The 72,089-nt window shown below is 33.7% G+C and overlaps 2 protein-coding genes across 41 annotated transcripts in view; one reads left to right on the top strand and one right to left on the bottom strand.

The window, feature by feature from the left end:
• Positions 1–35,837: 35,837 nt before the first annotated feature.
• Positions 35,838–57,680, top strand: LOC105179769 (protein SUPPRESSOR OF QUENCHING 1, chloroplastic-like). 36 transcript variants are annotated; one of them, XM_088875427.1, is made up of 22 exons: positions 35,838–36,541; positions 36,645–36,739; positions 37,294–37,358; positions 38,050–38,143; positions 38,329–38,486; positions 40,311–40,360; positions 40,435–40,556; positions 40,652–40,759; positions 41,564–41,683; positions 41,777–41,924; positions 42,038–42,143; positions 45,128–45,242; positions 45,569–45,734; positions 45,818–46,014; positions 46,302–46,908; positions 46,992–47,188; positions 47,483–48,369; positions 48,664–49,549; positions 49,844–50,442; positions 50,535–50,732; positions 50,809–50,964; positions 51,101–51,245. In XM_088875427.1, the coding sequence occupies exons 5-9, from the start codon at positions 38,389–38,391 to the stop codon at positions 41,570–41,572; spliced, it is 387 nt and encodes a 128-aa protein (XP_088731553.1). In that variant the 5' UTR covers positions 35,838–36,541; positions 36,645–36,739; positions 37,294–37,358; positions 38,050–38,143; positions 38,329–38,388; the 3' UTR covers positions 41,573–41,683; positions 41,777–41,924; positions 42,038–42,143; positions 45,128–45,242; positions 45,569–45,734; positions 45,818–46,014; positions 46,302–46,908; positions 46,992–47,188; positions 47,483–48,369; positions 48,664–49,549; positions 49,844–50,442; positions 50,535–50,732; positions 50,809–50,964; positions 51,101–51,245. The 36 variants fall into 36 exon arrangements, with proteins under 36 accessions (XP_088731553.1, XP_088731548.1, XP_088731550.1 ...); XM_088875422.1 differs by having other exon boundaries at positions 45,407–45,734; XM_088875424.1 differs by having other exon boundaries at positions 42,038–42,189; positions 45,407–45,734.
• Positions 57,681–66,611: 8,931 nt separating this feature from the next.
• LOC148785040 (stromal processing peptidase, chloroplastic-like) overlaps positions 66,612–72,089 on the bottom strand; it is a 10,721-nt gene continuing 5,243 nt past the window's right edge. Inside the window, exons 8-14 of one of the 5 annotated variants that reach the window (XM_088875811.1) lie at positions 71,658–71,792; positions 71,229–71,453; positions 70,772–70,975; positions 70,364–70,534; positions 68,306–68,367; positions 68,096–68,171; positions 66,612–67,705 (exon numbers count right to left, since the gene is read on the bottom strand). In XM_088875811.1, coding sequence (XP_088731937.1) covers positions 67,574–67,705; positions 68,096–68,171; positions 68,306–68,367; positions 70,364–70,534; positions 70,772–70,975; positions 71,229–71,453; positions 71,658–71,792 — 1,005 coding nt within the window. In that variant the 3' untranslated portion in view covers positions 66,612–67,573. Of the gene's footprint in view, positions 68,172–68,280; positions 68,368–70,363; positions 70,535–70,771; positions 70,976–71,228; positions 71,454–71,657; positions 71,793–72,089 lie in introns of all 5 variants that reach the window. The other 4 variants (XR_016062921.1, XM_088875813.1, XM_088875815.1 and 1 more) reach the window with 4 other exon arrangements.

The raw sequence follows: 72,089 nt of genomic DNA, 5'->3' as shown, positions 1-72,089 counted from the left end.
AATAAAATAAGAAATTTCATTAATAATGTTATAATAAGTGAAACAAATAGACAATAAATGAAATAATGATGACTTTCTCGTTACAAATAACTTTTTATGTATAATAAATCATAAGTAATTATAATTATGTAGTATAATTGCATAAAAACCATTTCTGCTAGAATCCTATTATCATATAGCATTAAAGTTATAATCCAACTAATAACTTGATTTTACATAAATTAACTAATTACAAAGTAACTACACATAATATAACAATCTATTATAATAAGAAAAAGATATAACTGTCATCACAAAAAAGATGAAATATTAAAAATGTCAAATTATTCTATTATAATTCTATCTCCATTATCCTATGCAAATAAATTCAAAACTAAAAATTATTTAACAGTACTCATAAATGAAGAAATATAATAGCAAATCATTCACAATTCTATAATATACACAAATAATTTAGTACGGTTTTCATTTACTAATATAAATATATATATACATATATATTATATTATACTATAATAAAAGTGTGAACACCACTTACGTATTATTTCAATTAGGAAAACACAGTTATACCCTTAAAGGACGATTTTAAATAATAAATAAAAGTGTATGAGGATGGATCTATTCTCACCTTTTTAGCCGAAAGGTTTTGTTCAACAACTGTATTAATTCTTCGCCAATTCTTAAGATGTCAAAAGAATTGTAAAAACGTGGAGGAACTTACTTCAACATGAGTCCAAGCACGCAAGCAAGAGCACAATCTCTACCACAGGAGCAAATTGACTTTACAAGAGTTTTACAATGTGTTAGTTGATTATATGCGCTGTAAACAAGAAAGCTAAAAATGGAGAACAACAATAGAGTTTCAGCAGTAAAGAAGCAAATATGCAAGGTAGGATCCGTGGGCCTTTTTCCTCCAAGCGCACTGGACAAGGTTTATGATGATATGTTTGTGACACAATCACCTCTTACGTAGATCCAAGATACAGTCATTCTATTCAAATGATTGCCGTGATTCCTCAAGTCTGAGGACTACTCATATTTCTCATATGCATTATACGTGAGGTGGAGAATTGTGGTCCTTTCTTTTGGAAGGAAGTATGGAGGCGGTTATCATAAGGTCGCTTGGAAGGATGTATGTAAACCGTTGGAGGAAGGAGGGCAAGGTATTCGTGATATCCATGCTCTTAATAAAGCCCTTATGAGAAGATACTTGTGGGTTGTTATTAAGAGGGAACGTGTGTCCATATGGCTGGACTGGATCTATTGTGACCGCCTAAAGGAGAAATCTATCTGGACGGATGATGATAGAAATGGGTTATGGGGATGGAGGTAGCTCCTTCGCCTACGTAATATACTTATGCCTCATGTTGAGTATCATATAGGGTATGGTCGAATATTCTCCTTGTGGCATGAGCTATGGCACTTGCTGGGACCATTAGTGAGTAGATTCCCCAGAGGACCATGGTTTACTAGCATTGTGCTAGATGAGAGGCTTTGCAGTGTTACATGTGATGGGTAGTGGCATTGTCTGTTGATCATCGATATTGATTGTTTGGAGATCACGCACTCTCCCCCTATGAATCATGGAGGTCATAACTGAGTTAGATGGCGATCTACATCGGGGGACCTTAGATCTAGGGTTGCTTATGCACTTTTTGTGCCTCAGGGGCCCAAGATAGGTTGGTCTTACTATTTTTTAGGCCCTTTAAAATTCCTCGGAATAACTTTATTCTTTCGTTATCCATATTGAAGAAATTGACGACTTTGGACAGACTATGGCTTGGGCATTTGGGTGGTACGTGTATCTTGTGCACGACTGACCTCATTGAGACTCATTCCCACTTATTTTTCGATTATTGCTATTTGAGACTATGCTTGAGGATAATTAGACAGCATATCCAGCTCCATTGGCCTAATCGAGGATGGGAGAGGGATGGGCGGCTTCGCGGTGGATAGGTCGGCATGTAGTTAGCTCCGCCTATCGAGCTCTACCGCTCCATTTTTCAATTTTTTTTAATTTCTGCAATTAAAACTGAAGTAAAACTAGGCATTTACAGAAAATTCAATTTTTAAAAAATGCATAGATATCTATAATTTAAAAGCAAAATTAATATATATTTTCTAAACACATAACCATGCTTCAAAGCCATAAAACATGCTTTCAGAAAGAAAATTAAACACGTTGTTCATGCTCAACCCATAATAACATGTTAATCCTAAAGTCATATTACCGAACTAGGCTCTAATACCACCGAAAGAATCTATATGGCCCGAGAACGCGGCGGAACTATGAAATAAAAAATTAAAATGGTTCAAAGGGGTGTTCCCTTTGAGCAAGGTGGTGAGAGGAATTGGCCAACCCCTTTATCCGGATTCTATTACTAGACCATGCACAAGACTGGATTTTACTCGTGTATGTATTATGCCTGATGTATCATCGAAGTTACCTCATCACATTGTCCTTATAATTCCTAAAGTTGATAGCAATGAGATGGCTTGTAAGGTGGATGTGGAGTATGAATGGCTACTGCCTAAATGCATTAGTTGTTGTACCTTAGGCCATGCAACATCTGCATGTCCCTTGAATAAAGCTGCTTCCAAACCTGCAGTGTCAGTTTATGTCGAACAGTGTGTCCAAGTGAAGCTTTTAGGTCCTGAGGCACGTAAGACCAATTCGAAAGAGGCTGAACCCCCCATTCAAGTATTGGCCATGAGCTCTCCTCTAGTGATCCCACGGTTGGATCCAGAGGATGTTGACAAAAAGGTTAGGAAATAGTATTACATAATTCTTTTAAATGTACTTATGTTAGATGAGGATGGTGCATAATCGTCTAGTGGTCCTAATGCATGCAACAACTCCACAAGGTCCCATATGATGAATCTTAAGGTATGGAATGTTAGAGGCCTCAACTGTATGAATCATCAAGTAGCACTAAAAGAGCTTGTGGTTGAGTACAAGTTACAATTTATTGGTATTCTTGTAACTCGTGTGTCTTTTGCTAACTTTGTTGATGTTAAGGGTTGCCTACTTCCTCGGTAGCGTTGGGAACGGATCAGTTGGGTCTGGGGAATCGTATTTAAATTGCCTGGTTGGATGAGTTTCTTGATGTTGATGTACTAGAAGTGGGAGTTCAGTTTATTCACTGTCGTATTCATATACAGTTTTTACATTTATCGGTTCTCTTTATAGTCGTGTATGGCGCGAATGAGACAGGGAAACGGCGGGCACTTTGGGAGGTGCTTGGTGCATTATCTAGGCAAATTGCTGATGTCCCCTGGTTGGTTGGAGATGACTTCAATGCTGTTCTGGACATGAGTGAGGTTTGTAGGACCTCCGGTAATATTGCGGGTGCTATAATAGATTTTAATGCTTGTTTGTTGGACTCGGGCCTCATTCCCTTGCCCATGCAAGGAGAAGTCTTTACATAGCATAATCATAGCTCTGGCCAGCGTAGTTTATGGAAGCGCCTTGATTGTATGTTGCTTAATGATTGTTGGTTGGAACGGTGTTGAAAACTTCCTATCATAGCCTTACGCCGCCAAAGCTCTGACCACTCGCAGTTGGTCTTTTATGGGGACAATGAGCCGAGATTGGTTACTATGTTTAGATTTGATAATAATTGCTATGTCTCAGGACTTTATGGCTACTGTGAAGAGCATATCGAGGAGTCAATGTATGTTGTCACTCGAAAGTTGAAGGCTTTGAAGCCTCTTTTTCGGCAGCAAAGGAGGATAAGGGGGATCTTTCAATGAATGTGAAGGGTGCAACTGTTTTTTTGGAGGTGGCATAGATGCTACTACAAAATGAATTGGCATGACGGCCTATTGTTGCACTTGGAGTACTGTTGTCGGTTAGTCTTCTTTAGCAAAATGGCAACCCGCCAGGTTGCGAAGCGGATATATTAGATTAAGAATGATACGGCCACATGCTCATGGATGCTGGGGAGGTTATCAATAAATTTGTTGAGTTCTATACATGACTCCTTGGGGGTGAAAGGAAGCGAAGATTTATTGACCTCTCCTTTCTTCATCCTTGGGCTAGGTATCTTATTAATGATGGTTACTCTTTCGAATTTTACAAGGCTTTCTGGCCTATGGTTGGGACTGAGGTTACTAGTGCAATCCTGGATTTCTTTACAATGGGGCGGTTGCTTAAGAAAGTTAACGCTACACTTCTTACACTTATCCCTAAGGTACGCTCCCCTACTAAGGTGGATGAGTTTCGGTCTATCTCCTATTGTAACGTTTTGTATAAGGCGATTACGCGTATTATTGTGAAGCGATTGAGTATTGTTTTGGGAAAATTATTAGTCCCTCGTAGAATGCCTTCGTGCCGGGACGCTCTATTGGAGATAATGCTTTATTAGCACAAGAACTATTTGCAGGTTATAACTAGCAGCGCCTTCCGCCGAGGTGCGCATTGAAAGTCGACCTACGAAAGGCGTATGATATGGTGTAGTGAGATTTTCTATTTGCAGCTCTTCATTTATTTCGCTTTCTGTCTCAATTTATACGATGGATAGAAGAGTGTGTGACTACTATGTCGGTCTCAATTTGCATTAGCGGTTCTGCTCATGGATTCTTTCTGGAGGCACGTGGGCTTCGCCAAGGCGACCCCATGTCTCCTTATCTATTTGTGCTTGTTATGGAGGTGCTTCATTTGACGTTGCAACAACTAATTGAGCATGTTCTCGTACCACTGGTAATGTCGGGAGAGTAGGCTGTTTCAACTTCCCTTTGCAAATGACCTCCTCTTGTTATGCCATACTTATATAAAGTCTGTCTTGGTATTCAGAAAGGGGTTGGACCTGTTTGCTTCTTTATCAGGTTTGTGCACCAACTTGGACAAGAGTCAATTTTTTTCTGTCTAGATTCGTTGATGGAATACGAGAGGTACTTCATGAGTTGTTGGGCTTCCAAAAGGGATTGCTGCCAGTTCGCTATCTTGGATTGCCACTTTTGTCATCCTGGATGAAAACTGCTGATTGTGCCCCCTGCTCCTTAAGATTGATAGTCACACCCAAGGGTATTTCACTATATTTCATGGGTTGGGTTTAGTTGATTAATTTTGTTCTTATGGCACTTCATATATACTGGGTAATGGCTTTCATGTTGCCCAAGGGAGTTCTTAAAGAGGTGAAGAAGCGAATGAGGTCTTTTCTTTAGCATAGTTCAAGTGGTGGAGGTTACCCCAAGGTTGCTTGGCAACAGGTATGTAAACCTGTTAAGGAGGGGGGTAGGGTATTCGAGATATTGGTGTTATGAATCGTGCCTTAATGAGCCGACACCTATGGAGGGTTATGCACGGTGATCGATCTTCTGTGTGGATGCATTGGATCAATCATGTGCGCTTACCTGAGCAGATAGTTTGGACGGTCAATGCACAATGGTCATCCTGGGGATGGCGAAAACTTATTCTCTTGCATAGTGTACTACTTCCTTTTGTGGACTATAGGATTGGTGATGGGTCACTTTTTCCTTATGGCAGTATCCATGGCACAACTTTGGGCCATTGATTAGTAGGTTCCCTCGTGCACCTAGCCTTACATGGATGGCAGCAGGAACTTGCTTGGACACAGTTATAGTGTATGGGTAGTGGTAGTGGCCTCTTACTATGGAGATTGACTGCATCTAGAATTTTTTTTACTTCCTACTCTTTTTTTTACAATAAAGGTAAATTACATTAATGATATTTAAGTATACAAATACAGTACAATCAAGTGTTGGACATTGGTGTAGTCCATGCTATGCTCCACAATCTATAAAGTGCTATAGTACTAACATTTTATGTCAATTTCGCACTAAGAATCTGATATCGAATCTCATCTATTATAATGCAACATAAAGTCCAAAGGATTTCTAATAAGTTGTTGATATTTCCTCCGATTATGCTCCTGCCAAATATGATAGATGAGTGATGCCAAAAGGTTCCAGCAAGCCGCATTGACGACATGCTTTCCCCTCTACTTTCGAGCACAAGCACATCAATGGTCCATCCTCGATTAGGCCATAGAAAGCGAACCTCTCAATGAAGAATACCAAACAACGTCTGGAATAAGGACACTGGAAGTAGAGATGCTGATGCGTCTCCATTGAGCCATTCAAACATAAAACACACGAGCGATCAAGGTGTGGTTAGCCATGTTTATCCATAGTAGATAGCTTCCCCAACATAGCAAGCCATAAAACAAAAGAGTTCCTTGGAATGACTACCAGCATACCTTGGGTCCCAGATGATGAAAATACCATAAGCAACTCCATTATTAAATTCCCCTCCTCCAAATAAGATTTCGTCACCACTGCCACGAATCGCTGGGAGATTATGAATAATCTCCAAGCATTCAAAATTTTTAATATTGGACCAATGCCAATCTACCCCCGATATCATCACGTTAAGAATATCCTCTAAGGATGTGTCCGTAATCCATGACCCTCTTGGAATCTATGAACGAGAGAACCTAAAGGGTGCTAGGGGCCATTCGAAAGCGAAATCATCTCACCATTCCCAATCCTATATTCCACATGCGTTAAAGGGTGGCACACAACCTCTTAATCTTGCGCCACCCCCAAGAGCCCGTCGTAGCACTAAATGTCCAAATTGATTTGTTACGCAACCATACATTATATATTCAAGATACCTAAATAGAAGACGTACAGGACCGAATAATGTCCCAAATGAAAGCAAAAGAAAAATGCGAGTGGATCGGCCCAAAAATGCGCATGTGGAGGCGGTAATATAAAAATTCATAAATAAAAACTGAAAACAGTAATAAAACCATGACTCCAAGGGTTGTACCCTTGGACTTCCCGGGCGTTTGATGTAGTTAATAATAACAATGATAAAACTAAAACAGGCTAACAGTAAAATTAAAACGAGAGGTACATAAATCGTAAATCAAGAATTACTTCTTTGATTTATTTACTTTGAACCTCCTTCTTTTGATCCATTCACGCGAGATTTCAATGTAGAAGGCATCTAAAGACGCATCCATTGTTAGAATAGGTGACCTGAAAGCCAATTGGATTGGCTGCATGTAAACTATTCTAACAATAACTTGATTTTGTGTAATATTATTCAGTGAATAAAATGAGTGTTCGCTATTGGGATTTTATTTGTTGTGCTCATTACATTTATGTTTGCGTTTTTGTCAAACATCACAACAAAGCCCACAGACCACCTTGAACAACCATGCAATAGTTGGAGTGCGCATTGGATAGCAATCATGAAAACAACTGTTTAGAGTTGGGTCTGAAATATTTCTAGTTGAGGACCACGATAATGGACATCAAAGTTTCCTATGGAGACTTGCATTAAGAGTCGCATTCATTTGATGAGTGCCGTGTTTCATCGGCGACAAACGTGGGACGTCTATGAGATCTTAATGGGTCGATTGACTAGGTATTGAATCGACTAAACTGACTCGCGGGGATCGTCACATGGAAGCCTGGGAGTCTCGAATGGTATGACTTGAGTCCCCGGCTTTGATAGTACGGGAGTAAAACCTCAAACTCGAGGAATTACGGTGTCATGTGCATGCGATGGCCGTATCTTAGATTTGTGCGAGAGGTGATCGTGTCTTAAATATGATCATCATAAGCCTTATATAATGCATTCAATGTATGTAGCGAGGATGATGAGTTCCAAAAAGAGGATCCATTCCCTGTGAAAACGTGACAGAGGTATCTTCTATGCATTGGAGATGCATCTACGCTCTATAAAACTATGGCCACAGTCATTGGTCGAATAGGAAGAGGAGGATCCTATGTCGAGCAATTTGGCGTAACACGATCTCAAGTATTAAGCATAGACGCCTAGTCAAGGATGGGAACCGACGCCCAATTCCATGCTCTAGACTAAGATTGGGAGACAGTAAACAGAAGGACCATACCTGTATGGACTCGGGAGCCTGAATATTCACATGAATTTTCGCCTAGCCTCTAGTGTCATGGATCGTTGCTAGACGGCCACCTATAGTGGCAGGCTTTTTTGATCAAGAGTTGATTAAGAATTATTAATTAAATTGAATTTAATTAATAATAATATTGGACACTAGCCCAAGTGTAGGTGAAAGGTGAAACTAAAGAGTCACACACAAATCACCGAGAAGGGACGAGGAATTAATTGGAAATTAATTCCATAAGTAATTGGATTACTTATATATGAGAGGGATCCATTGAATGGATAAGCGCAATGATAAATTGATTGAATTAATTTATATTAGACTTGCCCTTATTATTTAATAAGTTGAACTTATTATTTAATAAAGGGATATAGGGTTCATATATTTAATTGGATTAAATATATGATGGACTTAACTAAGTGGGCTTTAATTAAATTTAATTTAATTAATTGGACCTGGTATTTTAATTAATTAAAATCGGCCCAAGCCCATTAATTAAGTTGGTGGAAATGATTGGAAAAGAAAATTATTGACTAACAAAATTATTTTTGGAAAATGACACGTTAGTCATTCTTTATTTGGAATAAAGGATTATAACCTTATGGATGTGAAGCTAGACATGTTTTAATTCATCCATTCAAGGTATGTATATATGTATATTAGTTATTTGGAATAACTAATGAATACATAACAAAAACAAGAAAATAATTTCCTCTCCTCCCTATTCATTCCACTCGGTCGAACCCCCCTCTTGTGCACACTTGTTGTGTTCTCCTTAATTCTTTTATAGCAAATTGAATTGAAGAATCCCAAGTTCCGGTATGGTATGGACTCAACTTTAGAGCGTAGAGACTTTAGAGGGTCTCTACGTTGAGGCCTTGGGTGAATGAATCAAACGGAGGATGTTCAAAATAAATCAAGAAAAAAGGTAATTCTTGATTTATGATTTTTGTTCCTCTCGGTTTTCATTATACCAATAGCCCCGTTAATTTCATTGTCATTTAATTTTATTAACTACACCGAACGCTCAGGAAGTCCAAGTGTACACCCCTTGGAATTTATGGTTCATTGCGATTTCATTTTATTTTATGCAATTTATTTTATCTGCTTCCGCTTGCGCATTCCCGGACCGACCTACTCGCACCTCGTGGTGCCTTTCATCCACACCATACCAGAAAATAGGATCCCTCAATTCAATTTGCTAGAAAAACATACCAAGTGTTGAGGAGAAGGGCCGAGCGATTTTTACTTCTAGGGTAGGAAATTATTTTTGTGTTGTGTGTTATGTTTTATTAGTTATTCCAAATAACTAATATACATATATATACCTTATATGGGGTGTACTAGAATATGTCTAGGTTTATTTTACAATCTATAAGATAATAAATTCTTTATTCCAAATAAGAATGACTAATATGGCATTTTTCAAAAGTGATAATTGCTAGTCAATAATTTTCTTTCCTAGAATTATCGAACAACTTTTAATTAGGTAGTTGGACGATTTTATTAAGATAAAATAAAAGGCCCAATTAATTTTAATTAACTTCAATTTAATTAAAACGTACCTAATTAAGCCCATTATATATTTAATCCAATTAAATATATGAGTTCAATAAGCCTTTATTAATTAATAAGTCCAATTTATTAAATAATAAGGGCAAGCTCAATATAGATTAATCCTATTAATTTATTCTTGGGCTCCTCCATCCGATAGATCCCTCTCATTTATAAGTAATCTAATTACTTATGGAATTAATTCCTAGTTAATTCATCGTTCCTTCTCGGTGATTTATTTGTGACTCTTTAGGTACACCTTTCAGCTAGACTTGGGCTACTGTCAAGCACTTTTATTAATTAAATCTAATTTAATTAATAACTCTCGATCAATCCTTGATCAAGAAAGCCCGTCACCATGGGTGGCCGTCTAACAACGGTGCATGACATTAGAAACTAGGCGAATATCCATGTGAACTTTGAGGTTGTCGAGTCCATATGGGTAAGGTCCTTTCGTCTACCATCTCCCACCCTTAGTCTAGGACATGGAATTGGATGTTGGCTCCAATCGTAGACTAGGCGTCTATGCTTAATACTTGAGATCGCATTACACCAAATTGGTTGATATAGGAACATCTGTTTCCTATTCAACCAATGACTGTGGCCACAGGTTTATAGAGAGTAAACACATCTCTAAGTAAATAGGAGATACCCCTGTCACGTTTTGATAGGGGACGGATCCTCTTCTAGAACTCACCATCCTTGCTACATGCTTTGACTATAGCTAGACAAGGCTTATGATGACCATGTGTGAGATACGATCACTTTTCGCACAAATCCAAGATACAGTCATCGCATGCACGTGACTGCAGTGATTACTCAAGTCTGCGGACTAATCCTGTACTATCGGAGTTGGGGATTCGAGTCATACCAATCAAGCCTCCATGATTTCCATATGACGATACCCGCAAGTCAGTTTAGTTGATTCGACACCTAGTCAATCGATCTATGTCTGTCATCGATAAAACACAACACTCATCAATGAATGCAACTCTTAATGCAAATCTCCATAGGACATTCGATGCCCATTCTCGAGGTCCTTGACTTGAAACATTTCAGACCAACCCTTGGCAGTTGGTTTCATGACCGCCATCCAATGGCGCAGTCCAACTTTTATAGGGTTGTAGTGGTCTATGGTTGTGAGGTCAAAGAAGTGCATAACGTAATTTGATGAGCACAATAGATATATGTGCCAAAGACGAGTACTTACCATATTCGTAGGGATAACATTGCTTAAATAAAGATTGCTTGAATGGTCCTCAAAAACCGCCAATCTAATTGACTTTTAGTCACCTATTCAAACAATCTCCCACTTGACCTTAAAGCTAATTACTCATGTTTTCAGATTAAACTAGTTATGAGCAATATGCGATACCGGCTAGGTCATATGGGTCTATTGCCGATTTTGCCAATGTCCCCCGGTCCAACCGCACATTACATCTTTCTATCATCGCTCCAAGCAGATGATGGTGTCTAAGTAACTAATGGCGCGGCTATGCTAGGTAGCGCACCCAACAATCGGGCGTTGTTTTTGTCCTAATCATTTTCCAATATAACTTTTCGAATTTGCTATACATTCAATTTTCCATGATAAGGTTCCTTGTGGTATTCCACTTGGAACCTTTCCAATATTATCATATTATTATTAATCTCAAATGTACGCTCCTTTTGAGATTAAATATTTTTCATATGATCCTGGAAGCTGCTATCACTATAGCCATCCAAAATCAACTCTCCATTAATGTGCGTCAAGGGCTCTTCTTCTTATTTAGGTATTTAAAGATAGCCCTTCAACAGTTGTTTGTTGCCTCGTCGGTGCACACTCGATATCCATTGTTATGCTCAAAAAGCATAACCAACATCAGGTTCAGTGCGCCGAATAACATTCCATGTTGCTTACAACAAAGACATGAGGGATGTCAAACATCTAAGCTCCTCATCAATCTAACATGACTGAATCTTGATAAGTTTATCCCTAGACAGGAATATAATTCCTATTATGGAGAATTTTATGAACAATTTTCCTTACCTTTTGTGCTAATTGTGGAAGTATTAAGAATGATATTTCAGCATTACATTGAACAGAAAATGCATTTCACGTGTTGGGAAATTGGTCTCTTTCAGCTTTGCTTTGCAGAAGATCTCCACCTTTAACCATGAAGATGAAAGCTCCATAAGGGTATGCCGAATGGGATTGGAGTTATTTGCTTCTTATCTGGGTTACACACTAATCTGGAGAAGAGTCAACTTATCCTGTCTAAATCGGCCCAAAATAGACGAAATGCCCTTCTTTTTTTTTAATGAAGGTAAATTGCATTAATAACAAAAATAGAATAGATACAACAAGGCCTATCAACTAGCCATATCCCCTATAGGCCAAGGAATACGCCAGAATCTATACAAGTCTCTCGTACTAATAGAGTCCATAAGATTAGCTCTAATAATCCTCTATTTAACTATATCAACAATGGAATAAGCTATCATATTCGCGAGATGTAGAGTCTGCTGGAATCTTCTTCTATTGCATTCCTACCACAAATTACAAACAGTAAAGCAAGTAATGCAGGATAGGACACATTAAAATGCCCTTCTTGATATTCCCGGTTATCAGGAAGGAATTCTACCAATACAGTACCTTGGTCTACCATTTATCTCCTGACAAAGAATGATTATTCTTGTTTGCTAGGTTGTTTACGCAACTATTTCAACATTATCTCATAATTGGATTATGAATGCTCAAAACAAATGGTAAAATGGATAATCAAGATAAACTCATAGATCTGACATGCGAAGGTAGGTCACACTTCTCTATTTAGGATAAGAAAGTTGGTGAATTTAACGAGTCTCGAAATAGACAAGTTGAGGCTACAAGCTTGCTAGTCCTTCTTGAGCAAGATGAGGACTGAGAAGCACTTTGTGGGACAAAGTGCGTTTGCCATTGGTCTATTGAATTAGATCCAATTAGACATCTATGAGTCATTGAATACATAGAGCCAGAAGGGGGTTCACAAGTCTAAAGGGCCTTTGGAAGGTTTGGAGAGTTAGACTTGAAGTGGAGAACCAAACTGGTTGCAAAATTAAATTCTCCAATTGGATCGAGGTAGTGGGGGCTCTTGAAGTATCTCACGAGAATGGAATTCTCACTCAGTAGAGTTCTTCTTTGGAGTGACAGAATTGAACGGTGTCTCTGATAAGGGAGGGTCGAACCTCATTAGACTTGGTTCGATTGTTCTTTCACTGAACTACCTTGACCCATGCGGCATGACAAGCCTGTTTCCACAACGTACTTTAGTATATGGGATGGTTCTATATACATTAACGGACTAGTGGTAGACAAACTAGGTTTGTAAAGGTTTATTTGTTATCCTAAAAGAACTAGGATTTCATTGGATAACTGACGTGAGGAGTAGCTCCTTGAGGAATCAAGTGGAGAGACACCTCAGTCAAATGTAGCAAATATAATTTATAATCGAATTCTTCCACTAACTCACTATATTCCAGCCTCCTGAGGGATGATTAGAACACCTTAGTTACCTAATAGGTACAGGTTTCGGAATCTAATCAGTCAATTGGATTATTATCCAAAGACATAAGGAGAAGCGATGTAGGATATCGGGTTGGATGAATGGCTTGGAGCCATGAGATTCGACTTGGAGTAAAAACTAGATTTGAAACTTCCTGTATCTGGAATATTCGTGTAGACAAGGTCATGCAGGCTATGATTCAGGTCGAGAATGAGTTAGAAGGTCAGTGGGAGCTTAGTTGTGTTCCTAGTGTTTTAGGTGTGAACGTCTTACTCATTTGGAATGATGTGAAGATGTTGGGAGATACTGAAGCACAAACATTATTCATGCAATTCTCCATGAATGAATTCAATTCCTTTCCTTATCATAGGGTTAAGCCATCCAAGACTCAGTTTCGAGGACTAATGAAGAGCTTAGAAATATGCTTGACATCCCCTATGTTTTTTGTCGTTGACAACATGGGTATGTGGTCCGATGCACTAGACCGAATGCTATGTGTGCTTTGAGCACAACAATAGATATCAGAAGTGTATGGAGAAGGCACTGCATAGGAGTCAAGATTACTCTTTAGTACCTGAATAAGAATTAAAGAAGTGTTCTTGATGCAAGTCAATGGAGAGTTGATTCTGGAAAGCTATGGCGATACTAGCTTCCAGTTATATGTGAATGATGACTAGTCTCAATTTGAATGTACATTCAGATCTAATGGTGATGCGGTGGCTTGGATTGGTTTCAAGCGGGATGCCACAATGGTTTTCACCATGGAAGTCAAATGTATAGTCACTTTAATAGTTGATCATGAAGTATTTTGGATGAAAATCCACATCCAATAATTGAATGTAGAGCCTAGCACGGCCAAGCCAGTAGTTACCAGGAGGATAACAACTATGCAACGACACAAGCAAACAGGCCAAGATCTCATCATAGATCCAAGAAATATTCTTAAACGCCACCATTAGTTTGGAATGATGGTAGGAAGAGGTGACATGCCATTGGACCGCATCATTTCGATAGAAAATATGGTAGACCCGTGAGACCGAGCAGGTATCGCAGATTGCTAACTCAGATAGGTCTGATGGATATGGGCGATTGACTTTAGGTCAAGTGGGAGATTGTTAGAAATGGTGACCAGAAAGCCAATTGGATTGGCGGTTCTGGGAACCATTTAACAATCTATATGAATGTAATCTTATTTTGATGAATGTAGTAAATATTCATCTATGGCACCATGTGTCTGTTGTACTTACTATTTAAGTTAAACGACATTTTAACGCCACAACAAATGCCCACAGACCAACTGAATAACCTATGTAGTTGCGTTGCGCATTGGATGGTAGCTACGAAACCAACTTTTGAGGGTTGGTCTGAAACGTTCCAAGTCAAGGACCCCGAGACTGGCATCGAGAGTCATATAGAGACTTGCACTAAGTATTGCATTCATTGGATGAGTGCCATGTTTCATCGAAAACAGACATGGGATGTCTATGCAATTTTAGTGGATTAGTTGACAAGGTTGTTAACTGATTGAACTGATTTGAGGGAATCGTCATATGGAAATCTTGGAGGCTTGGTCAGTATGACTTGAATTCTCTGCTCCGATAGTACAGGATTAGTCCTTGGACTTGAGGAATCATGGCAGTCGCATGCATATGATGGTTATATCTTGGATCTAGCGTGAGATGGTTGCTGATTTTTCATACCTAAGAAGGCCAAGAGAGAACAGAGGAGCCCAACTATATAAAATTACGTTGTTTCAGGAGAATCTAGCTATAGAAAATTACCATTGTTTCAAGCTTGAAAAAATTTTAAACTTCAGCCAAGGAGATGGAGGAGTGCCTATTAGAGCTCAAGATAATGTTGCTTATTTGAAGTTTGGAGTGTGGCCCCTCAACCAAAATGCAGTTATCCATATTAACCAGTCAAAGTTTTCTATTTTCAAGGATGATGATGATCCCTTTGGAGACGAAAGAGTGGGATGATCAACCTATCATAGAAGAGTTAGAGAAATGGCCCCCTCATTGTAAGCAACTATGACATGAAAAGAATTTTGCAGGCACACAAAATTGGGATTAGGAGAACTCTCCGAATTTGTAGGTTTTGTTACAACTCGTATTTTCTTTTTCCCCCTCTACCACCATTGTTTATAGGAAAGAAATTAATAATATTACAGAACTAAATTTGAGCCAACATGGCAAAGTACTGCTACTCTTTTTGGTTTTACTATACTACTGATGCGAAGACTACATATTTTGTGCATGGATTGGAGTGTCCTGAAATAGAAAACAGCTACATTGGCAATTATGTTTGCATTGCAATGTTTGAATTGGCCTTTCAAGTAATTAATGATACTCGTGCAGTAGTTCAATTAGTTTCATAAAATAAAACAGTATTATGCACTTAGATGTAGCACATTTTCAATGAGCATACAATATAAAAGCACATTTTACAAGCAATACAGTAGCTAGATAGCATGTGGAAATTGCAAAAACGGTGGCACATATTCAAGTTATCAGTATTGTCCCTGCAAGAATATCTTTGACAGTTGGAGACACACGATTATCAATGAGAACTGACCCAAATTTGTCTATGTCCGAAAGCCTAAGCATCTTGCCAGTAACAGTTTCAATGACAAGAAGGGGATTGGAAAGGAGAAGAGCTACCACCCAGTCAAAAGTACAATTATTCAACATAGCAAATAGAGAAATCAATTGGTAGTTTAATTCTAGAAAAATAAGTGCACGCAATCTGCCACAGTTTTTCATGGACCTATACCTCCCATAGTACTACAGAATCTAGTACTTGAAGCATGCGCATTTTAAGAAAGCTAATTATAGGTAGGAGCATAAAACTTACTAATTTATCTCCAGGCTGCAAATCATAGTCTTCATCTTTCACATACACCTTTGACTGGGATCCTAGCATTATCAATTTAACTAGGTACCACACAAATGTACAAGAATAGCACAATAAACTAAATATGCAAAATTAACCACTTACCACTGTTTGATTCAGATGTTTTTTCATCGCTATTGTCACTTCCTTTCTGATGAATAGTGGGTTGCTCTTGCATAGTGCACAAGTTAGATGATTTGCAAAGGGTGGGTAAATTCACAAGGTTCTCGGCCAGCATTGATGAGTACCTAGAAGAAGAGAGTTGGGGGTATCATTATTTTCATATATATATATATGGAGGCAAATACAAACTTCTTTTTCCAAAATAGAAACAACAAATAATATGAATCTGTTCGCTTCATCTTATGCAGTTAGCAGAACCTCCTTAAATCTCATTATAACTTCACCCAGCAAATAGTCAAACTGTTATCACGAGAATGGAACTCAAACTGCTTATCAAATGCTTTTTTCTTTTTCTCATCAAGTTCTAATTGTGCTTATACAAAATTGGAATCAACCATGATCGTGGGTAACTTAGTCGCAAAAGGTGGTTATGACAGTAACATTATAAAGCCATTTCAAAATGAGTTGCTAGCTTCTCTATTTTTGTCCAAAATTTCTTCACTTCCTTGGAAATATTGAGTGCCAATTTTCTTAATTGTGGTATCAAGACATTCAGTTGCTATACTTCAACTTTACTTCTCAACCAGCTGCTAGTTGATCCAAGAAAATGAATTCATATCTCATTGAATCCAACAGAGAATCACAACTAATAGTACTAAGATGTGTGTAAATTGGCACCATATATGAGTATAAAATATTCATATTTATAGTTGTGTTTGATGTTAGAATCTTCGTAGGCGTCGTTAGGAAGAAGCATAAAATCCTATAAATGGGTAATACAAGGTTTGTAATCAATAGAAGTTCTGCAATTCACATCTCTCTTCATTTTAAAGCTATTATCGGTAAATGTTTGGACTCTAAAATTACAAAAAGTTAACAATAATTCAGAAGAACAGATGACACAAACATCCTGACCTTCTGTCATCTAGCTTGCGATTCATGGTCAAGTTTAGACTTGGACCCTTGGAGACCATGATTCTTCCAAGATGCCTATCTCATAGTTAAAGCTGTAAAAGAAGAAAAAAAAAAAGCAACAAGAAGGGGCAAATGTGATTAAGCCAACTACAAATTGATATCCAAAAACAGTCAACCATATCCAAACAATCCAAATTGACTTGAATAAGACAGTTACAACAGATAAACCATACAAAGAAAGCCAAAAAAATAGTCACAGGCTTAGCATGTATGATTATAAGTCTGAATAGGAAAGGCAAAGGGAAAACTTCCAGAAAATTATAGATAAAACTCACTCAAATTCCTAACTAGTCTAACATGCAAAGATTTTCAAGAATGTCAATGATCAGTTTGCCTTTGAGGCAATCAATGAATGAGTGCAATGCGTAGCAAAACTAGTGATCAAGTCAAGTGAAGCAATCTAATATATAATCTACATGGCCAAGGAGCAAAGCTCAAAGAACAAATTAAGATGTTAAGAAACAAAAGGGAATACTAAATCATAATGGATTATATAGGTAGCTAAAGCAACTCACAGAGCATGTAGCAGCTTGCAACAACCACTTTCTAGACAGAAACTATTTGCTATAACCAAATAAATTAACTAATAGCCATCTTACTGAAACAACAAACTATAACACCACGTACTTGACATGAAGTAGTATCAGCTATTGTATTTTGTGTCTTGCGGGTAGCAAAAATTATTTTTTAATTGCACAATTGCCTCTGCCTCTGCCTCTACATCTAGAGAAGTCAGTGTAAGAAAACATACCATTTTATAATTTTTTGCTATAGTAGAATTGTATGGAGCAAACAGAACAAGCAAACTACAGAATTTCAGTTAATTCTGCAGCGATAAGGGTAATTAAAGAATGTTTGTTTTCCCTTTTATACTAACTTATAGTTATTATTATGCTTAGAAAATTTACCATACAAATGCATGGGTTTAGACCTATGTTTGGTTCAAGTCTTGTGGAATGTTGAAAACGTTCAAAATTTAGCTATTTTACACGATTTTATTAAAGAAAATTTGTTTCCTTTTCATAGTGATTTGTAGTTATTATTACGTTTAGAATATTTACCTTAAAAATCCATAGGTTTAGACCTACTTTTAGGTCAAGTTTCGTGGAATTTTGAGAACGTTCAAAATTTAATTTTTTTACATGGTTTTGTTAAATAATGTTTGTTTTCCTTCATACTAACTTGTAGTTATTATTACGTTTAGAAAATTTATCACAAAAATGCATGGGTTTAGACCTACGTTTCGGTCAAGTTTCCTTGAGTGTTAAATACAAGGGCAAACTATTACCCCATTAAGTAACTTAATTAGAAGAAGATTTCAGCATATACTAAGATAAGAGAATTTTAAATGCAAGGGCAAACTACTACCTTCAACATCAAAAGTCCTCTTAAAACTAACAACATATTTTGGATAGATATGAGAATTCATATTCATGTTCCATACAGCATAATTCTTTGAATTTTGATGATTTTCAACACCGGTATCAAAGCTTTACTGTTAGTATGGAACTGACTCGATCCAGGGGAACTAGCTCCATGATCCCAATTATAACACAACAGAATACCAAATGCCATTTGTCCTTTTCGTCAACATCAAAATAATTGATACTAAAATAAAGAAAAGAATGATTTATAACAAGTATTAATCGAAAACAATATACAACACTACTATGGAATTTCAGATAGATACAATTTACTTCGCAATATAGCTATAAATGCTAAATATCTTAGCAACCCCGATGGTAAACTGCCAATCAGAAGCAATTAAGTAGCATCCCTAAGAAAATCAAGCACAGAAAACATGTAGGAAACTAGTTCACCAAAAATCAACTATGAACCAACATGGATTTGTTGATCTACCAATAAATGGATGCATAGCCACTGGCCAGTGTAGTTTGGTCTAACAACCACCACCAAACACAAGAGTCACCACACAAAGTGAAAAACGGATACCAAAAAGTACAATGCAGGAGACAAACTTTGCCAATGAGATCCACCAAACAAATAGCCAACCAACACAACACCGTCGCATACCATCCTCACAACGACCATACTGCACGAAATCAAACAAAAATACAAGCTAAAATTGCAAGAAATACAAACACCATACTGAACAAATATAAACAATACACGACCAAAAGATAATTCATCGTGAGATTGAACAAATACAATACAACTAAATTATTTCCCAAGCCCAATCCTCCATCGAAAGTTACAACAACTCGCATTTCACCACATGTATATATATATATATATATTTACATAATACTCGCATTTCACCTTTTTTACTTTTAAAGTTTTCATCTAATGAATAGCCTTAACTAAAAACTAAAGTATGCAAAAGAGAATATTGTTATTAGTAGTATATTGATAAACTATTTTTGGTAGAAATAGAACTAAAAAGGAAAGAAAAGAAGGGTTAATTGAAGGCAGATTCCTTGTCCCTCCTATCATATTGATAAACTAGCATAAATGGAAGAAAGGGGCAAGAGAAAAGAACTTTTTTGCTAGAGAATTCTGAAAAATATGAGGAAGAAGACGAGTGGAGGAGCGAGATTCGGCGCCTGAGTGACAGATCGTTTATGCCCAACTTTTGACTCCATGAGTTATTCGATATTTTTCTCCTTTGTGTTATAGATAGGATGAACTAATTTAATTTTTGCTAAGGCTTTTGGGAAGCCAAATTGAGACAATGTTCTAAGTATTTTTATCAGATTAATCAACTGCTTTGTTTTCATGTATCTGCAAATTATTGTGCTTGTTCTTATGATTTGAGAGTCTGTCCATCTCTTAGATTGAATTAATCACATTGATGAACTGGAAGGGGATTCAACATAATGGATAGGCTAATTTGTAGTGTGAATTGAATGATATATTGACACACATAGACATGATTCATGTGGTTCTGTAGGTTTTTCCCAAATTTTAATGCATTATTGTCATGAATTTTAGATTGGAGAGATCCACTATTTCCTTGATAATAATAGATTTGGTATAGCTCAAGAGAGTATATCAAATTAAATTGAGAAAACTCTCAGTATATGAAAACATTTGCTTGTTAGATTAATCTATTAAATTTTGCATTCATTGGATCAAATAGGTGTATCTATAGCCTTAGCATTTTGCTCATTATCAAATCTCCTCCAACACATTTATTTGATTTATTTTAGTTAATAGTTATTTTTCATAGTTATAATCCATCCATTGATTCTCGATTATTCAAATAGTCCCAATTTGGTCATAGTTTTGGTAATTATTTCATTCAAATTCTCATAAAATCGATATTTATATACTAATTAATAGCTAGTGCACTTGCTAGTTAAAATATACATATTTTGGCAATCACCAGAGAGGACTAGATTAGTAGCAGAGTAGGAAACAAAAGAGAAAAGAAAAAACTAAACTTGAGAAAGGGAAAAAGGAGGAGAGAACGTGGGAGCAAAAATCAATTCTAGATTATAGAAGATAGACGAGAAAAATTAACAGCCCACAAAACCAAAATTATGAGAAATTATTAGACGTATGAGTGTTAACAGTGAGAACTTTCGAGGGCAGGAACATTGTAGAAAGAGTCCAACATAAAAAATAAAAACCTAAAAGAACTCTCATACGAGAGGAAAAATTAATTGTATGACCCACCACTAATTTTTGTATTTTACTAAAATACTCAAAATTACCGAAATTGAAACAAAAAAAAGAGAAGAAATATGTTAATGAAAGATTGATATTGTAAAAAATAATTATTTTATAGGAATAAAATTAAAAAGCTACTTTACGATATTGCTGTCTGCGGCCTTAGAGCACTTGGCCTAAAAGAGGTTATGAAGCCCAAACCAAGCCTATCAGCCCATAAGGAAAGTAAGCCACCAAAAGATTCCCAGACTCGGCCCAAGAGGGGGCCTAGTAAAAACGATTTCCAGACCACACGTCTTCCTTCAAGGCCTAGTTAATACAACCTAGGAGAAGGGAGGCGCACCCAAGACTCAGGATTTCTTGACCTAGAAGGACTACCTACAGAATAGGAGTCCTCACGTGAAAGGAGGCCTCCCCCAAGCAAACACGTGTTGTTGTGTACTGATCTACAAGAGATAAGATCAAATCATGCCTTATCCATTGATACCTTAACCCCTTTTCCGGAAATACAGGTAATATATAGAGTCCCAACAAAGGAGGATACCCCTCTATAAATGCAGGTACAGTTCCCCAATGGGGGCACCTTCCAAAATTTGGAAAATTGCTTTCTGCTCTTGCTGTAGCTATCAACTTGACCATAATTTTCTCAAGAATTTGTTACTTGTATCTCAATTTCTCCTTACAATTTATTTTACAATTATTTATTCCTAAATTTGAGACTAACTTGGGCATCAGAGTGCTAACGTGTTGTTTTGCAGGTTCCGTTTTTTCAAGATCTTTTGCTTACCAGGCTAAGTCCATTATTAAGGTCCAAGCTCGTGGCATCCCATGCTAAAATCGCATGCATCAAGTGGTGTCGTCTATGGAAAACTTGAGTTAAAGACGTAAGTTACATAGAAACCCCTAGCAACCTTGCAAACAAGCAAAATGCCATGGAGACACCTGGCAACAATTAGCCCTTGCAGGTCGTTGCAAGAACCTCTTTGACTCCGATTGGTGGAGGATATGCTCTAGCCTTACTGCGCCAATGCCACCCCCTAAGGTGGTGGATCCTATGCTTGATCCTCCAAGACGAAGCACCTCTTCGGACACACTCAAGTGAATAGTTGCAATTCAGCAGGTGGTCACAGTAGCAATTTGTGAGCAAATGGCAGTGCTTGTTCCTACCCGCTCAACCCCGCAATGGAAGCAAGCATCCCTGAAGAAGGAGTAGAAGGAGGTCTAGCTGAAGGAGACGTTCCCGTACCCATAACCCCACTGATTGAGAAATAGGGGCTCCTTCCAGCGGTGCCCTAGGAGGTCCCCTGGAAATGGCGAGACCAACTGAAATGCCTCAGAAGAGTCTTCAAGACGTCTAACACCAGATTGCAGGGGTCCCTGAAGATGAACAACAGGGTGTCCCCTTCACGGATGCAATGATGGTAGATGAACCTCTTGTGAATTATCGTACCCTGGCTATCGCTAAATATGATGGGACGACTGATCCTCAAGAACATCTCTCACATTTTGAGAATGCGGCTCTTCTACATAGGTATACCGATACAATCAAATATTGTGTTTTTGTCACCACCTTTGCCAAGGCCGCACATCAATGGTTGAATCAGTTGCTTGCGGAAACGATAGCAAATATCCAAGAATTTATTTTTCCAACAATTTGGTAGCAGTCGGAAGCTTCAAAAGACGGAGCACAACCTTTTCGTTGTACGTCAAAATGACAACGAACTATTGAAGGAGTACTTGCAGAGGTTCAATGCTGCAGCGTTGGAGGCAAGAGGTAAACGCCAGTGCTTTCTCAGAAGGACTCTTGGATGGGGACTTCTTCTCGTGCGACGAAATATATCAACATGGAGGACGCTTAGGCTGCCAAAAGGAGAGTCGTGGAGAAAAATGAAAAAAAATACTGGAGGAGGCCCCCCTCTAATAAGCCCCAAATTGATTTTCGGGATAAGAAGGCACTCTTCTAAAGGGTTAATGCAGTATATACCCCCTTAATGGTACCTATCACTCAAGCCCATATGACATTCGAAGGAAAAGACCTACTAGCTCGCCCCAAGTCATGGAGAGCGAACCCCAATGTCCTAAAATCAAATAAATTTTGTCGTTTCCATAATGATTACGGTCACACTATTGAAGACTGCTATCATTTGAAGAACGAGATTGAAAGGCTTATCCAAGATGGAGATTTGTAGGAGTACGTCTATTGAGAGAAAGCTCGAGGAACAGGGTCCTATCGTAAAGCAAGAAATAGATAAAAGGAAAGAAGTGAAGATTTTCAATCCTGAGTCTTCACCAAACGAAGAGCATAGAAGTGCATTTGGGGAGAAGACCAAGGCTAACAACCCATGAAGGAGTTATACAAATGATTGCAGGGGGTCCAAGTGGAGGCGACTCCCATCATGTTAGAAAAGCTCAAGTCAAAGTGGCACATGGCATAACTATAAAATAGATATGGAATGTAGGAATGATGGAGGACACCCCCTCATCCAGTTCAAAAAGGCAGAACGGTCGGGTCCCAAAAGCTTTCATAACAATGCTCTGGTCATCACGGCATTATTAGCCAACTATGAAGTAGAACACATCTTAGATTCGGGAAGTTCTGCAGACATATTGTTCGGAATAGCATATGATCAGATGCAGTTGGGGGACACCCCCTGGAAAAAATGAGCACCTCCGTGTACTGTTTTGCGGGAGAGGTAGTCCACCCGGGAGGGATGGTGTCACTCCCATTGACTGTAGGTGCTGGCACCTCTTGAAAGATGTGCCTGTTGAAATTTTTAGTAGTAGATACCCCCTCAGCCTACAACATCATTTTGGGGAGACCCACCCTCAACGCTTTTCTAACTGTAACTTCCACTTATCATATGAAAATCAAATCCCCTACACTTGGAGGTGTAGGATAAGTATAAGGAGATCCCCTTCAATCCTGCTAATGTTATGTTGAAGCTGTACACAAAGGGAAAAAAAGGAACAAGGATGAGATGCCTAAGGATGCTCCCCCAAGCAAACGTGAGAAGAGGATTGTAGAAGATAAAGAAAACGAGGGGTGTCCCCCAAGGTTCAGTCTGCTGAGGGATTAATGAATGTTAAACTTGTACCTGGAGATCCCAAAAAATTTACACGAATCGATTCTCAGATTGAGGATGTAATACATGAAGAAATAATTCAATGCTTGCATCGTAGTGTAGACATCTTTGATGGACCCCCCAAGACTTAGAAGGGATCAATCTTAACATCATAAGTCACCATCTCAATATATATACCAACATCAAGCTGGTGAAATAAAAAAGCTGGTACTTTAGGCCTGAAAAAATAGAATAATCCAAATTGAAGTTGACAAATTATTGGCGACAGGACACAAAAAAAATACAATTTCTCAAATGGCTATCCAATATCGTATTAGTACCCAAACTAGGGGGGAAATGGAGAATGTGCATTGACTTCAGGGACCTCAACAAGACGTGCCCTAAGAATTTTTATCCTTTAACTCGAATTGATCAATTGGTGGATTTCACATTAGGATGTGGATTGTTAAGCGTGATGGATGCATTTAAAGGATATCACCAAATAATGTTGGCCACACAAGATCTTAAAAGAGTCAATTTCATCGCTTCCGCGGGAACAGTTCGTTATGTGGCCATGCCATTTAATCTAAAGAATGCTGGAGCCACCTCCAACGTTTGGTAGATAAAATATTTCATCCACAAATTGGAAGGAACGTCGAAGTGTACTTGGACAACATGCTAGTAAAAAGTAAAGAGACCAAAGACCAAGTTGTAGACTTAGAAGAAACATTCTCTGTTTTGAGGAACTATCGACTAAAGCTTATTCCTGAAAAATGCACCTTTGGAGTAAAAGGGGGACGCTTCCTCAGATTTATGGTCACCCAATGAGGGATCGAGATTAACTCCCTCAAGATCAAAGCTATTCTGGACATGAAGGCCCCCTCCAACACTAATGAAGTCCAAAGACTAACTGGGAGAGTGGCGGCACTCATTCGTTTTATCACCAAGTCGGTAGAGAAAAGTTAACCCTTTTTCAAAGTCCTATGGAAGGCAAAGAATTTTGAGTAGGACAATGTGGGTCTACAAGCCTTTGAAGAGCTTAAAAGATATTTAGCGGGACCCCCTTTACTGGTGAAACCATCTCTAGGGGATACTCTTTATGTGTACGTATCAGCCACCCCCAAGCTATCAGCTCTATCCTTATTCACCAAGATAATGGGAAATAAATGCCGATTTATTACATTAGTAAAGTACTCAATGGAGTGGAAGGACGATACACCCTTATCGAAAAAATAGCCCTCGCACACGTCATCACTATTAGAAGACTCTGACCCTATTTTCTCTCGCATCCCATTGGAGCAAAAACCAATCTGCCTCTAAAGCAAACATTTGGGTAAGCCAAATACATCAGGAAACTTGTAAAATAGGTGGTAGAATTAAGTGAGTATGATATCTGTTACCCACCCCAAACTACCATCAAGGCCCAGGCTTCAGCCGACTTTGACTCTAAGACAGTAGGAACGTTTGAAGAAGACGCTCCCCAAGCTGAAAAATGGCCATTTCATATAGATGGGTCATCCACAATTCAGGGTAATGGTGCAGACATAGTCACACTTCACGTCAAGGAGAGAATTTAGAATTTTCCATTAAGTTCGAGTTTAATGCCTCCAACAATGAGTTCAAATACGAAGCACTTGTAACAAGTCTCATAATGGCGCATGAAGTAGGAGTTAGGCACTTAATAGCTTATTCAGATTCACAACTAATAGTCAAACAAGTAGAGGGCTCATATGAAGCTAAGGAAGAAAAAATGATTATCTACAATAGATAGCGGAGTTAAAAATAGGATTTGAAAGTTTTCAGATTGTTCCCAACGGAAGAAAATGTCAAAGAAGATTGCCTTTCCAAGTTGACTAGTGCTTTAGAAGATTGTCAGACGAGGCACATTAACATACAATATCTTCCCAAAACCAGAGCTCCAACTAATATTCAAGAAATATCCTTTGCAGGAGATTGGAGGACACCTATTATTCAATGGCTTGAAGATGGATTCCTTCCAGATAACAGGTGGGAAGCAGCAAGACTCAGGGCCCGAGCTTCTCTTTTCCTGCTACAAGGAGGGTCTTCTACATGAAATCTTTGACACACCCTCTACTCCGGTATTTGTCGTAGCAAGAAGGAATACATACTATTAAAGAAATACACAGTGGTTGCTGTGGAGCGCATGCAAGAACATGGATCCTCGCTAATAAAGCATTACGGGCGGGATACTTCTAGCCTTCCATGAAACAAGACATACGACAACTGGTGAGCAAATGTGAGAAGTGTCAGAAGAACTCCTCCCACATACATCAACCTGCGGAACCCCTCATAACTATGTTGTCACCATGTCCCTTCGCACAATGGGGATAGATATCGTAGGGCCTTTCCCCCTAGCAAAGAAAATTTCTGCTAATAGCTATCGACTACTTCACTAAATGGGTAGAATCCGGGCCACATGCCCTTAGAAATTTATATGGAAGAATATTATCTGCCATTTTGGATTGCCGTGAGAGATAATCTAAGACAATGGCCGACAGTTCCAAGTTCACAAAATACAAGATTGGTGTAAAGGACTACACATTCGACAAAAATTCATATCAGTAGCACAACCCCAGTCCAATGGTCAAGTGGAGATCACTAACTGAATCCTCGTTTAAGGAATCAAGAGAAGATTAGAACATATTGGTGAAAATTGGATAGAAGAGTTATCTAGTGTCCTATGGGCATATCACACGACCCCCCGAAGGTCTGCGGGAATGGTTTATAGAACTGAGGCGATCATCCCTGCAGAATTTGGGGTACCCTCTCATAGGATTTAACATTTCTTTGAATAAAACAATACTGAGTTGTTAAAAGAAAATCTGGATCTTATTAAAGAATTCAAAGAGAAAGCTTTCATTCGCATTCAAATATACAAGAATACCATGATTAATGCCCATAATAGAAGAGTAAAAATAAGAAGTTTCCAACTCGAAGATCTAGTATTAAGAAGGGTGGACACCTTGAACCTAGTGGAAAAATTAAACCACACTTGGGAAGGACCCTTTGAAGTTATGGGAGTAATTGAACGAGGAGCGTATGAGTTAGAGGACCTTGAAGGGCGCATCACCTCATGTCCTTGGAACATACACAACCTCAAGAAATACTATGCATGAAGAAGAGCATCCCTTTCGCGTTCAAAGAATCCTCCAATAAGTCCTCCTGAAGGATTCTCTCTAAACATGTTCCCCTAAAGGACATCCTTCAACAAGTCCTTTTGACGGACCCCCTCTAAATATGTCTTTCTAGAAGACATCCTCTAATAAGTCCTCTCAAGGACTTCCTCTAAACACGTCCCCTTGAAAGACATCTTTCAACAAGTCCTCCTAAAGGACTCCCTCTAAACATGTTTTTCCATCCAATGGATCTCTCTTCATAATTAATCTAATTACTTGTGTAATTAATTTTAAATTAATTCCTTGTTCCTTTCCGGTAATTTGTGTATGACTTTTTAGGTTCACCTTGCAACTAGATTAGGGTTAGTGTCTAACACTATTATTAATTAAATCCAATTTAATCAATAATTTTTTATTAACTCTTAATCAAAAGAGCCCGTAAATGGGTGGCCGTCTAGCAATGGTTCATGACACGAGAGACTAAGTAAATTACCATGTGAACATTTAGGCTATCGAGTCCATACGGGTATGGTCCTTCCGTCTATCATCTCCCGGCCTTAGTCTAGGGTATCGTATTAGACCATCAGTTGTTCCACGTCTGTAGGTAGGTCTCTTGCTAGTGCAGATGCGAATACTCCTTTCTTTAGCCCATGGATGAGAATACTAATCATCATGTCTATCCGTAGGTCTTGTACTTCCAGTGTTTCATTATTAAATTGCCCAATGAAACTTTTTAAAGTTTCATTTTCCTTTTGTCTTATGGTAAAAAGATGAGTAGCGGATCGCTTCTGCTTCGCTTGCCAAGTGGAAAGTGATTTTTTGCACTAGTTGTTCTTGTGACTTTATGCTACCGAGGGTTAGACTAGTGAACCATTCCTGAGCTTTCCCTGTCAAAGTAGTAACGAATACTTTAGCGTTAATGGGGCCAGATTGCCCGTATAAATTCATTACCAAATCAAATGTTGTCACATGCTCCTGTGGATCTTTGGTTCCATCGTATTTAGGAAGGTCGGGCATTCTGAAGTGCGAATTTACTACTTCTATCAAATTTTTATTGCAGAATGGAGAATTTTGGTGATGAGATACTATTTCTCCCCGCCTCTTGAGTTCATCGATCTACTTTCCTAGCATAGAGATTTGTTTCCCCACGTTATCTACCTCGGCTCGTGAGATAGCAGGTCCTCTCTAATAGCTTCTATCGCGACTGCTTGATCCGACCCCAGAGGGTGTATGGTATCCCTTCTCGGTTTCTTTTCTACTTGTTCCTTTAGATATTTTTTTCAGGCTCTTTTTTCTTAAATAGTCTCTTTTTAGCAGTTTCTCTTTCAACTGAAAATTTAGTTCCCCGAGCGACTAAAAAGCAGAAACTTTGTTCACCATTTGTTCATCGATAGATTCATGCCGGTTTCGCTCTAATTTTCTGAAGAGTTTCTTCCCTCTTTCTTAGTTAATGGCCAACTAAAAATGACCCGTCTAATGTATCGGGCGAAACCAAAAAGGAAAAATGGGTGGATAAATGAATAGGGTCCGGTTGGGAGGCTTGGGCTTTATCTTCTGCATCGGGCCCAATTATTAATGGGCTTTCAGTCCATCGGTCCAAACTAAAATTATTTATCAATGCCAAATCTGTCCATACTCACAAACGGCGGCTAATAATACCACACACAATTTTTTTGTAAAGTCAAAAATACTCTTCATGATAAAATAATTTAACTTATTCAACTTTTCAAAATTTATATTAATTGATAAATTAAATTTTTTTTGTTAATGTAATGTACTGATTTATATATTTTACTTTATTTATGTACACAAATAGAATGTGACACGTCAAGTGTATATTAAAAAAAATTGTTGTGACAGTTGAAAATTAAATCAAACTATTACGTGCTTGAAAATTGAAAGTTTTTCTAGCTCAAGAATAAGAATTATTATTTTTTAAAAATTTAAAAAACTCACAAATCCTATTTTGTTCTTGTGTATATGAAAAAGTCTCATCAAATTATTATATTATTTAAATACATTATACAATGATGAGTGTATAAATATAACTTAAATTCTTACCAGCATCCATGCATAATATGTATTAACATGGAAAATATCTCTCATTATAATCAAAATTAAAAGCGTAAAATTCATATTAACCCTGTGATACTCAATATATTCGGATAAGTCCCTATGATTAAAAAAAAATCATATATAATCTCCTGTAAAATTTAAAAAGGTGCACATTTTCCTCCTTTAGAATTGTATCTCACGCATTAAAAGTGGGACTGTGTAAGTATTTTTTGCCCCTAAATGAGCAAACTACCAATATCTTTAAATAATACATATTTTAAAAATATAATATAAGTTATATGTATATAAGGATAAATGCATTTATGGTCCTCAAATACAATCACCAATTCAATTTTGGTCCTCAAACAGTTTAAGGTTGCATTTATTAATATTAATGTGTCTAGACTTGGGCTTTTGAGGAAGAGAGAGAAAAAGGTTTTGGAGATTGGATGCTATTTCTTTTCTTCTTTTTTCTAAAAAAAAATTATTGATTAATTACTATGTGGGCTTTTCGGTAATTTCAAGTTTCCTTTCAACAAATGTACAAATGGAAGAAAAAGATTTATGACAATTTAATTAAGAAGTTTGTAAAGTACTAGAAGGTGAACCCTCAGCATTGAATATTTTTTTTTAAGTGATAATAATTCACATAAAGTGAGACAAATACCCATACATCTGGTGCAATTTCAACCCATAATTTCAAACCTGTTTATGAAACATCGGTTCTAACCACTAGACTAGCACATTATGGGTGTTGAGCCTGGAATATGGGTGTACCGTAAAGTAGTGGTAGCCGACTTATGATATTTGATCCTGTGAAAATTGAACTTATTTTATTAATGTATTGACGAAACTACAGTGATCAAGTTAAAAAGTATCTCAACAAGTTTTGACGAAAGATCGAATTCATTTAATTATATTAAAGAAAAGAGTTAAATCTGTCCTAATTGTCCAACTTAATTAATAGTTGGCACATCAATGGCAAGAGGGTGTAGGACAAGAGTTAGGCTACTATAACACATGCCATTGCCATGTGATATGGGACTTATTAGTAATATTAAATTACTATAAGATGTAAAATCTACATCAAAGTGTGCTACTTGAAAACAACAAAAAGTAGGGGTAATTATTTTTCCTAAGGTTTGGTGTAATTAAGTATAAATTTTATGTAATTTGAAAAATTAATTTAGGTTTTGTGATGTTTCTTTTTTTCTAATAAATAGATTTATTTATAGGTCAAAATTTATCGAATTTGTTGATATTAGTAAAAAAGTTAAATAAAAATACATATATAAACCCTATTGACTTAATACTGACTTATTACAAATCAAACAAATCTTTTCCAATCAAACTACCCTTATAGGTGTGAATATATACCTCCTCACATTCATTAACATATAAAGATATATAAGGATAGTTTTGTCAGGAAAATATTTGTTTGACTTGCAATAAATCATTAATAAGTCAATAGGGGTTAAATTTGAGTTTTATTCAACTTTTTGTAAATATCAGCAAATTTAGTAAATTTTGACTAACGAGGATCTCTCTGTTAGGTAACAATAAATGTCAAGTGTAGTATATGTAATTTTTCAAACTATAGAAAATTTACATGTAATTAAACTAAACCTCAAGGAATGATTGTGTAATTATCCCAAAATAATATGACAAAGTAAATTTATTTCACATTGAAATTAATGCATTTGAGTTGTTTGTGGGAAGTTTCTTATGGGGAAATTTTAATGTCGTATATGTGAATTTATACTTATGTGAATTATTAATTATTAAATTGTTATTTAATAATAATATTGTGTATAATTCAACAATTGATAGTTTGTACGGATGCAAACTTCAATAATATTAGATGGTATTAAATTGATTGCAAATTAAAAATATTGCATTCAGTCTATTGATGAAAATTATAGAAATGACAAATCTAATTGATGCGATAATTCTAACAAAATGTTTGGATCTCCAACCTAAATATAAGTAAACATGTTATGCATATTTGAAACTTATGTAATTCCATGGATTCCATCCACAATGTCTGACCTAACTGAACTAATACATGTGGATTTATCACTTAGCTCCTTCATTGGTTTTATCCTATCATTTTATATGTTTTAGAAACTTCAATAGACAGGCCTCAGTTTGAATTCCCTCAGTGGGAGCATCCCCCAGTCTCTCTTTGATCTTCCTTCACTGCAGAAAGGGAAAATAACGCTTTTGGTCTCATAAGTTAGGTCTGTTTCACTTTTGGTCCCATTCATTTGAGATTAGCACTTTTAGTCTCGTAACTTACAAAAATTAGCACTTTAAGTCCTCATCCACTTTTTTGTCTACAATTTAAAGGTGTAGAGCACGTGCCTAACATGTGATCGTTAAGTATTTTTAGTTTGAGAGAAAATTGATTTGTTTCCCAGCTTGGGACCATTTTTGGAGAAAAATATTACTACATCTGGGAGAAACAATAAATCTTTAAGAAAATTAGGGCAAAAAACATATTAATTTCTTTCTTTTCTCACAAAATTTGAATCCTATACTTCTCATATTTCTATGAGTTGAAGCTAAGCAGAAGCAACAGAATAATCATGTCTTCTACAAGTGAATTAAGTAGGCCAATGAAGCACTCATATGCTACTATTGAAAAAAAATTACCAAATTTTCCTCCAACCAAAAGTACTTAGTGGTAACGTGCTAGACATGTGACCTACATCATTAAATTATAGATGAAAAAGTATCCGAGGACCAAAAGTGCAATTTTTGTAAGTTATGGGACTAAAAATGCTAATGCGTAATAAATTAGACCAAAAGTGACATGAGCCTAACTTATGAGACTAAAAATGCTATTTCTTCCTGCAAGTACTTGTACTTAACTACAACCAGCTAACTGCACAGCCAATGAATTTCCAACTTTACTTTTCTCCAAAATGGTTGTGATAGATTTGAGCAGTAATCAATCGAAAGATTCTATTCCTGAATTTGTTCACACTAGAAAGGCTTGAAGATCTCGATCTATCTCACAACTTTTTCAATGACACTGTTCAGCTAGAAAATATCCAAAGTATAGTCAATCTTACAATACTTGACCTTTCTTACAACAACATATCCTTTGACATTGAGTAGTACTAGTGCAAGTTTGTCTTCATTTTCGCAACTATTCAAGTTAGACTTAGAGGGTGTTTAACTAAGCTTATAAGCTCCTAAAACATCTTATAAGATGTTAGAGAGCTTATAAGCTTCAATAACGTATTTGACAATTTTTTATTTAAAAAACTTATAAAATCTCAAAATAAGATATTTTGGATCTTATAACCTCTTTAAAAAAAAGTTTAACTTTCTTAATTTTTTTTTATAAGATCTTATAAGTTATATAAAATTAACATATCATAAGACAAAAATATCCACATTTATACACTCACACACTCTATCCCTCACATACACACACACCCACTCTTTCTCTCTCTAGAATTAAAAAATACTATTTAATTTTTCTAACATTAAAAAAGAGAAAACACTCAATTATTTAATAATATATTTATTATAGTTAAATAAAAATAATATTGGTATTTGATATTATATTTACTGAAAAATATAAATCCAAGGCATTATTATGCGATTAGAAATAATCATTGCATTAACAAAGAAAATATAAATTGTATATCTATATTAATCTTCGACTAGCATGAATATACATATATATTATTTTTTTCAAAAGTTTAGATAATAATTTGTTATTTTGTTTATTATAAAAAGATTATCTACAAAAATTTTATTTGGAACTAAATCAATATACTATTTATAAAAGCGTTTTAAAATCTTTTAAAGCAAAAAATGTCAAGAAATAACAATTTATTTGATTCTAATAGTATCATGCCCATTTTAGTCATGTTATCAATAAAAGACCTTATTATGCCAAACACCCTAACATATAATCGTAAGATGTTTTCACATCTTATAAGTTTCAATATCTTATTTTATCCAAATATTTTATGAGCTTATTTTTATTATAATATCCAACATCTTATAAGCTCCTATATCTTATAAGATATTCTAGAAAAGCTTAGCCAAACACCCTCTCAGGTTCTTGCTACCTGCACAATTTTCCTAATCTTACAGTCCTAAATAATCTACACTTACACACGGACCAGCTCCACAGTGAGTTGCCCCTGCCCCCACCCCAAAAGCTTTCTGTGTAGATTACTCTAAGAACAACTTTGAGAAGCCTATTCCACTTACCATTGTCGACTCCATTCCAAACTGAGGTTCTTCACTCCTGAAAATAATGGCCTAAATGAAACTATTCCAACATCCCTTTCAATGTTATTTGCTTAGAAATTCTTGACTTGTCTGTCCATATATTATAAAAAATATCCATTGAAATGTTAAATGAGGGGCAAAATAAAAAATTTATGTATTTTTTTTCTTTTTTTGAAGTCTCTGTCCAAACCCTACGGAAGGATAAGGTGTAAACGGAGAATTTTCGTGTACGTATAAATTTTAAAATTTTGATTAGAAAAAGTATAATTTTACATTTTGAAATGGAGTTGAACTGTAATTGATCATAATCTGTGCAATCTTGGGAAGCAGTATAATCTATGGACCACAAACTATTTTTCCTGGTTATCTAGCTTCCTCCTCTTTCTATTTGGATGGGTAAACATGTGATTGTATTAACATTTTTGTCTTTTACATGCTATATTGATTCTGCTTCTATTGATATGATGTCCCCTCCTACTACTTAACTTTTTTTGAACATACAGTTCAAAATATGGCTTGTCTTGGTATGGTTGCCCCTTCATTTTCTGGGTTTTTCTGAAAAATATCCCTACTCCACCTGCTACCCATTTGCATGTTTTGCATGGTTGGGAGCTAAAGATATCTTAGATGTCAAATATACTATAAGAATTATATATTTTGGTTGTCCAGTGGATGGGTGGTGGCCTTGCTAAGGGGGAGGCCTTAGATTTCTTTCATGACGAGTTCTAGTGCCCTGTCTTTGTAAATGATCTTGTTGCGGTCTTGACTAACGGATGGATCTCGGGCTAGAGCCTTGGACTCGATATGAGAACCTTGTCGTTGCTTAAATGGTTTTTAAAGTCAAGAATCATGTTTTACAGGTTCCCCAGATAATGTCATCTATAGACACCTTTATGAGCTCTTTAAGCTAGGATCTGTTAACAAAATTATTTTCTCTTTCCACATATTGATTGTGTGACAACTTTGTCTTTTCCAGACTAGTGTCCTTTTCGTGCTCTAAATATAGCACTCTCTTTGACTATGTTTTCTCGCTTTGTTTGTGTCTCAACATAATCCAATTCATTTGTCAAGAGTAATCCATGTGGTGTAAATTGATTAGCTAGATTTTTTTACTGTAACAGTTGTTCCAATTGGTTGATACGCTTTGTTCTGACATTTATTAGCACTCGGTATGTATAGATATTTACATGTATTGGAGTATCAATTAAATTAACTATTTATACTTTAAATTAGCAAGGTATATGGATGTTCGTGTCATATGTAGCTCATACACTTCGCTTTGCTGCTGCTGATCAATTTTGCTATGCCTATAAGTCAAGAACTACTTAAACCGATCAACATTTCGATGCATATTTGGTTTGTAGAGTTGTCCCCAAGTCAGACCGCATTTCCAAAAGAGAAACAGGGTGGTTGGCTAAGACAACCATGGAATTGATAATTATTTAAGAAACATCAATGATGTTTATTTAATTTACTTGGTCTTAGAGTTTGTTGTTTGTCATCTCATTTTTGGCTTGTGAAATCAGATTTCAAATACGCAGCTGGGATTCATGCTTTGTAGTGATGCTCTGATTTTCCCTTGTGTCATGTTCTCCTTGTTCTCTGGTTTGAGAAGTTCACTGAAAGTCTTAATTTTTTGGTAGTCCATTCTTTCTTACATGTATGACGAAAAGTTGTGTTGTTTCAATGTAGATGTGATCTTTACTACTTTGACGAAATGATTATAATATTTAAAAAGGAGTTTATATAATAGTCTATCAAAATGATTAATTTAACCTTTTATTGTTCTTAGAAAAGAATAAAAAAACGTAATGTAGAAATATAATGGTAGTACCTGTTATTTATTGAATATAATAATTTAAAAAAAATATTGCATATAAAAATTAAAAAAAAATTTCAAGAAAATAAACTAAATTAATAATTGTATTATATACACATGTTTATATACACACATATACTTAAGAATAAAAAAAGTGATGTAGAAATATAATGGTACTACTTATTATTAATTGAATATAATAATTTTAATTTTTTTTTACAAAACAAACTAAAGTATTAATTGCATTACATACATATGTATATACACATAAATTTATAGATGTATATTGTAAAAACAACAAAAACATAAAAATAGAGAATAAAAAGTAAATTTTGTTTTAAAATTTATTTTCTTTGTATTTATGATAGAATGTGATTTGATCTATTCAATCCTAAGGCCAAAAGAACATTTAAAATAAGAATTTTCGATTAGTTTGCAACCAATATTTCTCTACACATAAATGATCAAACACCCAAACTTGGAGGGTGAAAGGTAATAAAAATAATTCCAAAGATATTTTTACAAAATACTAAAAGAATACTTAAATATGAAATATATAATAGATACAACATGACACCCTCTTAATGAACGAAGAAAAGCGAATAGTTTTTATCGACATTTACAACACGATAATTATATTTTAATATAAATGGATTATGTGTATAATATTTTTTAAAGTATATAGGCTACGAATTTTATACACATAATATATAATAAGTTGGATATGAGATATTATCAATTTCTAATAATAAAAATAAAATAAACTACCAAAAGAATGAAATTTTTGCTAATATTCCAATTGTCCAAACCACAAACAAAAGGTAAAATAACATAAAATTCATTTCTTAATTTTCCAACAATCCTCTAAAACAAATCAAATTATTCTTACCTCCTTTTTTAATTGTATTTGTGCTCGAAGGTTTTCGTCTCCGTGTATCTAATCTTCTCTGCTCTTACTGAACCTACCCCCAAAATCAAAAAGAAAAAAGAGATGTTTCCCGAGAGAGGCCGCATTCTATCCGGCCAGCAGTCTTCTACTTCTAGTCGACTGCTTCCAAATATACCCCAATAGTCGACTGCTTCCAAATATACCCCAACACCATCCTAAAGACACGAGACCCTCCAATTCCAAGAAAAGCTATGCGAAACCATTTATAGAGATGAAATCAAGCACGCTGTGACAAAGAGAGAGATTCTTGAAGGATCTTGCAATCTTGAACAAAGAGAGAAGAAAAGCAGGGGCAACCGAGGAGTTTTCTGAAAATCCTTTGTGGAAAGAACAATCGTTTGTGTTGAAAAAACAGCTGCTCGGCGTCTCAAATTAAATTGGTATGTCCTCTAACGAGGGTTGAGCGAACTCGTAAAAGCGCCAGGCCCAGGCCTTTGGTTTGGGGAATACCATAGCGAGCGAGGAATGCTTAAAACCCTTAAAAACATAGAGGAAAAATCAAGAGAGGGGTTGCGGTTTAGTACCATTGTTTGAGGGTTTTCAAATGGGTTTATTACTCCGGTTGATGGAAGCGAAGATGGGTTTGTTCACCAATCAGCGCACCGAGGAGAAGCAGCAATGGAGGTGGGTGCAACACAGAAATTCAAGAAAGAATACCTGGTAAAAACCCTCAAAACTAGTGTTCTCTTCCCACCATTTTACTCGTCAACCGCATCTACACTCACATGTTTCCACCTCTCGATTTTTTATTTCATTTATTTAGGGTTTGAAAAGCCGGAGCAGTAGAGAAGAAAGGGCAAGAAAAAAGAAAAAAGAAATTAAGTTGCCGACTTCTCTCTTCTCTATGTTTGTATCTATGTAAGTATCGATTTTAGCTCCTTAATTTTTTTATATTTCTGTAATTGTTTAACTTTTTATGGTGTTATTTAGCTTGAATCTTTTTTGTGGATTTGAACATTTGTGAATCTGCGGTTGCATGTGATTAATTTGTGGGCTTTTTGGTTGAGTCGTTATCTTTTATGGCATGGGGAATGATAATTTTGATAAAAAAAAGGAAGAAACTGATATCTGTTATGGGTTGTGTCTTAAAGTTAGTCCAACGAATGTTTATTCATTGAAAACAATTGTGAAATCATTTTCTATGACTTTTGTTTACTCATTAATTAAGAACCAGGCCCACCCTTCTTATCTACTTCTTTTTTTTGCAACTCTTCTTTTTTACTATATTACTTGGTAATTTTGATGATGCCATGTTCAACCGCCCACAGGTAATGGTTTTTCATTATCTTTTTGGTATCTCCTCGATTCTTACAAGAGTAATTGCTGGTTTTACTTTTGCATTTTATCCAGCTGAAATTTCTTTTTCTTTTACTTGCTTGAAGACATAATCAATTTGTTACTTGCTTTTATAGGGACTTGCTTACAACCCGAAGAAGAACCTCCTATATGTGGCTGACACTGAAAATCATGCTCTAAGGTAGCAGTAATCCTATGTGATTTCATTTTGCATATTGCGGTTGTCTTCCTGTTTCTGATACTAGTGAAGTTAGAAATTTTGGAGCGACTGCATACATTTTAGGACCTTGGTATGCTTGTTCTCTTTTCTACTCGGCATTGTGTGTTCCGCATTGTGATGCTTGTTGTCTGAAAACTGGAGAAAGGGAAGTTGAAGTAAAGAGAACAAGTACTTTGTTTGGTTGGACTAAGAATAGGGCAAGTATAAATGGAGATGACCGAGCCTGTAATTTTCTTCCCTTCTTGAATGTGAGAAAGGAAGAAATCAACTACTAAACAAGTCTTAGTCAATTATTGGTAAAACATATATGGGACATCAATAAATTTACTAATAATCTTTCTTGCTTCAAACAAGGTAGAATAGATATATCATACTTATCCATTAACAAGAGTACCTTATCTCTGGTTTCTGCTTCCCCTCCAAACATTGATATTTTTATTGTCTTTGTTATATTTCCTAACACCGTTTTCCATTTCTGTTCCATTTTGGGAACCTTAAGAAAATCAATCAGAAGAGCATTCATCTGTTTTCATTCCCAGCTGTTAATCATTCTTTATAATTTTCTAAGGGTCCTAGCATTAGTTACTTTGCAGGGAATTTGTATCAAACTTAATCTATAATTTGCTATTGCATTAATCTTCTACTACTGTAGGGTGGTTGATTTTGTTGACGAGTCTGTGCTGACCCTTGCTGGAAACGGAACCAAAGGTTCTGACTACCAAGGAGGAGGATCAGGAACAACTCAGGCAAGACTTTTTGAACTAAAAGTATAAATTTATTAATGGACCATAAATCATGAGTATGGTCCTAATACTGAAGGGAAAATAACATCCTTATCCAGTTATTAGTATTGAAGAATGAAACTCCGTTAAGAGCACAAACTACACTTATAAGCATCAATATGTAACTTATATTCTCATTATATTTTCAGCTCCTCAATTCCCCCTGGGATGTTTGCGTTGAGCCTGTAAACGAAACTGTTTATATTTCAATGGCTGGGCAGCATCAGATCTGGAAACATAATACATTAGATGGAAATACCAGAGCTTTCAGTGGTGATGGCTATGAAAGAAATTTGAATGGTGCCAGGTACTGTATGTGTTTTCTGGTACTAGTGTGTCTGCGAAAGTCTCTTGATACCTGTGCAATTACATTTTGAGTTTGGCAGCATTCTGTAGTTTGTGTTTATTTATTACATCTTTTATGATCTTTCATGTTCTTCTTGAGAATGCTCTGGTTTATGAGCAGTGGATTATGATCCTTGTTTCTTATACAAATTTACTTTATGTGAGCCGTATCTCTGTTGGATATTGAAATTAGGTTATATCAGCAGTTTTGAACTAAAACTAGCTACTTGTTTATGGCAGAGCATGACACTGAATTAGCTAAACAATATAATGATGTTGTCGTGACAGCATACCGTGCAGTTTTGTGGCAAAAAAATGTATCTCTTTCTAGTATGCCGTATTATTTAGGGACCCGAAACTTAGTCCTTTTATATTATGATCCTCTACTTCCATTCTGTTTTATGATTTGCTAATAATTACAGAGAAAATATAATGCAATAAATGTAATAATGCTGCTGTTGCAGTAGTAGTAATAATATCAATAGTGATAATAATCGTAATAATAGGAAAAGCAGAGCTAATGTTGTATCATTTAAGCATTCTTTTCGTTCATATACATCGCAATATAGACTTAACAGATTATATGGCTCTGATTTTCATTAAATATATAGGTGATTATCATGTGATTGTTTACTTTTAAATACATGTGGTGCTATCCAATAGACGGTATACGGTAAGGTTATTACCCTCTTAAACCATTGCCTTGGGGGATGGATGCATTATCCGACGCTAATTAGAAACCAATATGTTAGCATATTCAGGTAATGGGCTGTTAGTTTGTGAGATGTTTTATTGTTATGCTTGTCAAAATTTTAGATAAATGAAGAGAGAAACAAAAGAAAAGGATTTACGTAGTTCGCGCCATATGGCTATATCCACGAGCCAAATGTCCAAAGGGCTAAATTATGTTATTCTCTCTTGATTTGAGGTTATAATGTCCACCTATTTATATAGGTGAATTATATATATGAATAATGGAAAATGAAGGAAATCCTTCCATAATCAAATCATAAGTATCACAAGAACCACTTATATATTATTGTGATTCTCTTGTGATTTTCCAATTATTTGAAGAATCAATCCTTGATTCTCAACACTGCTCCTCAAGCTGAACATGGAGATCTTGATTGAAATGTTCAACTTGAACAACAAAGTCAAACTTTTCTTGAAGTCTTGGATATGCAGCAAAAATGGAACATCCTCTTGTTGCAATTGGAATGTTTAGTGGTACAATAATCAATGTGCACCAAGAAATGAAATGCATGAAATACATGCTACGGCAAAATCCAAGCTGGCCCTAAAACATGCTCCATGGACAAGATTTTAGATATGTGAAGAGAAATAAAAGACGAGGATACGTGGTTTTGTCATTTGGCCTACATACACAACACAAATGTCCAAAGGGCTAAATTATGTTATCTTAACTTGATTTGAGGTTGTGACATCCGTGGTGAATCGCATATGTCAATAATGGAAATTGGAAGAAATTCTTCCAAAATTAAATCATATAAGTATCACAAAAATCACTTAGATTCTCTTGTGATTTTACAAGTATTTGAAGAATCAATTGTTTGATTCTCAACAATGTTGAAATAAGATTGGAAAGCTACTATAACACCTATTAAGAGGCACTCCTTTGTCTTTGGCGTTCTTTGTGTTTGATTAGGGAGAATTTGACTTTTACATCTGCACTTATTTTAGGCGCAACTGAAATTTTCAAAACTTCCGTGGTCTTTTTCAAATAGTTTTTCTGATTTTTTGACACTTTTGTTTTATGTTGATACAGTTCTGCGAGCACTTCATTTGCGCAACCTTCTGGAATTACTTTGTCACCTGGTACGTGGTAAAAATTCAAAGCTAGTTGCAATATTGTTAATTCATGCAGTATTTTCACTTGTTTGTTTTGATAGATTTAAAGGAAGCATATATCGCTGATAGTGAGAGCAGCTCTATTCGGGCACTTGACTTAAGGACAGGGGGATCGAGACTACTCGCTGGTGGTGATCCAATTTTCTCTGACAATTTATTTAAGGTATGTCTGCTACCATTTGGAATCTTATCGATCTTTGCACTAGTTGGATGGGATGTTTAACTTATTTGTTAGCATCGTTGTGTTATATGTTTCAGTTCGGAGACCGTGATGGAGTAGGTTCTGAAGTTCTTCTTCAACATCCTTTAGGAGTTTTTTGCGGAAATGATGGTCAAATTTATCTGGCGGATTCATACAATCACAAGGTACATGACATAAAATTTTAGTAATAGCGGCAAGAATTGTGCAAGTTTAAGAATGCTAAACTGCTGGAGTTATTATCATAGTTCTGTGAGTTGGCGGAAACTCATATCTTCCTTATCCTGATTTCTTGTGTCCGGAACGTGTTATTTGAGAATTGATTGGTGGAATGTGTTTATGAATTATCCATCCATAGATATCAATATGACAACTACTAGTGATAGAAAATCCAGTGTTCGTCCCCTTCTTGGGCAAGTTGTTTATAGCACAGTTTTCATGTTGCACTTTGTGATTTGGAGGCAATTTGTGCATCCAGTATAGGCTGGGACTTGACAATTGTATTAAAACCGATCGCCAGTTGGGATAGTGGGAGCTTGCATGAAGAGCTGTTTGGCATGTGGGAGCTACCCCTGGAACCCCCCTGCTGACAAAATGATTGTGATGTCCTATCCTACATGGAATAAATATTAGAAAAGTAAACACTGGGATGCTTGTTTATTCAAAATTGTTATATTTGAGTCCTTTCTGCCGACTTGTTATTTTTTAGACGTTTCCTGACTGCAGTTGACGGCTGGCCATAATTGTTATATTTGAATACTTTCTGTCGTCTTGTTACTTTTTACACTTTTCCTGGCTGCAGTTGATATTACTATTTAAAGATAATTTGTTGCTTGAAAATTACATTTATGAAACTCTTCCAAGTTAGCTGATCAAAAGTTGATGGAGATCCTGGTATTCCATTCTCTAGGACATGGAATGAAAAATATGACTGCGATTTATGATTTGAACTTTCATGTGATCATTTGTAGGGCTGGTAAGAAAGAAACATGGTCCTTTTGATGTGCCAATATACGCGGGTCAGATTCGGTTTGTGTGCCAAAGCCAAAAGCTCGATTATATGAAGTCTTTAGAGCACAGGCTCCTCTTTGGTAGATTACTTTGCCCGAGAAACTATTTATTCAGTATCACAAATATAAAAAGATCTTATTTGAATTTGAAGTTGAAACTTGATTATCATGTAGGAATATGGTGCTTCAAAATGAGCCTTCTAATGCTGATGAGGATCTTGAGCTTTTTGAAGATTGTGAGTTGATTCTGAGTGTTAATCGGCCAACTGCATACGGTGGGATTTTGAGAAGCATGGGTGCTTAAGTTTTACATAAGCAACTGGTACCTTTTTGCAGATATCTTCGAAGTTTTATTTTATTGTCACTGGGTTAGTCACCATTTCGTATGTATACTTACTACTTGCTTAATCAATTTTTTTAACAATGGCAATGCAGATTAGGTAGGCTGGTGGAGCTCATAGCTCTTGCCTCGCATGTGCACCCATTGATAGCGGCAGCCACAGCTCTACATGGCTGTCATTTTTTGATTATTGTTTGTGAGGTGCATGAAATTTGCTGCATTTTTATCTTTGCTTTGTGATTAATAGGTAAGTTTCGCAATTCTCATATGTAGAAAAGATTTGCTATGCTTGAATTTATCTTTTCTTTAGTTTCTGTGGCTCATTGTTTCTAATTAATACATTTTGACAATTGAATTAGATCAGAAAGAGGTGCAAATCTCTGTAGAACTTAGTTATAAAAAACATGTTTCAGAAAAATAAAGGAAGATATGACTTGGAACTTCCAAGACTTTGATTTATTGTTCCTTGTGCTCTCTATGTATTATGACATATTACTCCTGTTAGATTAGAGTGACTTGCCATACAATCTTTCTTGTAATAAAGTAACAAGTGATTGGAGCCCAATATTCAATGTGACAATTGAATTAGATTAGTCGGGGAATTAATGTGTTGGAATGTGGATATGTGGGGACTAAAAGTTTTTATTTGAGGGTTGACAATTTTTAGTGAACACCGAAACTTGTGAAGGAAGTTAGTGTGTTGAGAAAAATATGCGAATTATCCTGTGGTAGCACTTGAATTTTTTGATTGTTGTCTTGTGTTATCCCTTAGATTAATAGGAATTTTTGGTATAAGTCGAGATAAGCAGGAGAGACTAGCACTAGTGGCATATAAAAAAAAAGTTGTGTGAAGTGTGTTCCATTGAACGCATCAAATGAACAATGTTCAAGAATCAACACAAAAGCCTTTATGTGAGCTTTTGGGCCAAAGCACTTTCATTTAAACAGTGCTACATTTCTTTTGATCGAGGGCATCAAACTTAGTGTGTCCATTCTAGAACTTGCTTGTGTAATACATTTTGAGTCCGCATTCTTGTAAGATTGGTGCATGAAAGTGATAAGGGCACTTAGGGATACCCCATTACCTCAAAAGAGCCTACCTTGAATTCACCCATAGAATAACTCATTTGAGCCTTGGCTTTTCTTTTGTTGGTTAAACCACGTCATAAGCTGAATCATCCCCTTCTTGATTATCTCCTGAACTGATTTTTGAACCCATTTAAGGGGATGGTGTTGGCTTGGTTGCTTGTAAATTGACATGAATATGAGTGAATAACAAGGGATGCACTACTATCCCCAAGGAAAAGAAAAAGAGATATGGAACGAGGAAATAAAAACAAATGATGAAACCGAAAGAACAAAGAGACGAAGAAAAAGGAGAAGAGAAAGAAGAAGAAAAAAAGAAAGGAAAGAAGAAAATATTGAGAAAAAACAAAAGAAAAAAAAGAAAGGAAAGAAGAAAAGATTGAGGAAAAAAAAGAAGAAGAAAAAGAAGAAAAAACGAAAGGAAAGAAAAGATTGAGAAAAAAAAGAAGAAAAAGAAATAGAAAATGAAAAAAATTGGAGGTGTTTGGTTGTTCAAATTACTTGAATCGAGTTGAATGGCAATGAGGTTGGAAAGATAAGCAACTAGGTCAGCATCGCTTCTTTGAATTCATAAGCCCCAATTCGGCCTATCTTTTGCCACACCTTGTCCTAAGCCCCATTACAACCCTTGAAAAGACCCTTTGATTCATGTATTAATTTTCATTTCGTTGGCGGAGGAGATTTGATTCACAAGCAAGCCTATGGTAATGGCATTCTCTGTATTGATTTGAGTGGAACCCAAATTCTTAAACACTTTATGAGTGGAGTGATTACACTGATACCTTTGTGAGAGTGTTGAGACTTGTTTCATTTTATTTTGATGAAGTCAATGGGATACTTGTGTTGAATATTGTATGTTGTACTGCAAGTGCTTGTCTCAATATTGCTGGCTCTTCTTATGCTATTAAGTCTTATTAGTATAGGGGATATACTTGAGTGACATGAAAGGATATTTGAGAATTGCTACTTGGATAATTTGTGTATTTGGATTGAGACATGCTTGAGGGCGGTCATGGTTTCGGTGTGGGGGAATAAGCTATATTTTAAAGCTCGTATGCATGCTTATTCGAGTGATTGGGAAAGATTTTATTGCATACTTTAGTGGTGTTAAGTTACCCCAATTTCCTAGAGGATGGGAGTGGGTGTGTAAGGTAGTGATAGTTTTTTTCACTTCACACTGGAAGTTGTAGGAGTGTGGTTTAACTCTTGTGTTCTTGTGGTGAAGGGATTTTTGTTTAGAGCTAGCATGTCTTAAAATTAATGTTGTGTGTCGTCTAAGTATGAGCTTAGCTTGTGGTTTGCAGTCTACAGAAAATTGATGTTAGCAAATCTAACACAAAAGTGTCAGAAAGCCAAGGACAAAAATGAATATCACCCAAAATTTGGGAGACATTCCCTAGACTTATTTTGAAGTTGGGCAAAGGGTATGGTAGTCTTTGGAGAGGGGCAAATCAGTCATTCTAAACACATCTCCCGGTTTCCGGAAAAAAAAAAAGAAAACGAAAAAACTAAATATCAAAATCTCACTTTTTCCCGTTGTCTGGATCCCATCTGAACCATCCGTTGTTGCAATCGAAGTGCAGGAAATAGCATACAAGAAATAGGAGGGAAACAGTGTGAGCCTTTGATCTTTCTTTCCACTCATATAAAATCACTCTTTAGGGCTGATGAATTTGATGAGAGCAATCGAGGAGAGTGTGGTTGTTAGGACTAATGGAGAGTGAATATCCAGATTTCAGCATTGAAGAGAAGTTGAATGCTTTTGTTGCGTTGATTGATCTACTTAGAGTTGGTTCCAGTATCAAAATGGAGGTAACCCTTTTATTTTTTTTAATAGCTCCTTTATGCATTTCGTTATAAGGGTCAGTATGTTTCCTCTTCTCTCTACACAAATCTCTTGTTTGCAGTTTCTAATTTGCCATTTGCTTTCTGAGTGTTAGAAATTCTATGACTGTTGTATGCCCATATGCTGAAAATGATCTTGAAAAAAGTGACTCTCCTTGTTTGTCATAATTGGAATGACATTAGGCTCATTCTTCTGAGGTTGGGTCGCAAAATACTTGGGCTAATCCATATTAACTGTGACTAACTAATTTCAGGGGTAAAGATACAACCCAGCTTCAGAGTCGGCCCTTGAATTTCTTGCCAAAACACTGCCAATGGGCTGTGGTGACATTAGGCTCCAAAGGCTGCAACGCAAAACAGGGGAAAGAGGTATGTTCTATGTGCCGTGTCTTCCACTTGATGTTTTAGTTCCAACTCTAACCACCAAAGTGGAAACAAGAAGCATCAAATGAACATCACGAGGGCAATGAGTAATGTGAGACAAACCAAAATCATCATATGAAATCTCTGCTAATGTATATAATTTTCCAAAGTTCTATCTGCGACACTGACGAGGAGGAGGCTCTGGCAAAAGTTCTATTAGCGTTCATGAAATATGCTGGAAATTGGAGAATTTTCTGGATCAGTTTCTGCAGTTCAACTCTTGCATCCATTTGTGCAAAATCTGGATAAGTATCTGGTGTCCATATTAGCAGCAGTCATGCCTTCTAAGAAATGCTGGAAACAAATGGCGGTGGCTTGTGCACGTGGTTATTTGCAGAAGCTCGTCGGGTCGGATGGCGCAAGTTTATGGGGACTCTTTCTTACGCCTTAAGTTGAGCAACAACAGAAGAGGTGACCGAGTTCGAATACTGTTAATCTGTATGTACAGTAATTTTCTATTATTTTTTCTTTATATGTTTTATATTCTTCTGTTTAGTATGAGCTTAGCTTGTGGTTTGCAGTCTATCAAAAAATTGATGTTAGCAAATCTAACACAAAAGTGTTGAGTATACAATGAAGTTGGTGAGAGCAATCGAGGAGAGTGTGGTTGTTAGGACTAATGGAGAGTGAATATCCAGATTTCAGCATTGAAGAGAAGTTAAATGCTTTTGTTGCGTTGATTGATCTACTCAGAGTTGGTTCCAGTATCAAAATGGAGGTAACCCTTTTATTTTTCTTAATAGCTCCTTTATGCATTTCGTTATAAGGGTCAGTATGTTTCTTCTTCTCTATACACAAATATCTTGTTTGCAGTTTCTAATTTGCCATTTGCTTTCTGAGTGTTAGAAATTCTATGACTGTTGTATGCCCATATGCTGAAAATGATCTTGAAAAAAGTGACTCTCCTTGTTTGTCATAATTGGAATGACATTAGGCTCATTCTTCTGAGGTTGGGTCACAAAATACTTGGGCTAATCCATATTGACTATGACTAACTAATTTCAGGGGTAAAGGTACAACCCAGATTCAGAGTCGGCCCTTGAATTTCTTGCCAAGACACTGCCAATGGGCTGTGGTGACATTAGGCTCCAAAGGCTGCAACGCGAAACACGGGAAAGAGGTATGTTCTATGTGCCGTGTCTTCCACTTGACGTTTTAGTTCCAACTCTAACCACCAAAGTGGAAACAAGAAGCATCAAATGAACATCACAAGGGCAATGAGTAATGTGAGACAAACCAAAATCATCATATGAAATCTCTGCTAATGTATATAATTTTCCAAAGTTCTATCTGCGACACTGACGAGGAGGAGGCTCTGGCAAAAGTTCTATTAGCGCTCATGAAATATGCTGGAAATTGGAGAATTTTCTGGATCAGTTTCTGCAGTTCAACTCTTGCATCCATTTGTGCAAAATCTGGATAAGTATCTGGTGTCCATATTAGCAGCAGTCATGCCTTCTAAGAAATGCTGGAAACAAATGGTGGTGGCTTGTGCACGTGGTTATTTGCAGAAGCTCATCGGGTCGGATGGCGCAAGTTTATGGGGACTCTTTCTTAGGCCTTAAGTTGAGCAACAACAGAAGAGGTGACCGAGTTCGAATACTGTTAATCTGTATGTACAGTAATTTTCTATTATTTTTTCTTTATATGTTTTATATTCTTCTGTTTAGTATGAGCTTAGCTTGTGGTTTGCAGTCTATCAAAAAATTGATGTTAGCAAATCTAACACAAAAGTGTTGAGTATACAATGAAGTTGATGAGAGCAATCGAGGAGAGTGTGGTTGTTAGGACTAATGGAGAGTGAATATCCAGATTTCAGCATTGAAGAGAAGTTAAATGCTTTTGTTGCGTTGATTGATCTACTCAGAGTTGGTTCCAGTATCAAAATGGAGGTAACCCTTTTATTTTTTTTAATAGCTCCTTTATGCATTTCGTTATAAGGGTTAGTATGTTTCTTCTTCTCTATACACAAATATCTTGTTTGCAGTTTCTAATTTGCGATTTTGCTTTCCGAGTGTTAATTGAAGAAATTCTATGACTGTTGTATGCCCATTTGCTGAAAATGATCTTGAAAAAAGTGACTCTCCTTTTTTGTCATAATTGGAATGACATTAGGCTCATTCTTCTGAGGTTGGGTCGCAAAATACTTGGGCTAATCCATATTAACTGTGACTAACTAATTTCAGGGGTAAAGATACAACCCAGATTCAGAGTCGGCCCTTGAATTTCTCGCTAAAACACTGCCAATGGGCTGTGGTGACATTAGGCTCCAAAGGCTGCAATGCGAAACACGGGAAAGAGGTATGTTCTATGTGCCGTGTCTTCCACTTGACGTTTTAGTTCCAACTCTAACCACCAAAGTGGAAACAAGAAGCATCAAATGAACATCACAAGGGCAATGAGTAATGTGAGACAAACCAAAATCATCATATGAAATCTCTGCTAATGTATATAATTTTCCAAAGTTCTATCTGCGACACTGACGAGGAGGAGGCTCTGGCAAAAGTTCTATTAGCGTTCATGAAATATGTTGGAAATTGGAGAATTTTCTGGATCAGTTTCTGCAGTTCAACTCCTGCATCCATTTGTGCAAAATCTGGATAAGTATCTGGTGTCCATATTAGCAGCAGTCATGCCTTCTCAGAAATGCTGGAAACAAATGGTGGTGGCTTGTGCACGTGGTTATTTGCAGAAGCTCGTCGGGTGGGATGGCACAAGTTTATGGGGACTCTTTCTTACGCCTTAAGTTGAGCAACAACAGAAGAGGTGACCGAGTTCGAATACTGTTAATCTGTATGTACAGTAATTTTCTATTATTTTTTCTTTATATGTTTTATATTCTTCTGTTTAGTATGCGCTTAGTTTGTGGTTTGCAGTCTATCAAAAAATTGATGTTAGCAAATCTAACACAAAAGTGTTGAGTATACAATGAAGTTGATGAGAGCAATCGATGTGAGTGTGGTTGTTAGGACTAATGGAGAGTGAATATCCAGATTTCAGCATTGAAGAGAAGTTAAATGCTTTTGTTGCGTTGATTGATCTACTCAGAGTTGGTTCCAGTATCAAAATGGAGGTAACCCTTTTATTTTCTTTAATAGCTCCTTTATGCATTTCGTTATAAGGGTCAGTATGTTTCTTCTTCTCTATACACAAATATCTTGTTTGCAGTTTCTAATTCGCGATTTTGCTTTCCGAGTGTTAATTGAAGAAATTCTATGACTGTTGTATGCCCATATGCTGAAAATGATCTTGAAAAAAGTGACTCTCCTTGTTTGTCATAATTGGAATGACATTAGGCTCATTCTTCAGAGGTTGGGTCGCAAAATACTTGGGCTAATCCATATTAACTGTGACTAACTAATTTCAGGGGTAAAGATACAACCCAGATTCAGAGTCGGCCCTTGAATTTCTCGCTAAAACACTGCCAATGGGCTGTGGTGACATTAGGCTCCAAAGGCTGCAATGCGAAACACGGGAAAGAGGTATGTTCTATGTGCCATGTCTTCCACTTGACGTTTTAGTTCCAACTCGAACCACCAAAGTGGAAACAAGAAGCATCAAATGAACATCACAAGGCCAATGAGTAATGTGAGACAAACCAAAATCATCATATGAAATCTCTGCTAATGTATATAATTTTCCAAAGTTCTATCTGCGACACTGACGAGGAGGAGGCTCTGGCAAAAGTTCTATTAGCGCTCATGAAATATGCTGGAAATTGAAGAATTTTCTGGATCAGTTTCTGCAGTTCAACTCTTGCATTCATTTGTGCAAAATCTGGATAAGTATTTGGTGTCCATATTAGCAGCAGTCATGCCTTCTAAGAAATGCTGAAACAAATGGTGGTGGCTTGTGCACGTGGTTATTTGCAGAAGCTCGTCGGGTCGGATGGCACAAGTTTATGTGGACTCTTTCTTAGGCCTTAATTTGAGCAACAACAGAAGAGGTGACCGAGTTCGGATACTGTCAATCTGTATGTACAGTAATTTTCTATTATTCTTTCTTTATATGTTTTATATTCTTCTGTTTAGTATGTGCTTAGTTTGTTGTTTGCAGTCTATCAAAAAATTGATGTTAGCAAATCTAACACAAAAGTGTTGAGTATACAATGAAGTTGATGAGAGCAATCGATGTGAGTGTGGTTGTTAGGACTAATGGAGAGTGAATATCCAGATTTCAGCATTGAAGAGAAGTTAAATGTTTTTGTTGCGTTGATTGATCTACTCAGAGTTGGTTCCAGTATCAAAATGGAGGTAACCCTTTTATTTTCTTTAATAGCTCCTTTATGCATTTCGTTATAAGGGTCAGTATGTTTCTTCTTCTCTATACACAAATATCTTGTTTGCAGTTTCTAATTCGCGATTTTGCTTTCCGAGTGTTAATTGAAGAAATTCTATGACTGTTGTATGCCCATATGCTGAAAATGATCTTGAAAAAAGTGACTCTCCTTGTTTGTCATAATTGGAATGACATTAGGCTCATTCTTCAGAGGTTGGGTCCCAAAATACTTGGGCTAATCCATATTAACTGTGACTAACTAATTTCAGGGGTAAAGATACAACCCAGATTCAGAGTCGGCCCTTGAATTTCTCGCCAAAACACTGCCAATGGGCTGTGGTGACATTAGGCTCCAAAGGCTGCATCGCGGAACACGGGAAAGAGGTATGTTCTATGTGTCGTGTCTTCCACTTGACGTTTTAGTTCCAACTCTAACCACCAAAGTGGAAACAAGAAGCATCAAATGAACATCACAATGGCAATGAGTAATGTGGGACAAACCAAAATCATCATATGAAATCTCTGCTAATGTATATAATTTTCCAAAGTTCTATCTGCGACATTGATGAGGAGGAGGCTCTGGCAAAAGTTCTATTAGCGCTCATGAAATATGCTGGAAATTGGAGAATTTTCTGGATCAGTTTCTGCAGTTCAACTCTTGCATCCATTTGTGCAAAATCTGGATAAGTATTTGGTGTCCATATTAGCAGCAGTCATGCCTTCTAAGAAATGCTGGAAACAAATGTTGGTGGCCTGTGCACGTGGTTATTTGCAGAATCTCGTCGGTTCAGATGGTGCAAGTTTATGGGGACTCTTTCTTAGGCCTTAAGTTGAGCAACAACAGAAGAGGTGACCGAGTTCGGATACTGTGAGTCTGTATATACAGTAATTTTCTATTATTTTTTCTTTATATGTTTTATATTCATTCTATTTAGTATGAGCTTAGCTTGTGGTTTGCAGTCTATCAAAAAATTGATGTTAGCAAATCTAACACAAAAGTGCTGAGTGTACAATGAAGTTAAGGAGAGCAATCGAGGAGAGTGTGGTTGTTAGGACTAATGGAGTGTGAATATCCAGATTTCAGCATTGAAGAGAAGTTAAATACTTTTGTTGCGTTGATTGATCTACTCAAAGTTGGTTTCAATATAAAAAATGGAGGTAACCCTTTTATTTTTTTTAATAGCTCCTTTATGCATTTCGTTATAAGGGTCAATATGTTTCTTCTTCTCTCTAGGTATTCACTATGCTCTTGCGAGCTTGGAGCTTCAAGCTTCTCAATTTTACCACCTTCTAAAGACTGCCTTGTAGCCACGTGCAGGGAATGAAAACAGTTGCTGAACTGAGGAGGGTAACCTTCCAGTCGCGGTCAAACACGGATTCACTTTGCACGGTGAGAACATCTAAATTCTAATGTAGCTCTTTTCCATTCCTACTTCAACCTTAGGAAAGAAACAGGATTAATAAACAAACTTGTTTTTTCATTTATTTGTGTTCTTTGCTAACCATTCATTTCGTTTTGCTTACAGCCTATTGCCAAGAAGCCAATGAAGTTCATTTCATTGGTTACAGTACTGAGTTGTTTTAAATTTATGAGATGCGCTTCTGATTGATAATTTTTATGGATAATAAGACCTCGTATTTTTTAATCATTTATATTAATTTAAAATATAAGTGAAGAGATTAATTTTTAAATGTAGAGGGGTATAAATATCTGTATATATTTAGTTAGTTATTAGGTTATAAATTTAAATTATTTATATGAATAAAATTTTTCGGAAATGAATTATAAATTATTCTTTTATTAACTTTTTTTATTGAATTTGTATATAGATACATCTGTTAAAAAAGTTATTTAATTAACATAACAATGAAAATTAGATGTGGGGTTATAAATTTTTAAATTAGAAATCACGTGTATTAATTATTTGAATAAAATTATTAATTATATTCTTTTTCATAACTAAATATTTATGTGTGTATGGAAATGAATTATGCATAGGGAGCTTGAGGAATATTTATGTATGTATGGAATGCATAGTAGGTAGGGGTGGTGTTTATGGGAATGAATAATAGAATTTTATTTATTAAAATGTAATTAATTTTTTTAATCTATTAACAAAAATTAGTTATTAAATTGTAAATTTATATAGAGTATTTAGTTTTCAAAAATGGTAGAGAGACATCAATAATTTAAATTGAATTTGTATGTAAACTACCACTTAATAGTTGAGATAAATTATTTAATTGATGTATTAATTAAATTTTTAAGTTTATTGTTTATTTATATTTATATTAGTTTAAAATTTGAATTATTTTATTTAGTTTTTTGGTTGAATCGTAAAAGTTATATAATTAATATATTAATAAAAATTAGTTATTAGGTTATGAATTTAAATTACAAAAAAATTAAGAATGATTTAATTTTTATTTATAACCATTATTTAAATGTCACCTTTTAACAAATAAAATATTAAGTTATACTATAAAAATTAGCTACTAAGTTATAAAATTAAATTAAAAATTTTATAAATTATTTAATCTTTATTTATGAAAATTTTTTTATTACTAAATGGTTGTCAAAACAATATTTATAAAATAAGTAATATGATTTTATATATTTGTTTGTTAGTTATACTAATTAATTTTATTAACTTTTCCTATTGAATCTGTATATAGGTTATAATTGTAACTAAAAATTGTATAAATATTTTACTTTAGTTTCTTATTTGATTTAAAATTTTAATTTTATTTTTATTTACAACTAAATTTATATTACTAAAAGATAAAGGGCGCGTCAAAATAATATTTAACGGAATGAATAATATGGTATAATATATAGTATTTTATTATTAGATTTAAAATAAAATTTTTATATAAGATTACATGTCTTAAAAATTAAAATAATAGGTTAAACATATTATAAAAATTAGTTACTGGGTTATAAATTTAAATATAAAAGATTACATTTTTATTTTTATTTATGACTAAATTTTTATTACTAAAGTTAGAGAGGGTGGAAAAATAATATTTATGGGAATGAATAATAAAACTACCTATATTTCTCAATTATTTATAAATTATCATAAACTTATATTATTTAATTCAAATTAGTTACTAGATTATAAATTTAAATTAAAAAATTACCGTCAAATTTTAGAAAGAGCGTATTTAATCATAATTATAATAATTTTATTTAAATTTTAGTTTTATTTAAAAAATTAGATTTTATTTACTATACTATTTTTTATAAAATTTATCTTAAATACAAATTTTTCAGTTACTTTTTTTAGTCATAACATATTATTATTTTTAATTCTTACGTGGTTTAAAAAAATTATATTTAATACCCTTTATTTTGTTTTAGTCTAACAATTTCTCTATTGATAAAAGTTAATCAAATGATCAAATTTTTTGTATTGAAAGAATTACCTAATTTATTACTAATTTATAGACGTTAAGGTATCAGATTTTTCAAACCTCTGATGCTCTTTGTCTTAATTTGTTAATTTATAGATGTGATCGCACAAATTCTCAGGAGGGCGGGTTTCCGTAATCACTATTATAATTATTTATTATTTATATAAAAATATCAAAAATAAAATTTATTTTAAAAAATTAGAGACATGTTTGATAAGATATATATCAAATGCAAATAATTATAATTTATTTATAAAATTTCTATAAATTTTTATTTTAAAAATATATTATTTACTATAAATTTATTATGTATAAAAGTAGACAATTTTGAGGGGCAAATTTTCCCTCGAAAAACTAAACAGATAATTAGAACATTTATGGGAGAAATAAATCATGTTTTAAATAAAGTAATATGATATGATTAATAGAGAATAATTTTGAAATAATTAATTAAAAGTGATAAATATAAAAAATAATTATTACAACTAATATATGATAATTATTCAACTTATATGGTCCTTTCTTATGTTTGTCACAATTTAAAATAATTTTTTATGTAGGATAAATTGCTTGAAAGTTTTTAATATTTTCAAAATCTAGCTAAAAATTCCCCTTTGTTGAAAAAATGAGCAAAATCCGCTTATATTTTTTAAAATGTTGCATAGCCATTTTAAATACCATTTGCTTATATTTGGCGACCCATATTATATTTTTACTTATATATATAAATACCATTTGCTTCTACAAAATTATGAATATATTTATATATAAAATATAATATATATATATATATATATATATATCAAATGTGTGGTGGCTACATGGGCGAAGAAATCGTTACTGCCAAACTGGGCAATAGCAATGTCGCCCAAACTGCTCTGAGTGACATTGCCGTCGCGCGTAAGTATGAAAGGTGTTGGTGAGGTTGCCCTAGAAAAAGGATGCAATCTTGTGTCACCCCCTCTTTCGGCAGCAGCCAGTCGCCCCTCGTTATCTACATGCTGGGGATGGGAAGACAAAAAAAGAATTATTATTTATAAATAAAGTAAAAATAATCTATATTTTTCAAATTTTTAAATAATTTGAATATTATTTATAATGAAATATAACTTCAAATAATTAATTTGGTATTTTGATATTTAATTAAAATTTAATTTAGTTAATTATATGTAATTATTAGATATAATTATATTTACACCCTTCATCTATTATCTTTTTACATAACCACCCTCACTTTTTTAAAAATTACGAAACCACCCTAGGTAACCTTAAAAATTCGACAAATACCCCTATTTGTCTCAAATAATAATTCAAGGACATAAATCCCTTAGGGGTGTTTCTGTGATATTTATGATAATGAATAATATGATTCCTATATATTTTTTTATTATTTATACTGATTATTTATTTACTTTTTCTTATTGAATTTATATATAAAATTACATGTCTTATTAATTGAAATGATAAATTATTCAATGAATATATAAATGAAAATTAGTACTAGGTTATAAATTTAAATTAAAAAAAAAATTCACATTGGTATAGATTATATTAAATTTTTAAAATTAAAGAATTTATTCTCTCTTAACATAAATATTATTATTTTAGATTTTAGGTTATATTTATGTTATTTGCATTTGTTTTTTTTATGATAAATTTTGGTCAATATTTATTAAAAATTACACATATCTCCTATGATTTAAAAAATTTATTATATCTAGCCGTTGTTTTTGTTTATATATTGTTTTAGTTAGAAAAATATTGTTTTAGTTATTATATGTAATCATATTATATTTCAAGAAAGACGATGTAATTATTCTTAGTCATAATTATAACTAATAAATTAAATTATATTTATAATAAAAAAATTAGATTTTATTTATTAAAATATTTTTGATAAAAATACAAAAGTTCTATCCCTGGTCAAAGTTTATTAAAATATTTATTATTTTTTCTAATCATAACGTATTATCTTATTTAAATTATTGAAGTATTTTACATATTTTTTTTGTGGTTTAAAAAATTATATCTAGTACTTTTTATTTTCATCTAACAAATTAAATTATCATAATTAATTTATTATTAATTTATTTCATGGTCGAACGAACATTTTCTCACCAAACTACTCTTTATAAGGGCGCAAGATTTGTAAGGATAATTTGATAAGAAAAAATATGTTTGATCTGCAATACATTGAATTTTGCCTAACCTATGTGACAATCTTGGATGAGTAAATTAATTTTTTCTATTTCACTAAACAATAATGAAAAAGGTGAAAATTAATTTTACAGGATAATTATACGTAGATTTTATGTGGTTTAGAAAATTTTCAATGATTTGAGAAATTGTATCTAATCTCTTATGTTTTTGTTTTATTTTAAAAAATAAATGTATATAGTATAATTTATGATAAATTAGAATATTTTCGCATTCAAAATGTAATACAACAAAATTACCTTATTATTTTGTATGAAATAGACAATTTGCAAAGAATCATAAATTTTTGTGCCAAATTTTCCTCCAAAAATGGTTACATCAAAATATTAAGTTTATTTATTGTAATTTGTGGTCACAATTTATTAAAATATTTTCAAACAAATAATAAGTCAATTTTTGAAAAATAATGATAAGGGCCGTGTCCTATCCCTATTTATATTGTAGTTCTGATTTGATCTTTTTAATTCATAGTTATTATGTGTTTAGTTACTAATTTATTTATTTTTTAATAATTATACAACTTATATGGTACTACAAAATTTTAAAATAGTACAATTTTAATCTAATTGATACAAATAACTATAATTTAAAAACTAATGTAAAGTATTGTTTCAACTTTAGATCTAAAAAAATTAAATTATTTATGGTGAAAGTTTACTAAAATATTTTCTAGTATAAGCCAAATTATAAAAAGAAAAAAATGAAATCTCATCTCCTAATTTTGGTATAATTATACGTAAATCTGTCGAAAATTTATACATAGTACCATATACGCTTGTTTTCGCAAACAAATCCATCCACTAATAAAAGTTTCACAGAAATTTATTGATATTAGAAAAGAGTTAATTAATTTTATTACTAATTTTATTTTACTTATTGCAAGTAAAAGAGATCTTATTATATGAATTTTTGTTTTATTTTTTTACTAATATCAATAAATTGTTTGAATTTTGTGTAATAGAGAAATTTATTAGACGTAAACAAATGTCGGAGTATTAAATAAAATTTTTTAAATTATAGAGGATCTAGATCTAATTACACTAAATTATAAAAAATTAATTTATTATTTGTATAAAAAAAATTTCTAGTTTTATTTCGAAAATTGGATTATTTTTGATAAGATTGACCTCTAACGAAAATAATTATAACTTAAACAGTAGTTTATTGTTTGTATAAAAATTCTAAAAATATTTATTTTAACAGATTAAATTTTATTTCTTAAAATTTATGGTTAAAATTTATTAAAAGATTTTCAAGTACTAGTAAAAAAATTAACAGAAGGCGGTTAAAATTTTATTCAAATACAATAATTATATTTAAAAATTACTTTGTTATTTGTATAAAATAATTTTTTATTCTTCGATTTCGAAAATTAAAATGATAAATTAGATGAAAAGAGAAAAGATGCCCGTTGGATCGTTGAGTTAAATTATAGGTATGAATAAAATTTGTCCATTGCTGCTCGATTATGTCTATGAATTTGTTTGGACTTTTGTTCGGTGTTTACGCTAAACACATACTTACTAGTTTAATAAAACATGAAACGCTCCGAGAATAACTCTTCTCTAATTAATTCGACTTTTCTTATAAATAATACAACCAAATTCTAGCAGGACCACATAGAATTAGGCGAAGCGTGCTGGGGGAAATTGGGTCGATCATCTGAAGTAGGGATCCATATGAAAAATTTACTGTGTATCTTAGTTCTAAGATCATTTATATCAAACTCGACAAAAGCAAAAAAACCCCACTTCTTTCAACCATTACAGTGAACAAATTCATGCACACATTATACACATTGTACATGCGGTGTTTTTGGGGAGTTTGGCATTCGGACATGCGGTGATTGCTTTGGTAATTGTGTGATAGTCGCTTTGATGCTGTTGTTGGTGGATTTCTGAACTCCCTTGGTGGATTTCTTGGTTGGTTTTGATGCTGTTGTTGTTTAAATTGAAAAAGCGTAAAAAGAACAGAAAAGAGAAAAAAAGAGAATCGAGAAAGGAGAGTATTGAATCTTATTTTCAGCTTTTCCAGTTTCTTCACGCAATTTTCCTTCTGTTCTAGGCATTTGTTTTCTAATGATTTTGACGCCTTTTGTTGACCCAAAAGCAAGACCAATTTGTTTTGCTCGCATTTCAGCCAAAACGGGCTTGCCACAGCGCTGGGCTGCCCGCACATTTGGGCCTCAAGCTTGGCCCACCCTCTGACGCCTTTCTGACTTCACGGGCGCCAGTGTTTGGGCCTCACTCTGGACCACTGCATCAGCAATAAAATGGGCTGCCTTTCTGGGACAGCTGCTGGACATCACTGCTTCATGGAATATTCGTTTTGTAGGCTTCCAACTCTCTTTTTGATGGGCTCTGTATTTTTGGGCCTAACCTTTTAGCCATATTGTGGGCTTTTTGACTTAGTGTCGGATTTTATGGATTTGTGCAAAATTTTATGTACATGATCTTTTATTTTATTTAGAAATCTTGACAATATTAATAAATAACCACTCAATATTCTAACCACAAAAAACTAATTACTAGAACCTTAATAAATACTACCAACGCGAAGCATGTGGATTATATAAACTCTCAATATGGTAGTGTTAGGGTAAAAATTCTCAATTCATGTTAAATCAATTAATTATATAATTTAACCAAATTTACGTCAAACAAAGCTCTTCCCCAACGTTATTTACATAATGTAAATTCTTATTATTTATATTTAATTAGATGAAAGAAAAGATAAATAAAATAAATAACTTATGTTCTTATAACAAATTTGTATTAATCTTATATGTGAATTAAAAGAATAGATTATTATAGATAAATTTAAAACGAAGGACATTTTTTTTATAAATAGTTATATAATGCTATCAAACTTAAATAGATAAATACTTAATAAAACACACCCAATTCAATTGAAAAAAACTAATAAAATGTATTAATTTTAAACCTACGTGAATTAAAAAAAAAAAATTGATGGAACACATTAACCAAAACAGAGTATGAGTCAATCAAATAAATATATATTAGAGGATGTTTTTGCCACCTAATATTGTGATATTGAAAAAGTTAATTATTGTACGGAGCAAATCATTAATGAATAACACCAATAATAGAATCATACTCGATTCGTGTGCATAATTTAATTTAATACAATTATACATTTACTCAAAAACATAAATAAATAATAAATACTCTAAAAATTATTTTAGCCACTCAATATTCTAACTACTAAAAGTTAATTACTGTAGGGGTAAATAATACACGCTATGCCGAAGCATGTAGATTCAATTTGGCAGTGTTAGTACAAACTCCCGATTTATTTTAAATCTGTCAATTATATAATTTGACCAAACTATTTAAATTATAGTGCAAACTGTACTTTAACCCAAAATTTTATAATATTATGTGGACCTAAAACATACGAAAAAATTATGCTATTCTTTCCAAATGTTAGTTACATAATGTAAATTCTTCTTATTATTTTTAATTAGATGAAAGAGACGATAAATAAAATAAATAACTAATCAAAACTGATATTCTTTATACAAATTTTTATTAATCTTACATATGCTTAAAAGAACTAGAACAACTCGAATATAATGTTAGGGTACAATAATGTTAGACGATAAATAAAATAAATAACATTGTTCAGGTTTAACCTTTTTAGACTTATCTTTAACTCTTGATATTAAAAATTACCGACTTAATATTTTTATCATATTAGATATGAAAATATTAGATAAGTTTTAGAAAACTCGTTCATACTTTTTTAGCTACTAAAAAAGCGAGACTATTTATTTTAAGTTAAACAATATATTATTATGCTCATAAAAGTTCAAAATTTTGATCATCCACAAAATATAATTACAGAATACCATCATAAAATAATATAAAAAGTTAATTTTTTTCTTGAAAAAAAGAATTAGTTTGACAGTTTTACAAACTTCAGTGATTAAAGTGATAAAATCAAACTTATTGACTATTTTACCCTCCAAAAAGTTAAAATTCAACTACAATTCCCCTGAAAAATGGCTTTTCTTATAAAAAAACTATTGTTCTTTATACAAATTTTTATTAATCTTAGTGCATAAAAAGAATAGATAAATTTAATACAAAGGACATTATTTTGTCAACAAAAGGTGGTTATTACAACGCTCTCTAAGTTAATAGATAATATAGAGATAATTATATTTACGCCCCTCATCTTTTTAACAAATCATCCCTTCAAACAAAAAATTTCAAAAACTATCCCTGATAACCTTTAAAATTCAAAATTTCCCTATTAAACTTTAAAAAATAACAAAAATGTCCTCAAAAATATTTATTTAATTACCAAAAGATAGATGAATGTCAAAATTGTTTTAATTAATATATTAATAAAAATTAATTGTTAGATTACAAATTTAAATTTAAAATTATTTGTATAAATTATTTTAAATTCTTAGAACTAATTTTTTTTATTTTTATTTACAATTAAATTTTATTAAAATTATAATTAGACATTTATACATATATATTTGAGGGTGGGCATGGTGGTAGGATTGAAAAAAAGAATATTTTTTTTAAAAGTATTTAATAATTTAAAATACTTTTTAATAAATAAATTATTTACTTTACCAATTCTAATGTGCTTAAAAAAAACTAAATAATAGGAAGGTTTATATAAAAGATAAAAATGCTTTATGTGAAAAACGACGGTACACAATAACCAAAACATATTAGAGTTTTTTAGCTACTCATATATTGTGACAAAAAAAAATAACTATTGTACAAGGCCAATCATAAATAAATAACACCAACAACAGAAACATACTCGATTCGTGTGGATAATTTAATTTCGTAAAATTATATATTTATACAAATATATTAATAAATAATAAATACTTTAAGAAGTTATATTTAGCCACTCAATACTCTAACCACCAACACACACAATTCAATGGGGAAACTAATAAAATGTATTAACTTTAAATATACATGAATTAAAAAAAAAATCCAAAAACTGATAGAACACATCAACCAAAGAGATTATGAACAAATTAAACCATAAATATATTAGAGAATATTTTAGCCACTCAATATTGTAACTATAAAATGTTAATTACTGTACGGAGCAAATCTTTAATAAATAACACCAACAACAGATGCAGACTCGAATAATGTGGATAATTTAATTTGGTATAGTTATACATTTACACAAAAACATTAGAAGTTATTTTAGCCACTCAATATTTTAACAACCAAAAGCTAATTACTGTAGGATTTAATAAATCATACTAAAACAATAATAAAAAATACTACCAGCATAAAACATGTAGATAAGTCAATCTTGTATAGTGTTAGAGTACAAATTCTACTTTAACCCTACATTTTATAATAGATGATGCTTTCATGTGAACTTAAAATATGTGCAACAGAAGTATACTGATTCGTGCGGATAATTTAATTTTGTACAATTATACATTTACTCAAAACTATAATTCATAATAAATAAAATAAAAACTATTTAGTCATTGAATATTTCTACGACAAAAACAAATTACTGTAGGAGTTGAACATAAATAAATAATACTTGATCATCAATAAATAAACTCCTACAACATAAATAAATAATACTAGATCATCAATAAGTAATACTACTAACGCGAAGCATGCAGATAGTTCAATTTCGTATAGTGTTAGAGTACAAACTTTCAATTTATATTCAATCAATCAATCATATAGTTTAACCAAAGTACTTAAATCTTATTTACATTGTGTAAATTTTTATTGTTTCTATTTAATTAGATGAAAGAGAAGATAAATAAAATAAATTTACATATAAAAAATGATAGTCTTTATACAAATTTTCATTAGTCTTATATGTGTATTAAAAGAATAGGTTTCTATTGATAAATTAAAAACATAGGATATTTTTTGGGGTCAACAAAAGGTCGTAATTATAATTCACATACTTAATAGATAACTACTCAATAAAACACAAACAATTCAATGAGGAAACTAATAAAATGTATTAACTTTAAATACATGAATTTAAAAAAAAAAAAAACCAAAAACTGATGGAGCACATCAACCAAAGAGATTATAAACTAATTAAATCATAAATATATTGGAGAATATTTTAGCCACTCAATATTGTAACTACAAAAAGTTAATTACTGTATAGAACAAATCTTTAATAAATAACACCAACAACAGATGCAGACTCGAATAATGTGGATAATTTAATTTGGTATAGTTATACATTTACACAAAAACATTGGAAGTTATTTTAACCACTCAATATTTTAACAACCAAAAGCTAATTACTGTAGGGTTTAATAAATTATACTAAAACCATAATAAACAAATACTACCAACGTGAAACATGTAGATAAGTCAATCATGTATAATGTTAAGAGTACAAACTCGTTAAAATTATCAATTATATAATTTAACCAAACTATTCAAATTAGAGTGTAGATTCTACTTTAACCCTGTATTTTATAATAGATGATGCTCTGATGTGAACCTAAACTATGTGAAAAATTTTATATCACACACTAATTACAAGACACACAAATGCCAAGTGGACATCTAAAATCCACCTAGCACAATGACACAAAGAGCTCGACTCCTATAATGTATCAAAACAATCACCTACCTCATACTCCCATCTTCAAGGAGATTTGGATAACTTAATATCAATAACCTTTCTATTTTGTTATCATTTGTATATGTGAAAAATATATTATCTACCAACTCCAGGAAGTGGAATCATCAAAGAGAGTATGAGCTAATTAAACAGTAAATATATTGAGAATATTTTAGCCACTCAATATTATCACAAGTTAATTTACGGGGTAGATATTTAATAAATAACACCAGCAACAGAAGTATATTCGATTCGTGCGGAGAATTTAATTTTGTACAATTATACATTAACTCAAAACTATTAATTCATAATAAATAAAGTAAAAACTATTTAGTCATTGAATATTTCTACGAAAAAAACCAAATTACTGTAGGAGTAAAACATAAATAAATAATACTTGATCATCAATAAATAAACTCCTACAACATAAATAAATAATACTAGATCATCAATAAATAAACTCCTACAACATAAATAAATAATACTAAATCATCAATAAATAATACTACTAACACGAAGCATGCAGATAGTTCAATTTGGTATAGTGTTAGAGTACAAACTTTCAATTTATATTCAATCTATCAATCATATAGGTTAACCAAAGTACTTAAATCTTACTTACATAATGTAAATTTTTATTGTTTCTATTTAATTAGATGAAAGAGAAGATAAATAAAATAAATAACTTATAAAAAATGCTAGTCTTTATACAAATTTTCATTAGTCTTGTATGTGCATTAAAAGAATAGGTTTCTATTGATAAATTTGAAACAAATATTTTCTTTGGGTCAACAAAAGGTCGTTATAATACTAAATCATCAATAAATAATACTACTAACACGAAGCATGCAGATAGTTCAATTTGGTATAGTGTTAGAGTACAAACTTTCAATTTATATTCAATCTATCAATCATACAGGTTAACCAAAGTACTTAAATCTTACTTACATAATGTAAATTTTTATTGTTTCTATTTAATTAGATGAAAGAGAAGATAAATAAAATAAATAACTTATAAAAAATGCTAGTCTTTATACAAATTTTCATTAGTCTTGTATGTGCATTAAAAGAATAGGTTTCTATTGATAAATTTGAAACAAATATTTTCTTTGGGTCAACAAAAGGTCGTTATTATAATGCTCACATATTTAATAGATAACTACTCAATAAAACACATACAATTCAATAGGGAAACTTATAAAATGTATTAACTTTAAATACATGAATTTTTAAAAAAAAAGAAAACCAAAAACTGATAGAACACATCAACCAAAGAGATTATAAACTAATTAAATCATAAACATATTAGAAGATATTTTAGCCACTCAATATTATAACTACAAAAAGTTCATTACTGTACGTAGCAAATCTTTAATAAATAACACCAACAACAGATGCAGATTCGAATAATGTGGATAATTTCATTTGGTATAGTTATACATTTACACAAAAACATTAAAAGTTTTTAACAACCAAAAGCTAATTACTATAGGGTTTAATAAATTAGATTAAAACCTTACTAAAAAATACTACCAACGTGACACATGTAGATAAATCTATCTTGTCTAGTGTTAAGAGTACAAACTCGTTAAAATTATCAATTATATAATTTAACCAAACTATTCAAATTAGAGTGCAAATTCTACTTTAACCCTGCATTTTATAATAGATGATGCTCTCATGTAAACCTAAAATATGCGAAAAATTTTATATCACATACTAATTATAAGACCCAGAAATGCTAAGTGGACATCTAAAATCCACCAAGCACAATGACACTAAGAGCTCGACTCCTATAATGTATCAAAAACAATCACCTACCTCACACTCCCATCTTCAAGAAGATTTGGAGAACTTAATATCAATAACCTTTCTATTTTGTTCTCATTTGAATATATTAAAAATATAACATCTACCAACTCCAGGAAGTACAATCATCAAAGAGAGTATGAGCTAATTAAACAATAAATATATTGAGGATATTTTAGCCACTCAATATTGTCACAAGTTAATTTTACAGGGTAGATATTTAATAAATAACACCAGCAACAGAAGCATACTCGATTCATGCGGATAATTTAACTTTGTATTAATACATAATAAATAAATTAAAAACTATTTTAATCACTGAATATTTCTACGACAAAAAGCTAATTACTGTAGGAGTAGAACATAAATAAACAATACTTGATCATCAATAAATAAACTGCTACAACATAAATAAATAATACTAGATCATCAATAAATAAACTCCTAAAACATAAATAAATCATACTAGATCATCAATAAGTAATACTACTAACGCGAAGCATGCAGATAGTCAATTTGATATAGAGTTATAGTACAAACTTCCAACTTTTATCCAATCTATCAATCACATAGTTTAACCAAAGTACTTAAATCTTACTTACATAGTGTAAATTTTTATTGTTTTTAATTAGATGAAATAGAAGATAAATAACTTACAAAAAATGATAAATTTAAAACAAAGTACATTTTTTTGGATCAACAAATGGTCGTTATTATAATGCTCACATGCTTAATAGATAACAACTAACAAAGCACACACAATTCAATTGGGAAACTAATAAAATGTATTAACTTTAAATACATGAATTAAAAAAAAAAAAAAACCAAAAACCGATGGAGCACATCAATTGAACTAATTAAATCATAAATATATTAGAGAATATTCTAGCCACTCAATATTGTAACTATAAAATGTTAATTACTGTACAGAGCAAATCTTTAATAAATAACACCAACAACAGATGCAGACTCGAATAATATGGATAATTTAATTTGGTATATTTATACATTTACACAAAAACATTAGAAGTTATTTTAGCCACTCAATATTTTAACAACCAATAGCTAATTACTGTAGGGTTTAATAAATTATACTAAAACCATAATAAGAAATACTACCAACGTGAAACATGTAGTAAGCCAATCTTGTAGAGTGTTAGAGTACCAAAACTCGTTAAAATTAACAATTATATAATTTAAGCAAATTATTCAAATTAGAATGCAAATTCTACTGTAACCTTGCATTTTATAATGGATGATGCTCTCATGTGAACCTAAAATATGCGAAAAATTTTAAATCACACACTAATTATGAGACACACAAATGCCAAGTGGACATCTAAAATTCACCTAGCACAATGACACAAACAGCTCGACTCCTATAATGTATAAAAAACAATCACCTACCTCACACTCCCATCTTCAAGGATATTTGCATAACTTAGTATCAATAACCTTTCTATTTTGTTATCATTTGTATAGGTGAAAAGTATACTATCTACCAACTCCAGGAAGTGAAATCATCAAAGAGAGTATGAGCTAATTAAACTGTAAATATGTCGAGAATGTTTTAGCCACTCAATATTGTCACAAATTACTTTTACGGGGTAGATATTTAATAACTAACACTAGCAACAGAAGCATACTCGATTCATGCGGATAATTTAATTTTGTACAATTATACATTTATCAAAAATTATTAATACATAATAAATAAATTAAAAACTATTTTGGTCACTGAATATTTCTACGACAAAAGGCTAATTACTGTAAGAGTAGAACATAAATAAATAATACTAGATCATCAATAAATAAACTCCTACAACATAAATAAATCATACTAGATCATCAATAAGTAATACTACTAACGCGAAGCATGCAAATAGTTCAATTTGGTATAGAGTTAGAGTACAAACTTCCAACTTTTATCCAATCTATCAATCATATAATTTAACCAAAGTACTTAAATCTTACTTACATAATGTAAATTTTTATTGTTTTTAATTAAGATGAAATAGAAGATAAATAACTTATCAAAAATGATAAATTTAAAACAAATTACCTTTTTTTGGGTCAAGAAATGGTCGTTATTATAATGCTCACATGCTTAATAGATAACTACTCAACAAAGCACACACAATTCAATTGGGAAACTAATAAAATGTATTAACTTTAAATACATGAATTAAGAAAAAAAAAAAAAAAAAACCAAAAACTGATGGAACACATCAACTGAACTAATTAAATCATAAATATATTAGAGAATATTTTAGTCACTCAATATTGTAACTACAAAAAGTTATTTACTATATGGAGCAAATCTTTAATAAATAACACCAACAACAGATGCAGACTCAAATAATGTGGATAATTTAATTTGTTATAGTTATACATTTACACAAAAACATTAGAAGTTTTAGCCACTCAGTATTTTAACAACCGAAACGTGAAACATGTAGATAAGTCAATCTTGTTTAGTGTTAGAGTACAAACCCGTTAAAATTATCAATTATATAGTTTAACCAAACTATTCATATTAGAGTGCAAATTCTGCTTTAACCCTGCATTTTATAATAGATGATGCTCTTATGTGAATCTAAAATATGTAAAAAATTTTATATCACACACTAATTATAAGACACAAATGCCAAGTGGACGTCTAAAATCCACCTAGCACAATGACACAAAGAGTTCAACTCCTGTAATGTATAAAAAACAATCCCCTACCTCACGCTCCAATCTTCAAGGAGATTTGGATAACTTAATATCAATAACCTTTCTATTTTGTTATAATTTGTATAGGTGAAAAATATATTTTCTACCAACTCCAGGAAGTGGAATCATCAGACACAATGCAACATTTCGTATATTCACGTACTAGTACAAATGTATCTGCTAACACTCGAAATGCAAAAGCAACAAATTAGAAAGAGATCTGTGTAGAAGATAAGAAGAAATGCGCTGACCCTATAAACAAAATGTATAAAGGAGCCATAAGAAAAATAAAAGGATTACCTCCATTCTCATACTGGAACCAGAACCAGAACCAACACTAGGTAGATCAATCAACGCAACTAAAGCATTTAACTTATGTTCAATGCTTAAATCTGGATATTCACTCTCCATTAGTCCTAATAACCACACTTCTCCCAGATTCCTCAATTCAATTTCATGTTAGATCTACTAACATGAACTTCGGATTGACTGCAAACCAAAAACATACTTAGAATCATTTGCATCGTCTCCACTAGTAACTTCAGAAATGTCATCCTACTCCCAAAGTCTTCACAGTCACATAGGAAATCATTGCATTCTTTCTCAACAGCACAAATCCGTAATTAATACCCAGATGACAAGATCTTTTCAAACAATGTTGTCACCCTGAAGTGATCAAAAAGCTAATAATATCTAAAACTGTTGAATAGTGTGCATGCTTCAATTGGCATTGCTTCATGGATAACACAACAAAAAAAAAAAAACAAACAAATTTGTGATCAAACGGAATCCATCGGGGAAAAGAGCCCCTAGAAAGTCGGTCAGATTGAGGTTGCAATCAAATAACTTGAATGTAGTAGGAATCTGTCATATCCTAGCCCCCCTTTTGTTTAATTCCCTTGAAACAATAGAGTCACAACTCATTAAAATTTTACTAAAATCATCTAAGGAATGTTGCTGCATTCAGCAAACCTGCGAATATTTTCTGTTAATCACAGTGAAGCTCCACAAACTAGTCTTTCCATTCGAACACACCCAAAACATTCTTCAAAGATAAAATTGCAACTAAAACGAGCTTGTGCAAACTCAGGTCACCAACTTCAACAGAAACTACAGAAAAAGCTTATTGGTTGCATCAAGAAATCAAGTATCCTGGCAACAAGAGTTCACACGAAATGAGTATGCGTAAAGGGTAAAGAACAGAGAGATGCTCACCTTAAGACCACCCTTCTCATAGGAGTATTATACTTGATTTGTATGTTAACTGATGCTAATACTAACACTGCAACAATGCTTGAAACAAACCGGGAGTACCTCACCCACCTCAAGATTTGTTTGTACCACTAAGCACCAAAGCAAGCAAAATGGAAACAATATTAGAACCGGGGAAAGTACAGAGGTTTCTTTCCCCCACGAAAATGCAATAGGTCATGACCTTTAAAACCATCCAGCTCTATACATAATATTATGCTACGTTAAGAATGATTCCTGAATGGATGTTACAAATACTAAAGTTCTCCACAGAATGCAAGATGGATTATGAACACAAAACTTCGCACAAAAAATCACATTGTGCATATTTTTATTACTTTGTGTAACACATGGTCTTCTCACCAAGTGTAGCAAATGTAACTGAAAAAAATTAACTTATAAAGTTATCATTAGAAGAGTTTAAAGAAAGATGGGAGACAAAAATGATTTGTTAGTTAACCATGATTCCCAACCTCATATACCTGGATAAACCTCAAGAGTTTAAAAGAGAGATGGAAGACATAAAAAGATTTGGTAGTTATTTCCAGCCTCACATACCTGGATAAACCACATTCATAGGAAATATTAGTGGTGAAAAATTTATATACTTGTCTATATGCAGTATGAACGACTTCTGTAACTCTTTTTACTGAAGCACAAATCGTACATATTTGTTTACTTTTAAGTTTTACCCTTGGGGCGGAGAAGGATCCATGTAAGAAGCACCACTACTACTATACACTGAACTTGCACCCTGCAAATATAGCCATCTAAGAGGAATAATCCATAAAATTAAAGATAATTATAATAATATGGCATTTAAAAACTTTTAGAATAATTATTGTGAGTTATATTGGTAAAATAATATCAAGATCAGAATCTATCACCTCCCAACCAAAAATAGTAGTCAAATAAAGCAAAGCATGTCTAAATAAAGGATTTACACAGGATTTTCAGATAGCCATCAAGAAATGTGTCAGTTTTTAGATATAAACCAAAAATAGAAGGAAAGGATTGTGCAATTTTTTTTTGAAGTTATTGCCTCCCACACAAAACAAAATACTATTATTCGCTATTATAAATATGTAAAAGCTAAGCTTATCAAACTCCCCAAACTTAAACAATGCTTGTCCTCAAGTAAAAGTCTGATAATGCAAAAGACATGTTCTCAACATTGTGCCAACGATTCGTAATAACAAACGTAACCTATAACCTATGTGCACATAATCTCAAACCACAAATGCCGCAATACGTTATGTAAACGTTAACTTATCATAATGAGGGTAAGAGGCCAATCACATCACAACACCTTGTTTCGCCAAGTGGAGAGTAGAACAATCAAGCTTCCACAAAATCATAGGTTTCTAAATGTCACCATACCCGTCGCTTCAACACAATACCCTTTATCCCCTTATATTTGCCTAATTTGGAACGACTTTTGTTGTTCTTTCTTTTTTTTGGCCACTAATGATTTTCTTTTTCTTTTTTTCTTCCCCTTTTGTCTTGTCACGGCTTTTCTTTCCTTTCTTTTTTTCTTTGTTTTTGCCGTGGATTACGTTCTTTAGGCCGTATTTCGGTCTTTTGACGCGAATGACAACACTTGTGGTGAAGGCACCCGGTTACTCAACCAAAAAACGTCGTATTTTGGTCTTTTGACGCGAATGACAACACTTGTGGTGAAGGCACCCGGTTACTCAACCAAAAACCGTTTTACCTAAAGTGCTTTGCATACTCATGGCTCTAGTCACCGTTTTACGTGAATAACAACATTTGTGATGAAGTTACCCAGTTACTAAGTGACCTAAACCAGCGGAGTAGATGTAATCTTCCCTTTTCTTGCTATTCTTTCCATTTTTTTTCTCCCATTCATGGTAAAGAAACTTCTAAGGGGAAGGGCCTTTGACTTTTCAAAATGATGCATGTCCCATGTTAGGCTTATAAGGATCAACTGGGCAGCGTTTGGCAAACAAATATGATTTCACAAGAACTCCGATGATTGAGTGGAAGCACAGACATTCCTACTCTTTTTTCAAGCAATTCAAAATGTATGAAATTAGGCCTCAACTACTCCACATTTACTCAGATCAACAATCACATAACACAACTGCACATTCATGTCTACTTGAAAATAATCCCATAAGTATCTATTTGCAAAAATCTAAGATCACAAAAGTAGCATAAGCTACAGCATAAGACTAGCATGATTACTATTGCCAAGCACTTGTGTAATTCTCACCATCACGGCTTATGATTATGACTTTTGTCCAGAAATATTGAACAGGAACATTTTGAAGTAAAAGCATCCTGTCGTAAAATATGAAACTGCAATTTCAAAGTTAAAAATTTTAATGACACTGCTTAGAACCTTTAGTTTCAGACTAACACTAAGCGCTTGCTTCATAGCTAGAACAGAAATCTAACTTTTCACAGCCAAAACACTGATGTATTAATTCTGGTGCAAACTATTCCATCAAAATAGACCTTGAGGTTTTAAGAGCCAAAAAGAGCAAGAATCCTGAGAAAATAGTGATATGTAGAGACCAGATGTTTCAAAACAAGTATATAGAGAAATTCTTCCAATAAAACTAAATTGGAAACAAGATCATGAACTGAGTTTCTGAAGCAACACTTAATTTTATTCCTAAAAAGGAAAAGACAGCAGTCAATTACAAACTCTGATAGAAGAATCAGAAAAACTTCCCAAACACAATGAATATTTTTAACTTATTGAGAATATAAAAATTATTTACCTTGTAATTTACAGGAATGCCATTTGAAAGACGCCGCTGCACAATTCCCGTATCCTCGTCATAAACCTTTGTCGTTTTCTTTTCTTGGTCAACAGGAATGAAGGATGGATTTTGCTTCAACCTTAATTCTTGCAGCTGTTCTGAAGAGATCAACTCTTTTGGTATATCAAGCTGCAGAAGAGAGAAAAAAGTTTTAAGTCAAATAGGAACTGGGCGAATGAAGAAACTTCCCCTTTGCCTTCTACTCCTACTCTTCTGTAAATGGGAATGACAAGAATTAACAGAAGCATCTCCGAGCACAACTTTCTAAAGATGAAAACATAAAAATCTCTCTCCAACTGGAGGGCAATGGCCCCAGGCCCGCCTGATGCCCCTCTTATAACATATAAAAGCCTTCAAGGTAAATACCTCGGGCTCAGCCTCAATGGGTTCCTTCAAACCAGCTTCAATAGCATCCACAATCTCTTCTGGTTCTATCTTGAAGTCAGTTTCACCAATTCCATCAATGTGCACTTTCTTTGGCACACATGCAACAATTGCAGCTGGGTGTGGCGCAGATGGTTTCCCATAATCAGATATGAACTCCAATACCTCTGCGCCAATAGAGTTGACCTAAGACATATCAGAAAATACAACATCAGTATGCAAACTTCATCCTAGGAACATCTACAACTTTGCGACATGTGAGTTTGCTGTTGATTACTTCCATATACATAATGAAGAAACCAATAAGTCTGAGAAGGTAACTGTTCATATTTCAAACAATTTTGACATATCATGATTTGTCTGCTACATGTGAAGGCAAAATACAAAAAGCTATCATTCAGGTAAACCAATTGGATTGGAAGGAAAAGGCAATAATTACCTCTTCAAGAGTAACTGTACCAGCAACAGCAACCAAACTATCATGTCCTTGCCTCTGATCCATCACAGTGTGACCGAGTGCATCACTTTCCATAATGAAATCTAAGTTATCCACTGAGGACACATTGTCAATCATAGCTGCCAATTGTTCACTATCTTTCAACAGGGCATCTAGATAACGGGCTAATTCACCATTAGTAACACCAAATTCTTTAAGCCTTCTAACCTGAAATGCAAAGCAAAAACATATAAAGGATGACAGGATAACTGGAAAACCTAACCAAGCTAAATTGTTTCAAGAAAACAAAGAGAGAAAGGCAACAAATGGGATCCTATTATTCACATTGAATACAGTATCTGTAAGTGGCAACAAGGTAACATATATGATCGTAGAGAGAGCATGAGAAAGAAACTTAGGGAAACAACAAACCTCCAGCACAGCAACTTTGATTGCATTTTGCCAATTTTGAGGTTCTGCATTGACAGTGAGAGTGGTTACTGTACAACCTTCTCTTCCTGAATCACTGTGATCCAATTCCACCGACGTAAATGGGGGATTCGAACTCTGAAAATTCTTCAGATTAGCTTCAAATACAAATAATGAAAACGCAAACTAAAACACCAACTGCCTAGACAAAATTGATAATAGCCACACAGATAGACACCAAATCAATGTAACTCCAGGCCAACATTGTAAAATTAATATCTCATGGAACCACATACAAATTGGACTATGCAGTGAATATACTGTCAGAATCTTTCAGAGACTAAGGATGACAGTACTTTTGATGCTGAGCAATTGTGTTCATAGTGCCATGAGGAAGATAAAATATCATTCCATGAATTAGGTTTCCTTCAGCTT

The sequence above is a fragment of the Sesamum indicum genome, linkage group LG11 (genome assembly GCF_026168435.1).
Source record: "Sesamum indicum cultivar Baizhima isolate 11 linkage group LG11, ASM2616843v1, whole genome shotgun sequence".
In the NCBI taxonomy this organism is placed as follows: Eukaryota; Viridiplantae; Streptophyta; class Magnoliopsida; order Lamiales; family Pedaliaceae; genus Sesamum; species Sesamum indicum.
Note: the sequence above shows the minus strand (reverse complement) of the source record. Positions and strands in the feature narration are given on the sequence as shown.

Coding starts and splice junctions, on each gene's coding strand:
- LOC105179769 (XM_088875432.1), top strand. CDS start 38,389: ATGGCTGGGCAGCATCAGATCTGGAAACATAATACATTAGATGGAAAT. Junction 40,361..40,434: donor TGGAATTACTTTGTCACCTG/GTACGTGGTAAA, acceptor TTGTTTTGATAG/ATTTAAAGGAAGCATATATC. Junction 40,557..40,651: donor TCTCTGACAATTTATTTAAG/GTATGTCTGCTA, acceptor TATATGTTTCAG/TTCGGAGACCGTGATGGAGT.